General features: G+C 40.1%; 2 protein-coding genes across 3 annotated transcripts; one reads left to right on the forward strand and one right to left on the reverse strand.

Moving 5' to 3' along the window:
- Positions 1 to 8,727: 8,727 nt before the first annotated feature.
- TYW3 (tRNA-yW synthesizing protein 3 homolog) lies at positions 8,728 to 31,257 on the reverse strand. Its single transcript, XM_019957258.2, has 6 exons — positions 30,999 to 31,257; positions 26,960 to 27,040; positions 24,024 to 24,122; positions 23,734 to 23,805; positions 20,878 to 21,011; positions 8,728 to 9,209 (listed from the first exon to the last, which is right to left on the reverse strand). The coding sequence occupies exons 1-6, from the start codon at positions 31,170 to 31,172 to the stop codon at positions 8,993 to 8,995; spliced, it is 777 nt and encodes a 258-aa protein (XP_019812817.2). The 5' UTR covers positions 31,173 to 31,257; the 3' UTR covers positions 8,728 to 8,992.
- Positions 31,258 to 31,263: 6 nt separating this feature from the next.
- CRYZ (crystallin zeta) lies at positions 31,264 to 60,005 on the forward strand. 2 transcript variants are annotated; one of them, XM_019957256.2, is made up of 10 exons: positions 31,288 to 31,409; positions 31,945 to 32,088; positions 36,538 to 36,661; positions 38,254 to 38,406; positions 41,980 to 42,143; positions 48,543 to 48,594; positions 54,364 to 54,513; positions 58,057 to 58,158; positions 58,257 to 58,352; positions 58,768 to 60,005. In XM_019957256.2, the coding sequence occupies exons 3-10, from the start codon at positions 36,551 to 36,553 to the stop codon at positions 58,930 to 58,932; spliced, it is 993 nt and encodes a 330-aa protein (XP_019812815.2). In that variant the 5' UTR covers positions 31,288 to 31,409; positions 31,945 to 32,088; positions 36,538 to 36,550; the 3' UTR covers positions 58,933 to 60,005. The 2 variants fall into 2 exon arrangements, with proteins under 2 accessions (XP_019812814.2, XP_019812815.2); XM_019957255.2 differs by lacking the exon at positions 31,945 to 32,088 and having other exon boundaries at positions 31,264 to 31,409.
- The last annotated feature ends 6,308 nt before the right edge of the window (positions 60,006 to 66,313 follow it).

The following is a 66,313-nucleotide window of genomic DNA, read 5'->3' on the forward strand; positions in this document are numbered from 1 at the left end:
AAATACCAATAACTTCAGATACGCAGATGACACCACCACTATGGCAGAAAGCAAAGAGCCACTTGATGAAAGTGAAAGAGGAGAGTGAAAAAGCTGGCTTAAAACTCAACATTCAAGAAACTACGATCATGGCATCCGGTCCCATCACTTCATGGCAAATAGAGGGGGAAACAACAGAAACAGTGAGAGAGTTTATTTTCTTGGGTTCCAAAATCACTGCAGATGGTGACTGCAGCTGTGAAATTAAAAGATGCTTGCTTCTTGGAAGAAAAACTATGACCAACCTAGACAGCATATTAAAAAGCAGAGACCTTACATTTCTTTTCTTTTTTTTAATTTTATTTTATTTTTAAACTTTACAATATTGTATTAGTTTTGCCAAATATCGAAATGAATCCACCACAGGTATACATGTGTTCCCCATCCTGAACCCTCCTCCCTCCTCCCTCCCCGTACCCTCCCTCTAGGTCGTCCCAGTGCACCAGCCCCAAGCATCCAGTATCGTGCATCGAACTTGGACTGGCAACTCGTTTCATACATGATATTATACATGTTTCAATGCCATTCTCCCAAATCTCCCCACCCTCTCCCTCTCCCACAGAGTCCATAAGACTGATCTGTACATCATTGTCTCTTTTGCTGTCTCATACACAGGGTTATTGTTACCATCTTTCTAAATTCCATATATATGCGTTAGTATACTGTATTGGTGAGACCTTACATTTCTGACAAAGGTCCATCTTGTCAAAGCTATAGTTTTTCCAGTGGTCATGTCTGAATGTGAGTTGGACCATAAAGAAAGCTGAGCACCGAAGAATTGATGCTTTTGAACCATGGTGTTGGAGAAGACTCTTGAGAATCCCTTGGACTGCAAGGAGATGCAACCAGTCAATCCTAAAGGAAACCAGTCCTGAATATTCACTGGAAGGACTGATGCTGAAGCTGAAGCTCCAATACTTTGGCTCCTGATGTGAAGAACTGACTCATTGGAAAAGACCCTAATGCTGGGAAAGACTGAAGCCAGGAGGAGAAGGGAATGACAGAGGATGAGATGGTTGGATGGCATCACCGACTTGATGGACATGAGTTTGAGCAAGCTCTGGGAGTTGGTGATAAACAGGGAAGCCTGGCGTACTTCAGTCCATAGTGTCACAAAAAGTCAGACACAACTGAGCGACTGAACTGAACTGAACAATGGGCAAGGCATTGGAGATACAAAAATAAGGGAAATATAACTTTCTCCTTCGAGCAGTCAAAGTTCAGTAGGGTGATGGTGGTGGATATGTATGTGTGAGATTAATACATATCAAGCTTCCCCCCTCTCCTTTTTTTAGAAGATATGGTAACTATATACAATGAAATATTAGCCTTTTTATGGAAAAAAATGATTCCATTTGCATAAACATAGATGGATCTAGTGACTGTCATACTGAGTGAAGTAGGTCAGACACAGAAAGACAAATGTCACGTGATATCGCTTATATATGGAATCTAAAAAAAAAATGGTACAAATAAACCTATTTACAAAAGAGAAATGAAGTCACAGATGTAGAAATCAAACTATGGTAGCCAGGGGGAAAGGAGTAAGAAGGATAAATTGGGAGATTCGGATTGACATATATGAACTAGGTAACCAGTAAGGACCCTGGGTCGGGAAGATCCCCTGGAGGAGGGCATGGCAACCCACTCCAGTGTTCTTGCCTGGAGAATCTCATGGACAGAGGAGCCTGGAGGGCTACAGTCCATAGCGTCCAGAGAGTCGGACATGACTGAAGCGACTTAGCACGCACACATGCAAAGACCTACTGTATAGCACAGAGAGCTCTACTCAATACTCTGTGAGGACCTACATGGGAAAAGAACATAAAGAAGAGTGGGATATATTTATAACTGATTCACTTTGCTATACACCTGAAACTAACACAACATTGTAAATCAACTATTCTCCAATAAAAAAATTATTTTAAAGGTAAGTAAGGAAAAGTTGTTCTTTGATATGTATTATTAAAGAGAGGAAAACAAAGTGCTATGTAATGTACAGCATTACAGAGTAGTATAGCTATGGCAAAACAGAGATGGAAGGAGTTAATTCTGGTATGGGCTATCTAGAAAGCTTCTCAGAAGAGGCAACACTTGAGCTGGGCCTTGATTGATACGTAGAATTTAAAGAGCACAGAAGAACCTAGCAACCACACAACAGTGACCATAACACAAAGTCTTTAATAGTGTTACTGGGAGGAAAACCCTGCGAGGAGAGGGACTTTGTTTTGTCTTTATGTGACTGACACATAGTAGGCACTCGATGTTTTCCAAGTAAATAAATAATAAAACCATTGTGCAGTTTTTGCATACATGTATGAATGGCAAGTAAACAATTTGGTCACTGGCAAAGATTTCACTTTTCCTCTTGAATGACATATTTGGAGGAAAGACTCTTTTCAGTTATCCTTGGAATAGCTAGAGAAAGTAGGCCATTGCTATGATAGTCAGCTGTGCAAAAAGTTTTGACAGAAATATCTGAAAAAATGTATATAGGAAGAGAAAGAAATTCCTAGAGTATTTAAATAATCTGCTGCTTTTTTGGAAAATGAACCAAAGAGAACATCCCAGAAATAATAAAAATATAAATAAAAATAATTAAAAAACATAGTCTTTACAATATAAAACTTAGTGGGGCAAGCTAGACTGTAAATTAGAAGGAATTAATTTACTGAAAGATAACCTGAATACATGACACAGAATGAAGCACATAAACAGATGGGGTGGGAGAGGAGGTAGATGAAAAGGGTGAGAGAGATGGAAAATAGATAAAGTAGGTCCAGTGTATATGACCAACAGCAGTTTCATAAGGAGAGACTAGAGACGAGGAGCAGCATGAAATCCAGACTTTAGTTAATAATTCTGTTTAAAAATGGGCTCCTCAATTGTAACTAAAGCAACACAATAACTTAAGTGGGAAACTGTGCCAGGGAAGGGGGAAGCGGACAGATATATATGAGCTCTCTCTTTCCTTTTTCTTAATTTTTCTGTTAACCTAAAACTACTCTAAAAAAATAAAGCATATTTAAATAAATAAACAGTAACATATGCAATGGGTTAAAATTAAAGTTTAAATTGAACCATTTTAGAGGCAAAAAGAAAAAGGACTGAGAAATAAATACCTAGCAAAAAACAAATACATAAATATCCAGGACATTGAACATAAGCATGTGTAGGTATTAAAATTCTTTTGCAATAAGAGAGGATGCTAAGGAGTGAGTGGGGTTTCCCTGTGGCACTAGTGGTAAAGAACCCACCTGCCAGTGCAGGAGACATAAGAGCTGTGGGTTCAATCCCTGGGTTGGAAAGATCCTCTTGAGGAGGGCATGGCAACCCACTCCAGTATTCTTGCCTGGAGAATCCCATGGACAGAGGAATCTGGTGGGCTACAGTTCTTAGGGTCGCTAAGAGTTGGATGTGACTGAAGTGACTTACCACGGCATGGCAAGGAGGGAGTGGGATTCGGTGTCTTCTCGGGCCCAGGGCAGCACCCAGTCTCTCTTCTCTACCAATCTAAAAGGTCCAGGGTAATTCTGTTTCCTTAGATAAAGCAGTTAGGCGGCAAATGTGGACTCTCTTCCAGAGTCTTATGCATATACTGTTTACTGAATCTTTATTTTTTTATTGAATATAGTTGATTGACAATGTTGTGTTAATTTCTGCTGTATGGTAAAGTGACTCAGTTATACACATATATACATTCTTTTCCATTATGGTTTGTGCCAGGATATTGAATATAGCTCCCTCTGCAGTATGGTAGGATCCTGTTGTTTATCAAATCTTTAAAATACATAGTTCCCTCAGGGGGCAGGTTGAATAAGTAAAGGAAAGTCAATGGATTACAAGCCCTTTAGAGAGATTTTTGAACAAGAGAACACATAGTCATTCCACCCCAGGCTGCTGTTCTCCATACACACAGCCTTTTCCTACAGTTCCTGTGTATAGGGATTATTTGTAAAAATTTGTTTCTCTTCTCTTTCCATCTACCTGCCTGACAAGTATTTCCATATTCTACTCATTAAATTAGAAGAAATGTTCCAGATATTCTGAGGCCATACGTTTTTTCTCCCCATATTCCCTCCTGGCAAGACTGCTGTATGTGTTAGTATATAAGAATGTGTACTGCACAGCTTCAAGGAGTGCCATTCACATTGTCAAATACAGGGAATGCCTCTTCCTCCCGGAGTTTATACAGAGTTCAACTTACACAGCTGTCCATGTGGCCGTTCCTCCTGGCAGCTGTTTTAGACCTAAGGAAAAGGACAGTGACTTAACTAATTAATATATTGGAAACACTGGTCTACCTCCATGCTAGGCCACAAGGCCCTTCACATTTGCTTTTCAACCAGTTTGACTCATTTCATACCACATGTTGTATCTCAGCTTTAATGAAATATTTACCATCACTGAATACATCGTGTTCTTTGGTGCCTCAATTATACACACATTCCTTCTGACAACAGGAATTTTTCTTGGATTTTTTCTGTCAAGTGAACTTGTTTCTTGGCCTTTAAGACCTAAACAAAATGGTATCCCCTTGAATTGGACTTGTAGTATTTCCTTGCCTAGAATCCATTATTCTTGTCTCTAAGTTTTTTTTTTTTTAATATAGGATTTAAAATTTCCATTTAAATTTTTATTGGAGTATAACTGATTTATAATCTTGTGTTTGTTTCAGGTGTACAGCAAAGTGAATTTATACATATATCCATACATATATATTGGAGAAGGAAACGGCAACCCACTCCAGTATTCATGCCTGGAAAATGCCATGGACCGAGGAGCCTGGTAGGCTACAGTCCATGGGGTTGCAAAGAGTTGGACACAACTGAGCGACTTCTCTCTCTTATATATATATATATATACACACACACACACACATATATATATATATATAATATAGAGATATACATGTATCTATACATATCCACTTTTTTAGATTCTTTTCCCATATAGGCCATTACAGAATATTGAGTAGAGTTCCCTGTGCTACACAATAGGTCCTTATTAGTCATATATTCTCTATATAGTAGTATGTATGTGTCAATCCCAGTCTTCAATTTATCGCTCTTCTCCTTACCTACCAATAACCATAAGTTTATTTTTTACATCTGTAATTCTATTTCTGTTTTGTAGATAAGTTAATTTGTAGCCTTTTTTAAGATTCCACACATAAGCAATATCATGATATTGTATTTCCCTTTGTCTTACTTACTTCACTCTAAGACTTACTTCACTCTAAGTTCTCATAAGAGTATGTATTATAGCAGTGATCCTCAAATATTGTTGGCTAGATATTTACCCCCAAAAAATTTTTAAAACTCTGTACCTAATATAAAAAATTTATTTGCATTTTATGTATAAGTTTAAATCACTACCAAGGATATAATTTCTAACACATTAAAACATCAGCTCTTTATAGTAAATGTATGCCATCACTTTCTAAAATATAGCCAAAATACTCCCAATATCTGTCTTAGGTCAGGTTCTTGCAGAAGACACCATTCTGGTGCAAGTGATTTATTAAGCAGGAGCTCCCAGGAGAAATGGGGAAGGGAGTGGGAAAAATATGATAGGGTTCAGGTGAAGTCCAAACCTCAGCCTGATGGGAAGCTTAAATGGCAATTGCACATCCAAGTTTATCCCATTTCTGGGCAACAGAATTGTCTTTTGAAGCTCTGCACTTGTCATTATTGGCTGTGAGACAGGGAGTATGCATGTGGTGGGGGTGGAGGGTAAAGGACAGGAAGCAGACTTCCAGGCATTTTTTCCCTCTACTTTAGAATGAAGAGGCTGCAGCAGCCTAAAGCAAGAGCAGCAAAGCATACAAACTGGGAGGCAAGGGGCAATACTAAGTCGAGGGAGCTGTGGCTATCTGGATGGGTTCCAAACCTATCCTCAAGAATACCCCACGGTGTGATATCATTAATTATAAAAATACACTAGACTTCTAATTCTCAAAGATGAAGTAGATACACTTTTTCCGACTCCTTCCATTAAATGCAGCTAAAAACTCTGCACAGGGAATTCCCTGGATGTCCAGCAATTAGGACTCAGCAATTTCACTGCAGGGCCCCAGGTTCAATTCCTGGTCAGGGAACTAAGATCCCATAAGCCACACAGCATGGCCAAAAAAATAAAAACTCTGGACACTACATATAAAACAAACATAAGAAGACTCTGAAAAGTGACAAGGGAAAGGTAGACCAGCTAGGGATTTGGGAACCTCAAGAACAACACAGTCATGAGTTCCCTGGCTTTTCGCTTGACCTCACATATCCCAGACTGGGCTCTAGAAATGCCAGCAACCTGGAAATGCAGATGGGCACAAACAAACAAAAAAACACAACAAAAGTCTGCTTTCTCTAGCCAAAGAACCAGGAAATAGTCAAACAAGAGAAAACTTCTGAAAAGTAATAGCTGTACTGGAGAGGCCCAGCAGTTATTCAGAGTGTAGGAGCAGACCAGGCCAGGAGAGGCAGGAGTCATTGTCTCAGAAGGTAAGGCTCCTGGGATGGATGAGTTTAGCTAGGGTGCAGACAGGAATACAAGACGAAGGCCAAAGACAGAGACTTGGGAATGCCTACAGTGCTTTCCAGGTGGTGCTAGTGGTAAAGAACCTGCCTCCCAATGCAAGAGACATAAAGAGATGCGAGTTTGATCCCTGAGTCGGGAAGATCCCCTGGAGGAGGGCATGGCAACTTACTCCAGAATTCTTGTATGGAGAATCCCATGAATAGAGGAGTCTGGCAGGCTACAGTCTATGGTGTCAGAGAGTCAGACAGGACTGAAGCGACTTAGCACGCACACACGCACAATGTCATTATCCTTTGGTTTCCAACTAGAGAGCAACTTGGGAGCTTTAAAAAAAAATGTGCTTATCCCTGGACTTTCTCAGGTCTTTTGTGTTTTTCAACATTCTAAACATGATTCTAAGGGGCAAGAAATGTTGGAAAATGTTAAAAGTTTGGAGAGAAAAAGAACTGAGAAAGATTATAAATAGGGAAATGATTGAGAAGAAGGCATTCAGGATGCTGATGAAAGGGCAAATTCAGGGAGAAGAGTGTTAACAGGCCAAGTGCTACAGGATGGCAAGGAGATGGAGGACTCTAAATGACTAAAGGAAATATTAGTTCTTACTTTAAAGGCCAAAGAGAGAGTTCAGAGCTGTGACAGAAAAAAAGGAGTAAACCTGGGCATATATCCAGACAAAACTATAATTTGAAAAGATACAGGCACCCCTATGTTCATAACAGCACTATTTACAATAGCCAAGACATGGAGACAACTTAAGTGTCCATTGACAGACAAATGGACACAGATTCGGTTTGGTACATATAGACGATGGAGTATTACTCAGCCATAATGAATGAAATACCATTTGCAGCAACAGGGATGGACCTAGAGATTTTCACTCTAAGTGAGGTAAAAAAGACAAATGCCGTGTGATATCACTTATATGCAGAATCTAGATCACGACATGAATGCACTATGAAACGGAAGTAGTCTCATAGAGATTCAGACTTGTGGTTGCCAAGGGGGAGAGGAGCGGGGGAGGGAAGGACTGGGAGTTTAGGATTAACAGAGGCAAACCGTTACATTTAGGATGAATACAGAAATTAACACAACATTGTAAATCAACTATACTTCAGTAAAAATTAAGAAAGAATAATAATTTTTTTAAAAATAGAAAAGAGGAATAAAGAAAAATCTCAACAGAAACTTTGGAGCTTCCTGGATCCCATTCCTGATAAATTTTAGATGATAGCAGATAGTTATCAAGTTGATCAACTTTTAAAATGAGAGTATAAAATGGTATTTGTCAGAAGGAAAGCATCTGTGATGCAAATCTAAAAATAATTTATATGAAGACTTAGATAAATTATTGAAATATTAGGAAATGCCAAAACCACAACTCAGTGTTGACTACCTCATACAATTTTTATTTGATGTTCTGGTGTTTTTGTCTTTCAATTTATTAGCTCTATGGCTAACTAGTAATTTCTTTTTAAATATATATTTTTTATAATTTGATATTCTGAAAATACATTGTGAAATGTCTTCAACTTATAGTGAAAATAAATAGCAAAATAGTAATATATATGCAAAATTGTCTATTAAATGCTTTCACATTTTTATTTAACTTAGATGTCAGCACTCCTTTGGTATAAATATGGAAGGGATTAGAATTACTATTAAGCAGAAGAGGAAATGGAAGCCCTTGGAAATTGATTTGCTCAAGGACCTCCAACTTCTCTGTCGCAGTCAGAACTCAAACCAAGGCTTCTGATTCTTTGAGGTTTTTCACAGCACATTTGTTTATTGAAATTTCTGTGTCTTAAGTTATCATTTCTGACTGAGGATAGTGAAAAGCTATGCCCACCTGTTCCACAGAGGCTGTGCCAGTGGCAAGCTCTGGTTTATGAGAAATAATGGGGAAAGAAGGTATAAGTATTTTGTCCTGAACAAAAAAAGATATCAGTTGTTTTATTCACAGAGTCTAAAGAAAGGAAAAATCCTGTCCTTGGACTCCAGGAAAATAAGCAGCAAAGTGATCCCCTTGAAAGCTGTTGATTTCAAAGTGAAAACTAAGAAAAATGTTATGATTTTTACTCAAATATTCCTAATGTTAAGGTTCCCTTGGAATGGTATTATAGTTCTGTTTTGAAGTAGACACCGAAACTTAGAGGCATTAAAAAAAATCATAATTTTATTTTTGCAATGACTATGTGATTTAAAAAGATAGTATATGAGTAAATATTATACACAGTTGTTTTTAAAAGTTAAGAGTTTCCCTAAAATATAGAGAAAAGTTAAGAGTTTCCCTAAAATATAGAGAAAAGTTAAATCTTGCTTTTCTGAAAGTCTGATACACTCAACAAACTCTTATTAAGAGCAGCTTTATAATATCTATTAGAAACATCATTCTACCAAGACATTTTGGAACCAAATCTCAGTAATCTTCAGGGAAGATAGTATCACTGATTCCTGGATCATCATGGTCATTATTTTCAAGTTCTTTATCATGTTCTTCATTAACATGTTTGCCACGTGCTTTTCCTGGGTTCCTTTTTTTTTTACGAATATATGATGTATTAACTTTTTCTTTAGGTTGTGAAGTTGTAGAAACAGTTTCTTTTTCCAAAGCATGTTGTAGGCAGTGGTAAAACCTGTAAAGAAATAAAACACTTCTGTTATGTATCTGTGTGTTCTCAAAAAAATGACTGAAATATACCTCAAACATAAAATTACATAAATCTGGTATCTCATGTTAACCTTAAGATATGAAATAAATCACAGAAATAATGTGCTTCTTGTTTTTATGATTGCTTATTTATGAAAAGAAATGCATTTTCAGTTCTTTAAGAACAGTCTTGAAAACTGGATTGGAATCACCTCTTGACAACCTCTATCCTACCTAATTTCTATTCCAGATGTAGGAGTCAAACAAAGGTAAAAAAAAGAACAGAAATATTTTTCTTAAAAAAAAAAATCATAACTGTAACAGAAGTCAATTTTAGAGAATTTGGAAAATATATGAAGTTACAGAATGACCTCCACATAATTACCTAAAAATAACCATTCTCAATATTTTTATTTTTTCCAGTTTATGAGTGTATTCTGAATTAATACATCTGTCCATGTATACATACACCTGTCTTTTATACAATTGTGATATTACAAAGTTTTACTTTGTTTTCTCAAATTTAATATTTATTGAAAACACTTTCCACATCACTAAATGAATTACAAAATAATACTTTTAAATGGTAGTATAACATCATGTCACTTAGACTGTCCTTTATTTTCAAGTTTGCCCAATATAAACAATGTTATAAACGTTTTGGAAATAATATGATCTGAGTTTTTAGCTATTTAGGATAGATACTTTGAAAGTAATTACATGGTTAAAAGGTATAAATATTTAAGGCTCTTGATAAATACTGTTTTCTAGAATGGGTATTCAAAAAAAAATATGCTCCTAACAGCAGAACTTGAGACCACTTCATTCATACAGTGAATATTACATCAAAAACCGCTTGACTTTGATAGGTGATAAGGGTCTCTCATTATTTAAGTTTTTATTTCTTTGAAAGTGAACATTTTTTGTTTATTGTTATTTGAATTTTTTACTGTAAATTATTCTTCTCCTTTACTCATTTTTCCAGTGGAGGGTTTGTGTTCATTTTTGGCAGACACCGGAAAGCAGCAAGTGGCTTGGTTTGCTCCGTGTGCTTCACATCAGTGCTCCACTGGGAAAGCTGAGGTTGCTAATTTCAACCTCATTGAATCTTGAATTCCTCATTTACAAAACTAGCTGTTATCCTGTACCTAGCACGGTTGTCAGAGGGTTGGTTATATATGTAAGTACCTAGCACAGACCCTGGCACTGATTAAGTTCTCAAATGTGACTATTCTTACAGAATATAAACTCCATGACACCAAGGACTCCATTTATCTTGTCATCTGTTCTGTTATATTCTTAGCATGGAGTACAGTGCAGCCACACCTGGTTAAAAATATGCCCAATAAGTGAATAAATAACAACTGAACAAAAATGGTAAACATCCGAGGTGTTATCCTAGGTCCCAAATAAAATGATCTAAAAGTTGAGAACACTTCTGCCATTGTTGAGATCTTATCATGCTTTTAACAGTTCCGCTCAGTTGTGTCCGACTCTTGGGGACTCCATAGACTGCAGCACACCAGGCTTGCCTGTCTATTACCAACTCCCAGAGCTTGCTCAAACTCATGTCCATCGAGTCAGTGATGCCTTCCAACCATCTCATACTCTGTCATCTCCTTCTCCTTCTACCTTCAGTCTTTCCCAGCATCAGGGTCCTTTCCAATGAGTCAGTCCTTCACATCTGGTAGCCAATGTATTGGCGTTTCAGCTTCAGCATCAGTCCTTCCAATGAATATTCAGAACTGATTTCCTTTAGGATGGACTGGTTGGATCTCCTTGCAGTCCAAAGGACTCTCAAGTCTTTTCCAACACAGTTCAAAGGCATCAATTTTACGGTGCTCAGCTTTCTTTATGGTCCAACTCTCACATCCATACATGACTACTGGAAAAACCATAGCTTTGACTATAAGGACCTTTGTCAACAAGGTAATGTCTCTGCTTTTTAACATGCTGTCTAGGTTGGTCATAGCTTTTCTGCCAAGGAGTAAGCATCTTTTAATTTCATGGTTGCAGTCACCATCTGCAGTGATTTTGGAGGCCAAGAAAATAAAATCTGTTATTGTTTACATTGTTTCCCCAACTATTTGCCATGAAGTGATAGGACCAAATGCCATGATCTTAGTTTCTTGAATGTTGAGTTTCAAGCTGGGTTTTTCACCCTCCTCTTTCACTTTCATCAAGATTCTTTAGTTACTCTTTGCTTTCTGCCAAAACGGTGGTGTCATTTGCATATCTGAAGTCATTGATATTTCTCCAGGCAAGCTTGATTCCAGCTTGTGCTTCATCAAACCCGGCATTTCACATGATATACTCTGCACATGAGTTAAATAAACAGGGTGACAATCTACAGCCTTGATCCTTTCCCAATTTGGATCCAGTCCATTGTTCCATGTCCAGTTCTAACTGTTGCTTATTGACCTGCATACAGATTTCTCAGGAGGCAGGTCAGGTGGCCTAGTATTCTCATCTCTTGAAGAATTTTTCACAGTTTATTGTGATCCACACAGCCAAAGGTTCTGAGGTAGTCAACAAAGCAGAAGTAGATGATTTTCTGAAACTCTCTTGCTTTTTCGATGATCCGACAGATGTTGGCAATTTGATCTCTGGTTCCTCTGCCTTTTCTAAATCCAGCTTGAAGATATGGAAGTTCTCAGATCATGTCCTATTAAAGAATTGCTTAGAGAATTTTGAGCGGTAGTTTGCTAGCGTGTGAGATGAATGTAATTGTGAGGTATTTTGAGCATTCTTTGGCACTGCCTTTCTTTGGGATTGGAATAAAAACTGACCTTTTCCAGTCCTGTGGCCACTGCTGAGTTTTCCAAATTTGCTGGCATACTGAGTGCAGCACTTTAATAGCATTATCTTTTAGACTTGAAACAGGTCCATTGGAATTGCATCACCTCCACTAGCTTTGTTCGTAGTGATGCTTCCAAAGGCTCTCTTGACTTCAGACTCCAGGATGTCTGGCTCTAGGTGAGTGATCATACCATCGTGGTTATCTGGGTCATGAAGATATTTTTTGTATAGCTCTTCTGTGTATTCTTGCCACCTCTTCTTAGTATCTTCTGCTTCTGTTAAGTCTATACCATTTCTGTCCTTTATTGTACCCATCTTTGCATGAAATATTCCCTTGATATCATTAATTTTCTTGGAGAGATCTCTATTCTTTCTCATTCTATTGTTTTCCTCTATTTCTTTGCACTGATGACTGAGGAAGGCTTTCTTATCTCTCCTTGCTATTCTTTGGAACTCTGCATTCAGATGGGTATATCTTTCCTTTTCTCCTTTGCCTTTTGCTTCTCTTCTTTTCTCAGCTATTTGTAAGGCCTCATCAGACAACCATTTTGCCTTGTTGCATTTCTTTTTCTCTGAGATGATCTTGATCATTGCCTCCTGTACAATATCATGAACCTCTGTCCATAGTTTATCAGGCACTCTGTCAGATCTAGTCCCTTAAATCTATTTCTCACTTTCACTGTATAATCATAAGGGATTTGATTCAGGTCATACCTGAATGGTCTAGTGGTTTTCCCTACTTTCTTCAATTTAAATCTAAATTTTGCAATAAGGAGTTCATGATCTGAGCCACAGTTAGCTCTTGGTCTTGTTTTTGCTGACTGTATAGAGCTTCTCCATCTTTGGCTACAAAAAATAAAATCAATCTGATTTTGGTATTGACCATCCGGTGATGTCCATGTGTAGAGTTGTCTATTGTGTTGTTGGAAGAGGGTGTTTGCTATGATCAGTGTTCTCTTGGCAAAACTCTGTTAGTCTTTGTCCTCCTTCATTTTGTATTCCAAGGCCAAGCTTGCGTGTTACTCCAGGTTATCTCTTGACTTCGTACTTTTGCATTCCAGTCCCCTATGATGAAAAGGACATGTTTTTTTGGTGTTAGTTCTAGAAGGTCTTGTAGGTCATCATAGAACCATTCAACTTTAGCTTCTTTGGCCTTAGTGGTTGGGGCATAGACTTCAATTACTGTGATATTGAACGGTTTGCCTTGGAACCAAACAGAGATCATTATGTCCTTTTTGAGATTGCATCCAAGTACTGCATTTTGGACTCTTGTTGACTATGATGGCTATTCCATTTCTTCTAAGGGATTTTTGCCCACAGTAGTAGATATAACGGTCATCTGAATTAAATTTGCCCATTCTAGTCCATTTAGTTCACTGATTCCTAAAATGTCGACGTTCACCCTTGCCTTCTCCTGTTCGACCACTTTCAATGTACCTTGATTCACGGACCTAACATTCCACATTCCTATGCAGTATTGTTCTTTACAGCATTGGACTTAATTTCATCACCAGTCCCATCCATAACTGGGCATTGTTTTCGCTTTTGCTCCATCTCTTCTTTCTTTCTGGAGTTATTTCTCCACTCTTCTTCAGTAGCATACTGGGTACCTACCTGGGGAGTTCATCTTTCAGTGTCATATCTTCTTGCCCTTTCATACTGTTCATGGGCTTCTCAAGGCAAGAATACTGAAGTGGTTTGCCATTCCCTTTTCCATCATGCTCTTATATCCTATTATAATGGGAGATTATGACAGGAAGTTTTTGACATCTACAGGATAGATTGCTATCTGAGCCAATTATGTTCTTTATTTTAATTCAATAAACAGGCTAAGTTCCACTTGCAAAAGCTCTAAAACTGCCCTTAGAAAACCAAGCTAATTGCCTCTTCCCAAATACTTCACACAATGCTAAGATATACCTAACATGATTACCACATTTCCTATCCATATTTTAAGAACTTATGTAATCACCACTATACATCTTGATATTTATCACCATTCTTGGCAGATAACTAGGGCTAAATGGTATTTCTAGAATGAATAAATCAATCTCAAAGAGGGAGGTACAGTGAAAGAGAAAACAGTACTTTACGAATTAGAGCAAAAGGTTTTGAAAATTTTAAACTGATATTTATTTTAGATCCCATAACATGGTCACAACCTTTTCATTTAATGTATTCCTTATATCCTTGCTTAACTGAAACCTGGTTCCCCACAAACACACCACTGCCTGCATTCCTGTCAAGTGGAGAATGCTTACTCTTTCAGTATCCTGCCCACCAGAGAGGTGAACGATAAGGTAAGAATTCACCTGCCTTACCAATACTTTTCCAGACTAAACTCCTTTATCAACCCCTCAGATTATGTACCAATATTCTGTTCAGTCCTTTACACTCATGAAAACTTCTACACTTGGCCTGATCTTTGTCTCCAGGTCTTGCCATTATCCTGGGTGACTTCAATGATTGGTTTTCTTCTCATTTTCCACACTGCCTATATAGCATAGTTTTTAAAAATGCCTCAGTAGAATGACTTGCTTTATCTAAAACAAATCTAAGCATGCTACAAAACGGTATGAATCACCCTTATCTGATCATAAGAGGCTATTCATGATGTTCAACATTCTCTTCTATCAGTCTCTCCCCAACCCTGCTCTTTAAACTTAGGTAACCAGGTCTTTTCTCTGGATTCTACTGTATTCCTAGAAAATTAAAGATAAGATTAAATTCCTCTTTTATGAGCACAGCGAATTAACAGCTGTGTAAAATACCTTGTTGACCACACTAAAAAGGTAATTAAAGAGGAATGGGTGTGTTACTTCTAATCTTCCATTAAACAACCTAAGAATTCAAAGCTATAATCCTTGGGGGACCAAAGAAAAAAGTGGTAAAAAGGAACAAAGACCTTTTCCGTGTTGAGAGCCAAGAATACAATTTCAACTACTTTTTTTTCTTTGTTAAGGGAACTTTTAAAATGTCCTTTGGGAAACTATCTTACTCAATAAGTCAGAAATTTGTTTCTCAATTACATGTTTTCTTCTCATGCTATGACCCTTTACACAGCATTCCAAAGCCAGATTCTCAAAGTATATTTTTCTCAACTTTCAAAGGCAACAAAAAGAGCTGGGAGAATAAAAAGAAATACATGCTCAGGCAACTCTTTTTCTGCTCCTCTCCAAAGAAAAGCAAGTTGTCTTCCGTTTTTCCACCTCTGTAGTCAAGATTATCATGACACAGAGCAACTTGTATATAGTTCTCTTCATGACAGAACTTTTCAGACCAGCTCTGGGAAAACGAATTTTTGTTCTTCAGATCAGTTAGGGGACCATGGGCAATAAAAAGCTGGTATTTCTGACTTCTTAAATAGGAACATACAATTAATGAAATCTTAAGCACAACTTCATGTCCTTTTGCATGCGTGCATGTGTGTAAAGTTGCTTCAGTTGTGTCTGACTCTGTAATGCTATGGACTGCTTCTCCAGGCAAGAGTACTGGAGTGGGTTGCCAGGGGATCTTCCCAACCCAGGGACTGAACTCGCATCTGCTGTGTTTCAGGTGGATTCTTGTAACCCTGAGCCACTGGGGAAGCCCTCACACCCTTTTAGGCTTCTATTATTCACAAATAACAAAAGAAGACTATTCTCATATATTATGTATTTGGATTTTTAACTGATTTTAAACTCTAGCATTTTATTAAAAAACGTATGTGACAGAACCTGTGCCAGGTGCTAAAACAAGTAAGAGATGGCCTGAGCCCTCAGGGAGCTCAGGGTTTGATGGGAGCGGCAGAGCTGTAAAGATACATTCAATGTGCCACGAAAAAGCTAAGATAAAACAGGAGAACATGGGGCACTCAGCTCCAAGAAAGATCAAGAAATCCTCCGTGGGGAAAAAAAACCCAAAGCCTGGGCTGAATCGCAAGGATGAATGGGAGCTGGTGAGGTGAATTCCTCCCTCTTCTGGCACAGAGAGGAATTATGAGAGGAAAAACTGAGGGGAGAGGACATCCAAGGAGAAACTACCAGAAAATGTATGTTTTCCCTTTATATTACTTACTTCTCTGACCATAAGTATATAGAGAATTGTGTGAGTTATTTATTTACCAGCTTTATTTCCATTAAAAAAAGTAAGACTTGACTCCTCCTCCTCCTCTACCCTCATTTCTATCTGCTGCCACGTTAGGATTATGCTCTGCAGGATCATTCCCATTCACCTTGCTACTTAGAGTCCTGTTACTTCTTACCCAGACTGTGTAGCAGGTCTATTCTGGTAGCCCCATCAGTAAGCCATCTTACATGTCTTCCAGAATAATGACCTTAAGTCTGTGAAGCCATAAAAGTAGCACTATTTTTTTTTAAGTAGCACTACTGTTAGAACAAGTCTGTCAAATAAATTCAGCAAGCATTTATTAACCACTGTTTTCCTACCAGACACTCAGAAAATGATAAGAAACTATACTTGCCTTTGGGGAGCTCAATATAATGTATTGACTTTTAAGTTCCTTTATTATTTATGATTAATTCAATAAAGTTATTGGGTTTCTACTCTATAAAGTTTTAGGATAAGAGATATTTAAAGTGTGGGTATGTATGGACATGTGTTTGGTTGGTATCTGTGTGTGGGGGGAGTTAGTCCTATTTAAAAGGTGACCATCTTGAGGTGGGGGAAAAAGACATACATGCAATTAAATAAGTGTAATTCAATATGGTTCACATTTCTCTTTGCACTGAGGCATAACAGTAATAATGTTTGTAAATGTTAAGACTCTGAACCAAGGAAATTGTTAAAAAAGGTTGAGACTAAGATAAGATATTAAGGAAAGGCTGCTGGGATATTTGGTTAGATATGTTCAATAGGTTACTAGATATATGGGCCCAGAACTTGGGAGATATTTGGAAGATCTACCGCAGGTGCCGGTAATGGTAAAGAACCCTCCTGCCAATGCAGGAGGCATAAGAGATGTGGGTTCAATCCCTGAGTTGGGAAGATTCCCCTGGAGAAGGGCATCCACTTCTAGTACTCTTGCCTGGAGAATCCCTATGGACAGAGGGGCCTGGAGTGCTGCAGTCCATAGGGTCTCACAGAGTCGGACATGACTGAAGCGTCTTAGCAACCAGTGTCTGGGGAAGCTAAAGCAATGGGCCATGGGAGGAATCTTAGAGAACAATAGTATTTAACCAATAGGTAGAATAACAAGAGAAACCCAGAAGGAAGCTAAGAAAAAGCACCGGAAGGAAAGTAGCAAAGTGATGTCACACAAATGCTTACCAACAGGTGTAAGAAAAATGCTCAATGTCATTAATCATCAAGGAAATGCAAATCAAAATCATAATGAGATATCACCTCACACCTGCCAGGATGGCACTTATCAAAACAAAACAAAAGACAAGTGTTGGCAAGGATGTTGAGGAAAGGATGCCAGTGAACTGTATAATGGCTAAAATTGTGAATTTTATGTTATGTATATTTTACCATAAAAAAGTAAAAACCAAAAAACCAACCATTAGAAATATTTACTTTTTTGCTCTAATTTGCTTAATTTTTATCAATATTATATGCCAATATACTTGGACTTTTTATTCTACATTTTATTTAACATTTATTTTCTTATTACACAGGTGGTGAGAAGAGGAACATGGCTAATTTCATCCAATCTAAGTCAGTCTTGATCTCTTATTAACAGCTACAAGCCCTCCTCTTGTAATTGGTAAATAAACCTCCAAAATTCCCATGTTTCACCTGGAAATCATTATAGATGAGATTATCTTACTCTTCCCATGAAGAAGTGGGCTTGGGAACCGTTTTTTATGAAAGAGACCTCTTGCTATTAAAATAATATTTTAACTTTTGATTATCACATTTCAAGAATATTTCTTGTTGCTAGAATGCTACTCATTAGGATTCTGACTTTTAAAACTTCTCTTATTACAGCTGTTTGAATTGTGAAACTTTGGTCCCATGACAAACCAATTTTATACTCAACATCTGATTGCAGAACTCATCACCTCCAGTGTTTAATTTTTCTCTTTTCCACATCAGAAGAGTAGCTCTTTTTCTGCATTTGGTTGAATATACAGCTGTTCCCCAAGGAGCTCCCTAATTTGTTCACTCTTTCTGAATTCACATGTAATCTTCTAATCAGTATCTTAAGACACTTTTTACCCTTCTTTAATTTTTCACTGATTTTATATGATGAGCATGACTCTCTTGATAGCAGCATGCACACTATAATCTCAAAACATATTTTTGAGTCAATGGATTTAAAGCATAATTTGATTTTATAGTTGGTGAACGTGGCTCAATTAACTTCACCAGGTGTATAGTTAGTTCATCCTGGGCTATATTTATAATCTTGTTGAAATTCAAGTAAGAAAACAGAAACTGATTTCCTACCTCCTACTTTTTCACCAACAGTCTCACAGTTAGAATACTAACAAATGTAGCCAACTTTTGGAATGGTACCAATAAATACTGCAGCCTGGCACACTGCAGTCCATGGGGTTGCAAAGAGGTAGACACGACTTAGCAACTGAAAAACCACCAATAAATACCTATGTACAGTTCAAACTCTGTAGCCTGGTGGAATGGAGAAGGCAATGGCAACCCACTCCAGTACTCTCGCCTGGAAAATCCCATGGACGGAGGAGCCTGGTAGGCTATAGTCCATGGGGTCGCTAAGAGTCGGACACAACTGAGCGACTTCACTTTCACTTTTCACTTTCATGCATTGGAGAAGGAAATGGCAACCCACTCCAGTGTTCTTGCCTGGAGAATCCCAGGGACAGTGGAGCCTGGTGGGCTGCCGTCTATGGGGTCGCACAGAGTCGGACACGACTGAGGTGACTTAGCAGCAATAGCAGCAGCCTGGTGGAATGGCTGGGTACCTTCAGTTACTTTCTTGAAATCACTTTTAATGCCCACAGACAGCCACAATATGTCATGAATTAATTAACTTATCTCCAATGTATCTTGGCTGATATAATTTATATGGCATTGCTGGGAGAACTGAGAAATAGTCACTTGCATAATTTTGTTAATTTTATGGTTCAAATAAGGAGCTCTGGCTGAAAAAGCCTGGATGGTGATACTGATGTAATTATAGGTTTATTCTCTGTATGAGTCAGTGAAGAAGGAGAAAGGCTATCCTAAGAATCATGACATGACACAGATGGGGCCTGTCATTCGATATATGCTGTCTAAAATATGCTAAAATTGTTAAGACAGATACAAGAAAACTGAAGCCAAGAGAGTTAAGTTGTGGTGGGTGTAGGATTTGAACTCGGTTCTGCCTCTGGAACCCAATTCTACCTCTTTCCATCATGCCACTCTGCAGCCAGAGTGGCTTCTGGCTTTAGCTGTTTCGTAAAAAACTCTAGGTATTAAAGAATGTTAAGGTATTAAAGAATGTTAAGCAGACGAGTTAAGCAAGAGGATTCCTTTTCATTTTACAGACAGGATTCTGATGGTAATACGGAGAATGGCTAAGCAGAGAGACACCCTGGAAACATTCTACTCTTAGATCAGTAGTCCTGAATGAAGAATGTGGCAGGAAGGGTGGGGAGAGAAGAATGAGTCAGGAGTGATTTCGGCAGTGATTGACTGGTTGTGAGGTGACCAAACGAGTGCTGCTGCTGCTGCTGCTAAGTCTCTTCAGTCGTGTCCGACTGCGACCCCATAGACGGCAGCCCACCAGGCTCCCCCGTCCCTGGGATTCTCCAGGCAAGAACACTGAGTGGGTTGCCATTTCCTTCTCCAATGCATGAAAGTGAAAAGTGAAAGTGAAGTCGCTCAGTCGTGTCCAACTCTTAGTGACCCCATGGACTGCAGCCTGCCAGGCTCCTCTGTCCATGGGATTTTCCAGGCAAGAGTACTGGAGTGGGGTGCCATTGCCTTCTCTGGACCAAAGGGGTGGGGAGAAAGCAAAAAGGAAATAATAAATGACAATGAGATGATTTCTTCAATAACTCAGAAATACACATTTTACTGATGGTAGGTTAGTGGCATTTATCTTCGTATATAAAAAGCAGCATAATTGTCACTTCTTTATATCAAAAATTCTATTCTGAGGAAAAAGTTGAGAAAGAGTAATGTAAAATTAATCAAGCAGAAACAAGGGAAATATAAAGATGTGCACGGACAGCCATAATCCTTCTGACTGGGACAATTATGCCAATTCAAATCTAATTCATGACAAGAGCTGAGTTCTGATCTAGCCAGAGGTATAAAATATTTATCAGATTAAAATTAACCAGGCTGTTCTCCTCAAAAGGAGATTTTAAGTAATCTTCAGTAGGTCCCATCCCGGGGGCAGAGTGTACCATGTCCCTGGCTGCCTTCGGCTGGATCAGTTATGTCCCTGTGGCTGCTTCGCTCTCACCTGAGTGACTGTTTCTCCTTAATGCCTGGTGCTGGCAGCTGCATGTCCCACTCTTCTGCCGGAGCTTCCTCCGCTTTGTGCCCCATGAAGTACCCACTGCAGTTTGGCCTTTATGTATACTATGTGCTGAGTCTCTTCAGTTGTGTCCGACTCTGGGCAACCCTGTGGCCATTACCCCACGAGGTTCCTCTGTCCGTGGGGTTTCCCAGGCAAGAATACTGGAGTGGGTTGCCACTTCCTTCTCGAGGCATCTTCCCAAGCCAGGGATGGAACCCGCATCTCTTATGTCTCCTGCACTGGCAGGCAGGTTCCTTACCACTGGCCTACTCTCATCAATTATTTTCATTATCTTTATTATTCATGATAAGGCTACAAATATAAAAGCAGCTGGGAGTATAAACTGGAGATGATGTGTATTAATATTTTCAAAGAAGACCTAGGTATATAAGACTAACATGGAAATATATCATTAACATACCTTTCAATTCTCTTCTTGTTTTCTTCCATTTTTTGGTTTGCTATCTTTAACAGGAAGTTGATATATTCCTCTGTCACCATCAGTTTTCCTTGATGGCTTAAAGGAACTTCTAAGCCATGTGTGCTCCGGACAGCCTACAAGGAACAATTTAGATTGGATGACTTATGTACTAGAGATGCTGAAGATAACTAAAGAACAGTCAACTCAGGGCTGTGTTTATATATAGTTTAGCTCCATTACAGCACTTAGGTTTGCACTTTGATACAATTTAGTCAAATACAGTTGAATCAAAGGAGAGTAAATAGATTTTCCCATCATATAAAGTCATTTGCAAAGAAAATCGTTTTATACATTGTCTTTCAGAGAAGCAGATATTATCAAAGAGCCCAATAAACTTAATAGTATCAATCTCACTAAATCTAAGGAAGTTTTAATACACTATTTAAATAAAATAAATGAAACCTCAACAGAAGTTTTAAGGAAAAATCAAAATGGCTTGGATGCTGAAGGGCCTCTTAGCACTGCTTCTGCAGGGTGGTTACAAGATAAAGCAGGCCTGTTCCATCACACAAAGTGGCTGCTTTCTTGATGCTTTAGGGTTGCCAGTCTTAGTAACCCCATTGAGGAAACAGTCAGCATGTTCCCAGTAAACCCAAACACTGGATATAGGTTCAGAAACAACAGAAACTCTTATGAGGCAGAAAAATTCATTCAACGAGCCTTTACTGAATGTCTGCAATTATCCAGGCCCCACAGAAGGTATGAAGATATAGGATGAATACACATGCTGCTACTACTGCTGCTAAGTCACTTCAGTCGTGTCCAACTCTGTGCGACCCCATAGACAGAAGCCCCCCAGGCTCCACCGTCCCTGGGATTCTCCAGGCAAGAACACTGGAGTAGGTTGCCATTTCCTTCTCCAATGCAGGAAAGTGAAAAGTGAAAGGGAAGTCGCTCAGTCGTGTCCGACTCTTCGAGACCCCATGGACTGCAGCCCACCAGGCTCCTCTGTCCATGGGATTTTCCAGGCAAGAGTACTGGAGTGGGGCGCCATTGCCTTCTCCGATGAATACACATGGTCCCCATCTAAAAGACAGCTAACACGTCTGAACAAAAAACCAAGTGAACAAAGAATCACAATCCAACACGGTACTAAGAAGAAACACATAAATGTGCGTGTGCACGCACGCATGTGCCACACACACACACACACAAAATACTAAGGAAACGTATTCAGTAGAAGAGGAGCAACTGACTGAGACAGGTGGTGGTTTTATGGGATTTTAAAGCATACATATAATTTCACCAGATGTAAAAATGGGAGAAGGGGAGCATTCAGCCAGAGAAAGAACTTTTCTATAGTAACAGGACACGAAAAGCATAATACATTCGGGAAATGACCAACAGCATTTTATCTGGCTGGCGTGGAAGCATGCTAGTGGAACATGAGCATAGATAAGGTAGATGCAAAATAGTTTAAGTATATAAGGTCTTGAAAGTCAGAGAAAATACCAGGTGACCTTGACTTCTTTAAAACGGGCATTCTGACACTACTGGCTAGAGGGACTGAAGGAAAAGATGGGGAGGACGAGGACCAGGCAGGAGACTGCTGTAAAGACAGAGGTGAGAGATGAAGAGGGCTTGAGTAGGGGCAGTGGAAGAGGGCTGGGAGAGGTGCAGTCCGGAGTGAGGACTTAGAGGTAGATGTGACAGATCTGTCACTAACTTAATATAGAAGACAAAGGAGAGAAAGGTGGAAGAGTGGTTCTGTTTTTGCTCGGGCCACCAGATGTACATAGTGGGGAGGGAGATGTGGACTCAAATCAGTACCATGAACTTTGCTTTTCTGTTTCCTCATGCTATACAGATGTCTTCTTTCGTAAGCCACCTCTTTTTGGAAAGCAGGTTATTTGTTAAAAATAGATAGAAAATTGGGAAGTCTTGGGAGCTAGAATGGAAGACAATCGGAAACACTACAAAAGCAAACAATGTGCACATTGCCAAACAGTAAACACGAACAGTAGCTACTGCAGGAGAGGGCAAAAGTCACTAGGGGCTGGCTTGGCCAGGAAAGGACTCAGAAAGGCTGTGGGACTTGCAAGGAAGTTTAAAGATCCTCTAGTCCAGGGGATGGCAGACTTTTTCTGTAAAAGGATAGATAGTAAATATGTTCAACTTTGCAGGCCATATGATGTCTGCCATTGTAGCACAAAAGCAACCTTAGACAGCAATTCATCAAACAGGGGTACTGGAACTAGTCTCCCGTGGGCTGGATGTGGCCCTAGGGCAGCAATTTGATAGATCCCTGACACAGCTGAAAAAGTTCAGTCCCTGATGGATCCCTGTAGAGGACTTTAGGGCCCATCTGTGATTCTTTGCAATACATCATGGTGCTCATTAAATTGGGCCGTGACTATTCAGAATGTGGAGGCCAAAGAGAATCAGGTTAAAAATAAGTGGTGTATGTGTTAATCGCTCAGTCGTGTCTGACTCTTTTGCGACGCCATGGACTGTTGCCCATCAGGCTCCTCTGCCCATGGGATTCTCCAGCCAAGAATACTGGAGTGGGTTGCCATTTCTTTCTCCAGAGGATCTTCCCAACCCAGGGATCAAAACCAGGTCTTCATTTCAGGCGGATTCTTTACCATCTGAGGCACCAAGGAAGCAGAAAAGTAAGTGGAGGGGAATATTATAAGGCCTCAGGTGTAAAGCTAAGAACTCTGGACTTTGCCCTGTACAGAACAGTCACTGAAGATTTCTGAGCAGGGAATGGCAGGACGATTTGAGTAGAAGGTTATTTGATAATCTGGATTACTTCATGATCAAAGAATTGCTTTTTACCAAAAGGTACCTTACCAGCATAGTCTTTCCTCTCTTTCCCACAGTTATGCCGGAGTTCCTGAAGCCAGAATCTATTGCCACTGAATGCTGTAAGAAAATAAATTTGTTAAATTCTGATCATCTGGCTAACCAGATAAACACTTTAGCTCTACAAACTGCTGAAACATAATATAACCTCAAATCTATAATTAGATAAAACATTAGTTGATTAAACGAGCATTGCATTAATTGTGGTAGAAGAGTTAAAGTTCCAAACTAAATCTACTCATATACCTATAAATTCAAGTATAATCACAAAATTTTACCAGAATCTGTGCATCCTGCAACTGTCGACACTGCACGTGAAGAACAAGTGGCTCGAATTTCAAAATGGCATCGCCCTTCGCTTTCTGCAGGGCCACAATCTAAATATACGGAAAATATTAGGATTAGACACAAATACATGATCCTATTCCTTGGTGACCCTTTATCCTATGTTCCTTCAATATTTCCAAGGAACTTTCACACTCATTCTGCATCGTTCTTCCACAGTAACTTTTCACTCTGCTTTCTTGGATCTCTTTCTCCAAAACTCATTCATCTGCTTATTCTTTTAAGAGACTTGATTTCTAATCCTCTCATAAACTATCTGTGGCATTCTTTCAAACCATACCTCAAACAAGTAAACTATTTACTTTATATTTTTAATGAATATGGAATGTAAAGACTGTACTGCTGCTGCTGCTGCTGCTAAGTCACTTCAGTCGTGTCCGACTCTGTGCGACCCCATAGATGGCAGCCCACCAGGCTCCCCCTCCCTGGGATTCTACAGACAAGAACACTGGAGTGGGTTGCCATTTCCTCCTCCAATGCATGAAAGTGAAAAGTGAAAGTGAAGTCGCTCAGTCATGCCCGACTCTTAGCGATCCCAAGGACTGCAGCCTACCAGGCTCCTCCGTCCATGGGATTTTCCAGGCAAGAGTACTGGAGTGGGTTGCCATTGCCTTCTCTGAAAGACTGTACTGCTGCTGCTGCTGCTGCTGCTAAGTCACTTCAGTCGTGTCCGACTCTGTGCAACCCCACAGACGGCAGCCCACTAGGCTCCCCTGTCCCTGGGATTCTCCAAGCAAGAACATTGGAGTGGGTTGCCATTTCCTTCTCCAATGCATGAAAGTAAAAAGTGAAAGTGAAGTTGCTCAGTCGTACCTGACTCTTAGCGACCCCATGGACCGCAGCCTACCAGGCTCTTCCGTCCATGGGATTTTCCAGGCAAGAGTACTGGAGTGGGTTGCCATTGCCTTCTCTGAAAGACCGTACTAGATCTGTCTAAATGCTTTGTTGTTAGATTGAAGATTGAGACACATGTATTATTATGCTTCAGCTAGAATCTATTATGTGAACCGAGAACTTCCAGATGTTCAAGCTGGATTTAGAAAAGGCAGAGGAACCAGAGATCAAATTGCCAACATCTATTGGATCACAGAAAATGCAAGGGAATTCCAGAAAAACATCTATTTCTGCCTCATTAACTATGCTAAACCCTTTGACTGTGTGGATCACAACAAACTGTGGAAAATTGTTAGAGATGGGAATACCAGATCACCTAACCTGCCTCCTAAGAAATCTGCATGCAGGTCAAGAAGCAACAGTCAGAACTGAACATGGAACAACAGACTGGTTCAAAATTGGGAAAGGAGTATGTCAAGGCTGTATATTGTCACCATGTTTATTTAACTTATAGGCAGAGTACATCATGTGAAATGCTGGGCTGGATGAATCACAAGCTGGACTCAAGATTGCTGGGAGAAATATCAACAATCTCAGATATACAGATGATACACCACCCTTATGGCAGAAAGTGAAGAGGAACTAAAAAGCCTCTTGATGAAGGTGGAAGAGGAGAGTGAAAAAGCTGGCTTAAAACGCAACATTCAAAAAACAAAGATCATGGCATCTGGTCCCATCACTTCAGGGCATATAGATGGGGAACAAGAGAAATAGTGAAAGACTTTATTTTCTTGGGCTCTAAAATCACTGTGAACAATGAATGTAGCCATGAAATTAAAAGACGCTTGCTCCCTGGAAGAAAAGTTATGACCAACCTAGACAGCATATTAGAAAGCAGAGACATTACTTTGCCTACAAAGGTCTGTCTAGTCAAAGCTATGCTTTTTCCAATAGTCATATATGGATGTAAGAACTGGACAATAAAGAAAACTGAGCTCCAAAGAATTGATGCTTTTGAACTGTGGTGTTGGAGAAGACTCTTGAGAGTCTCTTGGACTGTAAGGAGATCATACCAGTCAATCCTAAAGGAAATCAGTTTTGAATACTCATTGGAAGAACTGATGCTGAAGCTGAAACTCCAATACTTTGGCCACCTGATGGGAGGAACTGACTCATGGAAAAGACCCTGATGCTAGAAAGATTGAAGGCAGGAGAAGGGGACGACAGATGGTTGGATGGCATCACCGACTCAATGGACATGAGTTTCAGCAAGCTCTGGGAGATGGTGAAGGACAGGGAAGCCTGGTGTGTTGCAGTCCACGGGGTCACAAAGAGTCGCACATGACTTGATGACTGAACAACAACAGAATCTGGACAAGGTAGTTGTTACTTCTGTCTGCCTAACCTACCTGCACCGTTCTCCCTCCTTCACATCATTTGATTCTGGTGCGACTGTCAGTTGTGACCCTGTCGCTCATGGCTCCCACTATATAATATCAGACAATGAGTGCCTGGGTCTGATCAAGGAGAGCATTCTATTCTACTGGCAAAGATAACTCATCTTGGCGGAGAACACCTCACCAGGCAGGATGACTCAGAATCCTTTGGAAATAATGCATGGATCTTAAAAGTGAACCTTTTTCTGCTGGGGTTGCTGGCAGCTATCTTTCCCACCACAAAGATTATCTGCAGCAGAAGAGAAATGCAAACATACAGAGAGAACCAGTACCCAGAGGAGACTGAGTGAGTACTCTGAAGACAACATTTAAGCGCCTGAGCCGGTAATGTAAAACGCCTGACTAATATAAATTTATATGAATGCACCTAAACATTTTATTTTAGGGAACTAAATAATACAGCATAGACAGCAGTCTCCCACAACTAAAAAAATAGCCATTGTAATGAGTGCTCTTTAGGCCTTGTAATCTGCAGTCATTAAAATTGTGCACATAAATTGAATTTTCTATTCTTTTCATATATATTTAAAGTGACTGTGAATTAAAGTTTATTTCTAAATTTACATATAAAAACTTACCACATCATCTTTCACACAGGCTTTGTGTGTAACCAGGAGCCAGCAACAGTTTTGTTTCTGAACCTCAGAGCCATTTACACTCTAAAATGAAAAAATAACATAATTTAAGTTAGTCACATAATATTTAGAAAATAAGAAGTACAATGTGTAGCATATTTCGTGCTTGTGCTGTTCTTAGTCACTCAGTCGTGTCCAACTCTTAGGCGATCCCAGGCTTCTCTGTCCGTGGGGATTCTCCAGGCAAGAATACTAGAGTAGGTTGCCATGCCCTTCTCCAGGAGATCTTCCCAACCCAGAGATCCAACCCAGGTCTCCCACACTGCAGGAGGATTCTTTTCCGTCTGAGCCATCAGGGAAGCCCATTTTAGGCTTTCTCCTAAGAATTAGGAATCACTAAGAACAACTGAATAGGCTTTTGGGCAAAATTAAACATAAAACAAAAATGAAATGAAATTATTTGAGATAGAAAGAAAGTAATTTGTTTATTAAGATAAAAATACTTAACATTTCCTGAAATATGGTCTTGTTTTTGTTAGGAGAAAAGGTATTATTACAAGGGGTTGTACACTAGTAGCCCCTAAGTTGTACTCTAGCTGTTTTATACGATTAGCAGAACATTAAAAACATTTTTTAAAATTCCTTTTGTAAGAAAGCACTGTTTCAGTCCCACACAGGACCTACCAGTTTTTACTGATGCCTGATCTGTTCATACCTTTCTATGTCCCTAGTCACTATAGGCATAAATTTGTGACCTCTGGATTAGACTTCATATGTAGCACCAAAGAGCACCAAAGAGCTAAGACTGAAAGTTCAGAATTTCAAGAAGGCAAATATTTTACCAGTATTCTTTGCTTATTAACTGTAAAAATGTTTATTTGTCAAGTTCTATTAGGTGCTTTGTATATAAACAGAAGAAAAGCTATGACAAACCTAGACAGCATATTAAAAAGCAGAGACATTATTTTGCCAACAAAGGTCCGCATAGTCAAAGCTATGATTTTTCCAGTAGTCATGTATGGACATGAGAGTTGGACCATAAAGAAGGCTGAGTGCCAAAGAACTATGCTTTCTAGCTGTGGTTTTGGAGAACACTCTTGAGAATCCCTTGAACAGCAAGGATATCAAACGAGTCAATCCTAAAGGCAGTCAGTCCTAAATATTCATTGGAAGGACTGATGCTGAAACTGAAGCTCCAATACTTTGGCCACCTAATGTTTAGAACTGACTCATTACAAAAGACCCTGATGCTGGGAAACATTGAAGGCAAAAAGAGAAGAGGGCAGCAGAGGATGAGATGGTAAGATAGCATTACTGACTCAATGGATGTGAGTTTCAGCAAGCTCTGGGAGACGGGGAAGGACAGGGAAGCCTGGCTTACTGCAGTCCACGGGGTCGCAGAGTCTGACTTGACTGAGCGACTGAACAACAACAATAAATATAAACAGATCCTATCCTCAAGGACAGCTGAGAAAGGATACAGGAAACCACATGCACTTTCTATGCAGTAAACATGGTTTATATATAAACTGTAATTTTTTCCAACTAACTTATTGAAATAATTCCAACAAATTGGAACTGCTAGGACTAAAAATATCCAAAATTTATTGTTTTGAGTCTAAACTATAATAGATTTCCCCCTACTATACAGAGGGGATTTCATCAATCTTGGCCCCCAGTGTTTATGTGGGTATGTTTCCTAAAACTGTACAAATGTTAATATTGGGCTTCCCTGGTGGCTCAGACAGTAAAGAATTCACCTGCAATGCAGGAGGCCCAGGTCAGATCCAAATATGGTATTGTAAAGAAATTGCTTTTTGTTTGCTACTGTTCAACTCAGTCATCTTCTTATGCTTAATCCTTACTAGTCACTCGTGTTATTTCATTTTCTTCTTCTTCTTCTTTTTGTTTTATTCATCTTGGTTTATCAATGTCTTTGTTACTGGTTTCCAAGAGCTCATTTATGACTAAGGTTAACCATTTGTCAGGCAATGAAAATGAAATACCATATTTTACTGTCAATTTACTATGATGTTTTATATTTTGGTTGTGTATTAAAATATAGTCATGCTGTGTTTCATGTAAATAAATCAATCATCATACTTCTACAAGGTGACTTTTATACATTAGGAACACAGGAGACTTTGCCATCTGGCTTTGGAATGGAGAAGTGTTGTGCTTCTCCAAATAACTGATCTGTTTTCACTGAATGACCTCAGTCAGGGACTGATGTTTCTGATCTAATGCTGGCTGCCCTAAATCTTACAACCAAATGTGTGACCCACCTCTAGCAAATTAACAGTCTAGTGATATATTTTCAGGACTAATGCCATTTCTGCTTTGTCTTATCTACGCTCCTTTTATCCAGATTTTCTCACTTTTTATTTTCCTTCTTGTAATGCCTACTTGTAAGTTGATCCAAATTCTTCCAGAAATAAGGCAAAGTGAAACAAGGTATAAGGTAACACATATAATGAAAAGATGTTCAGGAAAAAGTCCTAAAGGTAGTTCAGAAGAAGTAGTCATTGCTTCCAAGTGGACGTGTGTGTGTGTGCTCAGGTAGGAAAGGGGAGTTTGGGGAGGTGTGTCTCAGATATGCAAAGATGGAGGTAAACATTTCAGGAAAAATAAAGATGAACAAAGGCAGATAAATGTAAGAGGAAAAAGAGAATAGTTCAGTTTCAGTGACCAGCTTAAGATGAAGAGTCAGAGGGGAAAAACAGCTGAAGAACACCAGGGCTTCCCTGGTGGCTCTGACAGTAAAGAATCCACCTGCAATGCGGGAGACCTGGGTTCCATCCCTGGGTTGGGAAGATCCCCTGGAGGAGGGCATGGCAACCTACTCCAGTATTCTTGCCTGGAGGATCCCCACGGACAGAGAAGCCTGGCCGGGCTACAGTTCATGAGGTTGCAAAGAGTTGGACACGACTGAGTGACTAAACACAACAAAGCACAAAGTATTTCAGCACAGATGAGTGACACACACAAACTGTGCTTTATAAAGGGGAATCTGTTACCAGCGTGTAACTTGGTTTGGAGTAGGGAGACTGGTAGTTCAGTGACCTGTTAGGAAATCACTGCGTAAATTCAGATAAGACAGGGCAGGAGAAATGAGGGAAGAGAGAGAAAGCAAGCCAAGCAATGGAAGCAAATAAGAATGAATAGACCCTGCTAACTTGGGAGACATTCACATGACCTGTCAGTGAGAGATCTAAAGAATGAGTTTACAAGCATGGTGTCTTGCAAGCTCTGAATTCAATCTTAATGTTAAAGTGAATACACAGCTAACTTTTATAGTGCACTTAATATGCCAGGCAGGGTGCTAAAGTTTTAAAGTTGTGTCCAACTCTTTGTGACCCCGCGGACTATAGAGTCCATGGAATTCTCCAGGCCAGAATACTGGAGTGGGTAGCCTTTCCCTTCGCTAGGGGATCTTCCCAACCCAGGGATCGAACCCAGGCCTCCCGCACTGCAAGCGGATTCTCTATCATCTGAGACACAAGGGCTTCCCTCGTGGCTTCCTAAAAATTACCAGAGTTGTAATAATGGAGTGGGCCACTAGGAGGCAGTGAACTCCTTAACCATAGCGAGCAGCAATCAACTGGTTAACAATGGTTTGTTAGAGCTGTCGACCAGAAGGGAGCCGCCTCGCCAGACTAAAAATCTTTAAATCTCCTTAGTATTGAAAAAATTAAAATTCCCTTAGTGTTTACAAAAAAAAGTCTCTAACCCTTGCAACTCAACATCATTCCCAGGCTAGTAGTTTCAGCATCATTTGGGGGCTTGTAAGAAATGCAGATTATGCCCTAGCCTTGACGTATAGAATCAGAATACGTATTTTAAAAGTTCTCCCAAGTAATTAATAAACACATTAAAATTTTAGACACATCGGTTTAAGTAACGCTGTCAGTTTAAAGAGACCGAGATCACCGATCAGAGAACAAATTAGGCAAGCTGGGTTGGGGTGTTACATCGGGCGGGTGTAGGAGTTCCCGTCGTGCACACTACAGGGCAGGGCTGGAAGGGCACAAAGGGTCCTCACCCCGTCTAGGAGGATGATTCGGCCAGCGCAGGAACTGGTGGTGAAAAACTGTTCTTGCCCATTTAGGAGCTGCACAATCTCTAACACGTCCTCGTCCACACTGCCCTTCCGGCTGAGGTCCGCTTTGCTCAGACACTGCGCCTTCCACCTCTTGAACTCTGCGCTAAGATCCATGCGACGAAAGAGTTAGAGTCTGGACTTTTCACGTTAGCCTTGTTTTCCCTGGAGGCAGCCATATTGACGTCAATGGTGGCCGGGAAGGTCCAAACTCCTTCCTGGGACCCGCCCCTGGGGCGGGGCGGGGCGGAGCCTGAAACTGCTGTGGTCGGCCGGGGCCGGTCGGGCCCGCCCGCTTTTCCCGTGCAATCTCGGGGGACGCTCGCAAATTTTGATTTTCCACTCTAGAACCGGGTAAGTGGTTTTAAAAGTCCCTCAGTTCAGGATTAGGATTTCCCCAGCGCTCGTCCAAAAGGAACCGAGTTGGATTTTGGCTGCGTTCCTTTCCTGCGCCCCGTCCTCCCGGAGGACGGGGATGAGTTTGTGGCCAAAGTTACTCCGCACCGGGGGCTGCTAGTTGATCACCCGATGGTCACCAGGGAAGTTTGACTTACTGGTCCTGAGAGCCCGGTTTTGCTTACTGGCAGGGTCCGCGTTTCGGGTCCCACAGCGGGGCGCCCACCCCGCAGCCTCTGCCTGCCTGCCCCCCACTAGTTTTCCCCTCGGCCTGGGCTCTGGATTCCTGCGGCCTCTCGCGGCTGCTGTGACCCGCGGCCACTCGGGTTCGGGTTTCCTAGGGCTCCTTCTCTCCGGTCTTTCCTCCTGCTTTGATGACATCTTGGAGAGAATTGTGTAGACCCCTTCTACCCCGCCATGACCCTCATCTAGAAGACTCTTCAAAAAACAAAATTCCCTGTTAACACGTCGTTGGGTATTTACACGTTTCTAGAGGAGACTTATCTCAGTGACCAAGGAAGGTGTATTAATGATTCAACCATTGAAGGGCTAAAGTTTGGACTGATTGTCAGCAACTAGTGGAAATGGCTTCCCACGTGGCACAGTGCTAAAGAATCCGCCTGCCAACATAGGACAGGTAAGAGAGGCAGTTTTGATTCCTCACTTGGGAAGATTCCCATACAGGAGGAAATAATAGCAACCGACTCCAGTATTCTTGCCTGGAAAATTCCATGGACAGAGTAGCCTGGTGGGCTACAGCCCATGGGGTCCCCAAGAGTCGGACAGGACTGAGCATAGCACAGCATTAGTGGAAAATGGCTGTGTGATTCCCACTGAAACCTTTGGGACACTCTGTGAGTGTCTGGTCAGCAGTAGTAAATCCCACGGAGCTCTGCTGCCCCAGGGCAGGAAGAGCCTGACCAGTTAGTTCCACCCAATCTTTTCTTCCCAGACACCTGCAGGGGGTTAGAATAACTATCTGATCAACTCCTCCTTCCCTCCTAATCAGAAGTGGGTACTAAGAGCCCGGCCCATGAAGTAGTATCCTGACAAGGTCATTCAGCTAAGAAGAGACTTTTCTTTGGCTGCTTTTAATTAAAAAAATTTTTTTTCTGGCTTAAGAATAAATGATATTATGAGTCATTCTTGATCAACTGTAGCACATTTATAATGTTTGATTCTCTTTCCAAGTTTTTTTTTTTTCTTGTTAGAAATTCTTGAAAAGTACGAATTTTTAAAAAAATAATATATCTTTGCTTTGGCTTTGTGAATCGATCTGTTCATTCTATGTGAGAATATATTTCCAACTTTTTCCCTATCCCTTTAATTTTCATTTAAACCCAATGGATTCAAGCATAGCTTGAAAAAGATCAGTGTTGAAGGAAGAATTTTAAATTCTGTATTTCCTCTATTTGCAAAATATGGTTGGCAACATTTCACAGGTTAATAAGTAAAACTGAACAATAAACCAAGGTGCTCTGATTGAAAGTTTATATTTGATAAATATAGCAGAAAAACCTGCTAAAGTACATTTTAATTAAAAAACACAAGCAGTGTGATGAGCCCGATGCTGACTAAGTGATTTACTGTGAATAATAGAGTTTACAGCCTGTCAGGCGTGCTCTGAAGCACTCCCCATGTGATGCTGCAGTTCATCTTCACAACGGAGCATTGGCCCCATTTTATAGATAGGAAACTTATTATTATTTATTATTATTATTATTATAGTTTTCCTGAAAGAATCACATTCTGTGTATCTCTAGTAGATCCCTTAACTTATGGGCATTTGAAAAATTTCAGACTCAAAGCAGGTGTCTTAATCATAAAATATGTAATGCTACCTCCAAGTTAGCTGAATTTCATATCTCTACCTCAGTCTGTCTCACTGTCATCATTATAAATTCTATCTCTAAGAAATTAAAGGTCCTCTCTGCCAGTATTTCAAAGGGTGAGATGAAAAGGATTTTACAGTTAGGGGGGAAAAAATGCCCAATAACATTTAAGGTGTTGGGTTTCAGCTCGGCTTCAGTGTGACCCTGGTGAATCTCAACCCCTTAGATGTTTCCTCATCTGTAAGAAGGATGGTGATTTTATTTCCAGTTCTGCATACAATTAAATGGTGGTTTTAGTAACTTGCTTCTGTGAAAATTCTGTTAATGGATGTGAAAGATATGCTGTTTAGAAGAAATCAGGTATTGCAAGGGTTTAAGAATAATAATTAGTATTTTAACAATTTTTTAGCTTAGCGCCTATATTATGAAGCGAATGATCCTGTAGGTAGTCGAGGGGGTTCAAAGGCAATGAATGCAGATGGGAGCCTGAGCGATTATAGTGGCAAGGGCTCAGCAGGAAATAAGACCACCAGAAGCAAAGCAGAAGTTAGAGTTGTCAAGGCCATGCCCTGTTTCCTTATGAGCTCCACAGGTTAAGGGGCAGTACTGAGCAAGACCGGGCTGGAGGTGGGGTCTTCTAAATCCAGGATTAAGGGTGAGTCTCTTCCTTTGTTCTTTTCTTCCAACTTAGCAAATGTCCAGATGCGAGGAAAAAAATGTATGTGCTAGATATTTTTGACAGATCCTATTTCAGGGTAATTTTGCTTTTATTATTGCTGCAGTTCTTTGAGGGTACTAGTGATGTCCATTGGTGAGAAGATAGATGTGAGAGCTTGAAAGAAAGAAATAGGGAGGAAGTAAGTAGATATTGAAAGTGGAAAGAGAGCTATACCTCTTAACATGGTGTGTGTGTGTGTGTGTGTGTGTGTGTGTGATGCACGCGCGCAGGCATTGAAGGGAGATGAGGGCAGAGTGGGGAGTCTGGGGCTTGTTATCCTTGCCCTCTGTGCTCTCTGTGTGTGGCACAGTGCCTCCCTTATAGTTAATGTTCAAAAATGCATGTTGAATGAATAACAACCAATGTTTGGTATTAGTGCTTTGTTTGAATAGTTCTCTGGACTGTGAACTTTTTGAGGTTAAGGACTTGATTTTACAATAGTCCCATAAATATTGTTAAATCAAAGATGACTATAGGATTATAGAACCAAAGATATCTTAATGAATACGAAATTGGAAAGGAGAAGCTGAGGGGGAAAGGAATCATGATATCACTATGTATAGAAGTAAATATTTGCTGGGTTCTGTGCTTCATACCTACCCTGGCTCTTGCATGGTAACCCTGAGCAGAACTCAGTTTTCAGATGAAGAAGCTCAAAAAAAGTGACTGCCTTGCCCAAGGCCACATGGCTAGTAAATGATAGATCTGGGATTCATACTGAGAGCTGTCAGATTCCAAAGCCCGCACTCTTTTCACAACACCATGCTGAGGACGAAAAGGAGAAAAAAAGAGCTATGTTCTTATTTTCAGAGTAGAAAACTCTGGTCTGTACACCCTTTTCTTTTTCTGTTTTATTTTCTTTATATATATTTTCGCTTTCAAGTCTTAAGAAATACTCAGCTTGAGTGAAGATCCAAACAGAAAGGCAGGAGTGAAACTGCGGGGTAGGTTCGGCATGAGCTGCCTGTTCCGCTGTCCTAGTTCCTGCACGGGCTTCTTACCCTAGGACTGGTCAGCTGCTGTGCAGTGGGTGAGGCTTACACCTGCTCCTGACCCCACCCCCTTTTTTAGTAAGAATACTGCCCTTTAGGCTATTTCATTGCTAAACAGCCTTTTAGCAATGGAGAGTTTATTTTCTCTTCTATACTAGGTACTGTATTAAATCATTTTGAATAAAGAGTTTTAAAATGGCACAACTTTTGGTTAATTATATCAAGAACTTTCCATTAATAACACCATTAAAGTGCTTTGATTCCCCCCACACATGGAAGGGCATTTTATAGTTAGCATGAGCTTGTTCCAAGGAGTCCTGTGTTGGGCTTCAGTACAGTGAAGTCTGAATTCTTTCATCTCAACTCTTAGTTTCTGCAGCTCTTTTTGATGTTTCAGCTGCTCGTGGTTGGTGAATATGATTACTCCAGAAGTTATCAAAGATGTTCCTGGTGGTGGCAGAGTTTAGCAATATTTGGTGTGGTTAATTTCAAGAAATTGTCATAGCAGACAAGCAAAATTATGGAGGTCAGACAAAGCCCTTTCATTACATCTCTATAGATGTAAGATTTCCAGTTACCCAATTCTCTGTCTATATATATGTTCTTTACCTTTCTAAGCTTATTTTAACTTCGAGTTTTCATTTCAGTATTTACAGTGGTAGAAGAGAAAGGGTAACTATAAATTACACTTATGATTTATAGAGGATTACACTCAAAGCAGTTTTTAGCTGTTTATTCTTCTTTGTTAAAATGAATGAACTTCATAAAACTAAATGTTTCAGCATGGATAAATCTCAAAAACTTAATACCGAGGGGAAAAAGCAAGTTTCAGAATTCAGTACAATATGATCCACTATGATTATAAACTTTATTTATAAAGTTTGAAAACATGCAAAATAATAACAATAACACATACTGTTTAACAGTGCAAATACATGTTGCAGTGGAATTACATCCTGCCTGAGAAGTATGAGCTCTGAGTTTATGGGAATAGTTACCTCCTAGAATTGTGGAACAGAAATGGGTTTGGGGACGGTTAGAGGTGGCTTCAGTTATATCTATAATACGACGTTTTAGGTTTTTACAGTGGTAAGGTTTGTTAAAGCTGGGTAGCAGGTAAATGTTTATTGTATGTTTTACATTTCTCTCTATATCTGAAATATCATCTAACAAAAGAAGATCTGTTTATCTAATGTTAAGAAAACTTACATTAGCTCCTAGAATTTCCAAGATGTTATAGCCCAAGCTTACACAAAACGAAACCTAAGATAATTGTATCATGCATCGTCTATCCAGATGTTTTTGTTTGTATGTTTGATTCCCTTGTTGAAAGCACTGAATCCCTACAGGAAATAATATGAAGCATTTTGCTTTGTAGCTGAAGGATTTGTAAGATGAAAGGTCCTTAAACATGAAATGAGATCAGTGGTAAGCTCATGATTTAAATTGTTGTTTGAAAAATTGTTTGATCTTCCCCCTCCAGGGGGGAAAACACAGTGATAGCCTAGATACAATATGACAATGTGTTGGTTTTTTTTTCTTAGTATCTAGATCACCATGGCAACTGGACAGAAGTTGATGAGAGCTATTAGAGTTTTTGAATTTGGTGGACCAGAAGTGCTGAAACTCCAGTCGGATGTTGCTGTACCAATTCCGAAAGACCATCAGGTGGAAATCATTACTTATAAACAGGCAATAATTATACTGAGTGTATGTCTCTAGCACATGAAGTTATTGTTCGAAAGAATGATTTATAAAGACATTGCTTTAAGACGGACCCTGGAAAAGGGAATGGCAAAACACTCCAGTATTCTTACCTGGATAATCCCATGAACAGAGGAGTCTGGTGGGCTACAGTCCACAAGGTCACAAAGAGTCAGATACGACTGAGCTACCTTCACTTCTGTTTACACCTTAAGCTCCGACAAAGAGAACATATAATTCTAACTAGTGAAGTAAATGTATAAAAAGAATGAAGTTGAAAATCATCTGTGTAGTGAAGTAATTGGATTTTTCTGAATGGAGTCATGATTATTCAATTACAGTCTTTCATGATCTTTGTTTTATGCATGGGGAGAATAATTTTCTTCTGCATACATGCTTTTTCACATACAAGAGATTTTAAATATAGATTTTAATCATTTCCAGTGACTTTAACAATATACTTTTTCAATAAAAATTGTATATTTTTATTACTGCACCTACCATCACTCCCATGTCTAACTTCCTTAGCAAGCCTTATGAGAGTTTTTACAGTTTGGTTATGATTTGGCAAAGATTTATTTCTTATCATTTCTTCTCAGTAGACTGCTGTGACAATACAAGCTTTGTCTGGTTTCCCCAAGAGGTCCTTTCATTCCTTCTGTCTTTGCACATACTGTTCCTTTAACCTGAAATATACTTCTTCCATTCTGAAAGATATCTACTAATCCTTTAAGATCTAGATCAAATACCACTTCCTTCATAAGGCCTCTCCTTACTTTGATAGCAGAAGTAATCATTCTGTATTAAGGTCCGATGAGCTTCTATAATAGATGTAGCCTCAAAATTTCAATGGTTGGCAGCCTGGATGGGAGGGGAGTTGGGGGAAGAATGGATACGTGTATACGTATGACTGAATCCCTTTGCTGTTCACCTGAAACTACCACAACATTGTTAATTGACTATACCCCAATATAAAATAACAAGTTTAAAAAAAAAAATCTCAGTGGTTCTCATTCACTAAATTCCACAATTCTAAAATGTCAGTGGATCGAGTTCTTTCCAAAGTGATTAGGGACCTGTGCTTCTTCCCTTGTGTGGCTCTGCCACCTTCAACACCTGTCTTCTGAGGTCACTAAGAAAGGGTGGAAACACTATGTACATTGCCTAGGAAGGACTCTGTGGGTCAGTCCCGAAAGTAGCTTTCGTCACTTATGTTTACATTCCATTTGACTGCTTATAACTCTGAAGAAACCAGGAAGGAATATTCTTCCTACCTTGCTGTCCAGGAGGAGAAAATAGGTTTGATAGAGTCTCTGTACACATCCCCTCAGATATCTCCACCACTATTTTCCCCAGATGTTTTTAGTATAGCATGTAGACCATTCTGTCTTACCTTTTTATTTATATGGTGATTTCTAAAACTGGAATGTGAGCTCATTGAAGGCAGGGTTCTCCTCTATTATTGTAGCTCCCATGATCACTCCACTCCAGTCCTATGAAAATGCTGAATGAATGCCTAACTGCTCTGTATGAACTGAAGTACATTGTCATTGCAGGTTCTCATCAAAGTCCAAGCGTGTGGTGTAAACCCAGTGGACACATACATTCGCTCTGGCACTCACAATATAAAACCACTTCTACCTTATACTCCTGGCTTCGATGTGGCTGGGATAATAGAAGCTGTTGGAGAGAGTGTATCTGCTTTCAAGGTATTACATTTTAAATTATTTCTATTTTAGCTTAATATGTATATTTTTTAACATTTTGACATAGCTTTAAAATGTGTCTGTATTTAAGTCTTTAAAAGGCTCTATTACACAATTTCTACCACTTGGGGGACTCCTCTAGTCCAAAAAGAAATTACCTTTTATCCAGGGACCTTGCTTGTTTGCATTGTTGGAAATAAGTGTTGGGTAATTGCTGTGTCTCCACATCCCCATAGAATTGAACTGTGATCCTTTGATTTAATAGAAATACTTAAGGAAAGAATATAATAAGCAAGGAAATTATACTGTTTCCTAACTCCTGATAATACTCAGCCAACAAAGTTTTTTCTTTTTTTTTCCTTCTATAAAATTTAGTTCTACAAAATAAAGGGAAGGCTAATTCTTTTGAATAATAAGTAAAAGATGAACAAATGCAAGGTCAACTATACATTTTTAGAGCTATGATTCAGACCAAGGTGGCTGAGTCAATGTAGATGTTATGAGTTATGATCAGAGCTTTTGTTATTTATGTACAAAAAGATATAAAAAACCTAGATAGCATATTCATGTTCTAGCATCTGTCCTCATCATTCCTTGACCTGCTCAACTGTGGCAGCACATTTACCAAAATTGAACTGAGCGAAGATGAACAGGGTCTGGCCCAGGAAGCCAGGAAAATTCCTTTTGCTTTCTACTCCGCTGCCTCAGCAGTCCCACTCCTGCCCCCACCGCTCCACTGAGACGATGTTTACTAATGTCACTAATGGCCTCTATATTGCTGAAGCTAATGGGTCCTTTTATGTTATTATCTGTCTTGACTTCTCTGGGACATTTGACACTCTCAGCCACTTACTTTTTCTTACCAAAAAAAAACCTTCTTCTTCAGCTTCTGTGACATTATATTCTCCAGGTCTCCTCCCTACCCCCACCTCCCATTCCTCTCTGAGCATCCTTTTTCAATCTTCTTTTTCTCTGGATGTTCCTCACTTCTTGGTGTTGCCCAGTGCCCACTGACCCTACGTAGACTCGGCCTTTTGTATTCTCTTCCTTCTTCATGATGGGCTCATATGCTCCCTCAGTTTCCATTATCTAGTGTGATATCTTTAGCTTAGAAGCTGGACCTATTCTTTCCAAATACGGTGGCCACTAGCCATATGTGGCTGTTTGAAATTCAAATTCAATTAAAATTAAAAATTCTATTCTTCAGCTGCTTAATAGAGCCAAGTGTCCAGTGGCCACTGTTGGACAGTGCAGATGGAGAGCATTTATATCATCACAGAAAGTTGTGTTGCAGGGCCCACATCAGCAAACTCTAGGAACCTTTTCAGTTCATTTCAGTCACTCAGTCGTGTCCGACTCTTTGCAACCCCATGAATCACAGCACGCCAGGCCTCCCTGTCCATCACCAACTCCTGGAATTCACTCAAACTCACGTCCATCGAGTCTGTGATGCCATCCAGCCATCTCATCCTTTGTCGTCCCCTTCTCCTCCTGCCCCCAATCCCTCCCAGCATCAGAGTCTTTTCCAATGAGTCAGCTCTTCACAGGAGGTGGCCAAAGTACTGGAGTTTCAGCTTTAGCATCATTCCTTCCAAAGAACACCCAGGGCTGATCTCCTTCAGAATGGACTGGTTGGATCTCCTTGCGGTCCAAGGGACTCAAGAGTTCTCCAACACCACAGTTCAAAAGCATCAATTCTTTGGCGCTCAGCTTTCTTCACAGTCCAACTCTCACATCCATACATGACCACTGGAAAAACCATAGCCTTGACTAGATGGACTTTTGTTGGCAAAGTAATGTATCTGCTTTTCAGTATGCTATCTAGGTTGGTTATAACTTTTCCTTCAAGGAGCAAGCATCTTTTAATTTCATGGCTGCAGTCCCCATCTGCAGTGATTTTGGAGCCCCCCAAAATAAAGTCCGACACTGTTTCCACTGTTTCCCCATCTATTTCCCATGAAGCAATGGGACCAGATGCCATGATCTTAGTTTTCTGAATGTTGAGCTTTAAGCCAACTTTTTCACTCTCCACTTTCACTTTTACTCTTCACTTTCTGCCATAAGGGTGGTGTCATCTGCATATCTGAGGTGATTGATATTTCTCCTGGCAGTCTTGATTCCAGCTTGTGCTTCTTCCAGCCCAGCGTTTCTCATGATGTACTCTGCATAGAAGTTAAATAAGCAGGGTGACAATATACAGCCTTGACATACTCCTTTTCCTATTTGGAACCAGTCTGTTGTTCCATGTCCAGTTCTAACCGTTGGTTCCTGACCTGCATAAAGGTTTCTTTCTTTTTCTCGTACAAATCTTTGATGGCTCATCAGATTTGCCTTGCTTTAAAATTCTCTCTCTCCTTTTCTTCCCTCTTCCTGGAGTTTAAGAAGCTTGAGATTAGGGAGAATGTCTTGCTATTAATATCCATCACAGAACTAAAAGTACTGCTTTTCATAGTGAATTCTTAAACAGGTTGGGATTATATTCAAATCAATGCAGTGTGTTTTTAAGCTGTAAAAACAGGATTAATCTGATGTTAGTCATACTTGACCATTTGCAGGCAACACTGTTAAGCAGTGATACTTGTCTTTGACTCCTGGGTGCCCTTGGAACCTTTTCTGTCTCTATCTCACCCTATAGTGTTGTATTATAGGGCAAATTTAAGTGTATTGAGAGTTATTGCTTTAATGTTTTGCTTATTCCAAGGACTATTTACTTGTTTTTTTTTAATTGAAGAAACAAGATTTAGAAAAGGTGCTTGTACTGAGCAGTCTAATTTCCTTGGTGTACAGGCCACATGGAGCCAGCTTGTAGTGCTTGCATGGTGCCTGTCCTCACCCTCAGTTACACATCTGCCTTCCAGTAGTGAGGACCCAGCAGGCGTTTATGGAGAGTTTGTTATATGTTTCTGGTGCTGCAACAGGTCAAGACACTTTTCCTGGCTCATCTTTGTTGTTGGGATCCAGGCAGAGTTGCCTGCCTTTTGGTCCATGCATAAAAAATGAGGGGAATGCGGGAACAAACCTACAGAAAGGATTTGGAACAGTTTGGAAGAAACCTTACATTGTATTTGTTTCTTCTCCCCAGTGTTTTGTATAAAAAACATGTATGTTAACTACCATTTATTAACTGCTTGATCTGAGCAAATTACTGAACTTATTTATGCCTCCATTTCCTCATCTTTGAAGTGGGATTATCTAAAGGGAGGCAATGAAAGTTTTCCTCATAGACTGTTGTGAAGATCAAATTAGAGAACACTCATTAGACACTTAATGCTGTGCCTTGCACAGCAAGCTGTCAATAAAGGTAAGTTATCATCATAATCTTTAGACCATTCTGGACATTCTCTCTTTTCTTATTTTTCCTATTTCCCTTGATTTTTCTTCTTCCTAGTTTCCATAATAAAACATTGAAAAATGTTCCATATTTTGAAGTTGTTTTTATGAGACCTTAGGATGTAGACAACAATATATAAATACTCATTTTATTTCTTGTTATAAGTGTTGCATTCTAAAGGGTTGCACCCATGTTGACAACCTTTTTAATCCCTGAAGCATTTATTAATTTATTGCTTTCCGCAGAAAGGTGACAGAGTTTTCACTACCAGGACCATCTCTGGGGGCTATGCTGAGTATGCTCTGGCAGCCGATCACACTGTTTACACACTGCCAGAAAAGCTGGACTTTAAACAAGGAGCTGCCATCGGCATCCCATACTTTACTGCTTATCGAGCTCTGCTCCACAGGTAATAACACACTCTGTCAGCTTTATAACCAGCACCAGAGGAGGGCGATATTAATTGGAGGAAGGTAATATATAATTTATGCTTCCTACCACCCGTCTACCCATTGGTCATTTTTGGTTCCCATTAAGTTACTGTTAAGGTTTATGGAGCAGAAACTCTGCTAATTTGGTAGATTGTTCTAATCACTGAAGAAAAAGACAAGAACTGCAAAACCCCATCTTTGTCTTCAAGATGCTCATAGTCTAGTAAGGGAGAGAGACATAAGAGTAATAATACTGATATATAATGTGGAAAGGACAGTGGTAGAGATGTGCATAGGGATTTACGGGATCACAAGGGACATGCCTGTGGCAATGAGGTCAGGCTTCCTGGCAAGGCATAAGTCTTGGATTATTTTAAAGCCATGGTTCAAAAATCTCGTTATCCAGCTCCAGAAACTACTTGCTGCAACTTTAAAGTACAGTGGCTCTACCCTAGTCCCCCTGGTCAGTTTCCATGGCTGATACCTGAGGATCTGTATCTTAATCAAATTCCCTAGGTATTTGAAAAGCATCAGAGAGCGTTATCCTGGGGAAGGGTAGCTGGGAATAGGGAGGGTATTCTAGAGAATGGGAAGAGCTGGTGTGGGGAGCAAACATTGGGGTATCTGGGGAGAAGAGCTATAGCAGTTTGCTTTTGTTAGAAGATTTCAAGGCAAAAAGTGGCGAAGAATAAAGTTGGAACATAGTAATCTCTCAGTAGATGTTAGCTGTCATTATCAAATAGGTGCACCTCAGATTGTAAAAAGCTAGATTATAGTGCTCACATATTGTTCTGTAAGGACTTAGGGGTCATGTAGTGTTTTATTTGGGAGAATGATATTGTCATATCTGTGTTTTATTAGGATCACCCATCTGCTATGGGAAGGATGGATTTTATGACAGGAGTGGAGAAAGACATGCGAGAAGCTTACAGAAGTACCCTCTGAACATTATTAATACTTAAGGGCCAGAGCAAGGCTCATGGTAGAGGTGGAGAGGAAAGGATAACTATTTAGGGAGTAAAATCAGAAATATTTGGTAACTATTTGCATGTGGAAAATGAGGGCGCGAAAGAGCTTAAGAATACTTACAGCTTTATAACGGGTAATGTTTGACTTGACAAAGAGAAGGAGGGAAAAGTTTCAAAAGGAAACTGAGTTCAGTTTTGGACATAAAACTGAGACAGACATCATCATGGAGAAGTCCAGCAGCCTGTCAGATGAAAGAGTCTGAAACTCAAAGGCTGGAGCTTTAAATTTGGGGCTGTCAGCATGTGGTAAGAGCTGACGAAATGAAATTCCTCAGGGAGTGAGAACAACAGTGGAGAGAGACTGAAACTGTACTGAGCATTAACATTTAGAATGTGATCAGAGGTAGGGGACAGTCCTGAGAGAGGCAAAGGGCGTGTAACCCAAGGCCAAGAGAGTCTAGAGGTCACTGAGTCTGTTAAACATCCGTTAAGCTTGTAGGTGTGGAAGCCAGGAAGGCCTCAGTTTTAGTACTGTCTCCACCTACTACTAGTCAAGTTGCTTTCCTGTCTCAACTGTAGTTTATTGACTTGAAAAATACAGATAATAATAGCAAGCACCTTGGGGTGTGGTGGAATTAGATGAGGTAATGCTTATAAAGCTGTTCAGTTCAGTCATTCAGTCGTGTCTGAGCCTTTGTGACCCCATGAATCGCAGCACGCCAGGCCTCCCTGTCCATCACCAACTCTGAGAGTCTACCCAAACCCATGTCCATCAAATTGGTGATGCCATCCAGCCATCTCATCCTCTGTCGTCCCCTTCTCCTCCTGCCCCCAATCTTTCCCAGCATTAGGGTCTTTTCCAATGAGTCAACTGTTCATGTGAGGTGGCCAAAGTTTTGGAGTTTCAGCTTTTAGCGTCATTCCTTCCAATGAACACCCAGGACTGATCTACTTTAGGATAGACTGGTTGGATCTCCTCGCAGTCCAAGGGACTCTCAAGAGTCTTCTCCAACACCACAGTTCAAAAGCATCAATTCTTTGGCGCTCAGCTTTCTTCACAGTCCAACTCTCACATTCATACATGACCACTGGAAAAACTATAGCCTTGACTAGATGGACCTTTGTTGGCAAAGTAATGTCTCTGCTTTTGAATATGCTATCCAGGTTGCTCGTAGCTTTCCTTCCAAGGAGTAAGCATCTTTTAATTTCATGGCTGCAATCACCATCTGCAGTGATTTTTGGAGCCCAAAAAAATAGTCTGACACTGTTTCCACTGTTTCCCCATCTATTTCCCATGAAGTGATGGGACCAGATGCCATGATCTTAGTTTTCTGAATGTTGAGCTTTAAGCCAACTTTTTCACTCTGCTCTTTCACTTTCATCAAGAGGCTTTTTAGTTCCTCTTCACTTTCTGCCATAAGTGTGGTGTCATCTGCATATCTGAGATTACTGATATTTCTCCCGGCAATCTTGATTCCATCTTGTGCTTCCTCCAGCCCAGTGTTTATCATGATGTACTCTCCATAGAAGTTAAATAAGCAGGGTGACAGTATACAGCCTTGACGAACCAGTCTGTTGTTCCACGTCTAGTTCTAACTGTTGCTTCCTGACCTGCATATATAAAGCTGTTAGTACGCGAATAGTACAGAACAAGTGCTCAGTTAGTGTGGATGTTGTTAGGGGTGGTAGTTGATGTTGCTACCAAGGAGGGAAACTAGCTGTCAGTGCAGCAGTGAGGACTGTTTGAGGATAAAATAACAGCCAGGCTTAGTGATAGGAGATCAGTGGTGGCTTTTGTCAGATCATTTTCAGTAGAGTGATGGAGCAAAGCTTGAATGAATGGGTTGAGAAAGGAAAAGGAAATCGATTCTTGAATAGAGACTACTCTTAAAAAGCAGAGAGACAGGCAGAAAGAGATAGGAAAACTACTTGAAGAAAGTGTGGGAACAAAGGGTTTTTTTTTTTTTTAAGATGGACAGGACTTGGTTATTTTTATAGCTAAGAAAGGATGTAGCAGAAATAGACAGATGGGAGGCTTGGAGAAGAGGGCAAAATAGCAGATGTAACAAGATCCTATGCTGGGCAAGGATTGAACTTAGCACAGAGGTAGAGAGATTGGCTTCTGATCAAAAGGAGAACTCACCTGTTGAACCTGGAAGAGGCAGTGAGAGAGTCAATTCCTAGGGCCGGTTGATAAGAAGTCCCGGGGTCTCCAAGGAGAGAGGGGTCTGGAATTCTCAAGGAGGAGGAAAGGACAAATTTTTTTTCCCTCTACATTCCTTGGTCTTAGTCACATAAGTCATGTTTATCTTTAAGCTTTGAACTGATGATTACACAACAACTCAGTTTAAACTCTGTACTAAGGGTTATATAACAACAGTGTGTCCTGCTTGAGGACAGTTTCTGGAAAAAACCTTCTGGCTAATCCTGTTATCTTAAAATGTAAATTAAGGGAGTGGGTCTAGTAAGATCTTTACAACCTCCAGACATTCTTTTGATTCATTGTAATAACTAATTAAAAAGTATATAATTCCATTGCTAACACTAGCAAGGGGGCACTCTTTCTGCCCCCTTCTAATGTCTGTGTCAGAAGCTTTCTCCATCTCTTTTATACTTTAATAAAACTTTATTACACAAAAGTTCTGAGCAATCAAGTCTCGCCTCTAGCCCCAGATTGAATTCCCAAGAATCCCAGCGTCTTTTGTGGTTCAATAGCAATCTTTCAGCGTTGGTATACTTAATGGAAAGTTTGTGGGCAGGGAGGTGAGGCATTGAAGGAACTCATATGTGATTGCTTCATTTTCATAACTAAATAGGAAGCAAAGTGACCTTTTGAGAATCAGAACTGTAGTGGTACCAAAATGCATAGTCATGTGATTTTTTTTCTTAGGGTATTTAGCCATTTGGATACATTATCCAGGGAAAGTAGCCCATAGTATTAATCCAGGGCTGGAATATTAGTGGCAAATTGAAGAGTACAAAGGAAATGGGAACACTGGAGAGAAAGAAAGAAGTTGGGGTAATGTCCCGTGGCATCCAGGCTGATGGGAGTGCGGCAGGAGCAGCAAGAGGGCAGAAAAGGAGCAGACAGCAAGCTCTGTGAAGCCAAAGAAAAGGTTTTGAGGGAATATGGGGTTACCGAATCGGAACAGGAGATCAATACTGGTTATTAGTTTCTGATATTCCTCAGGTAGAATGGTTAGGGATAACTACTAGGTGTGGGAAGAGTGGTAGAAATAGAGGAGAATTCAGGAATTGTGAGTTTTCTTCCCATAAATGCTGAAATCTCTCAGGTTGGGGCTGGATTTAGGGTGGAAGAAGAAACCTATCGGAAGCTCCAGTACTTTGGCCACCTCATGCAAAGAGCTAACTCATTGGAAAAGACCCTGATGCTGAGAAAGATTGAGGACAGGAGGAGAAGGGGATAACAGAGGACGAGATAGTTGGATATCATCACTGACTCAATGGATGTGAGTGTGAGCAAACTCCAGGAGATAGTGAAGGACAGGGAAGCCTGGCACATCGCAGACAATAGGGTCACAAAGAGTTGGACATGACTTAGAGACTGAACAACAAGGAAACCTATGAGCCAGGTCCTAGGAGGGGGTAACACAGCAGCACCGAAAGCCAGGCCACATGCTCCAGCCCTGCTACAGGCCCCAGGGGCGGAGGACTATTAGTGTTCTCCAGAGAAGCAGAACCAACAGAATGTGTATATTGATGGATGGAGTCCTGCTGAGTCTAAAATCAGTAGAAAGACCAGCAGGCTGGAGAGCCTGAGAAGAGTAGCTGTTCAAGTCTAGAGACAGTCTTCTGTCAGAATTTCTTCTTGCTCTAGGAGAAGTCTGTCTTTGTTTTGTTAAGACCTTCAAGTGGCCAGGCCAACCCACACTATGGAAGATAATCTGCTTTATTCAAAGTCTCCTGACTTAAACATTAATCTCATCCAAAATAGCACCTACACAGAAATATCCAGAATGTTTGACCCATATCTAGCACCATGGCCCAGCCAAGCTGACACTTAAACTTCACCATCACAGTGACTCCACAAGGCTAGAAGGATGGTAGCCATGGAGACCCAGTAGACAGTTTGCCTGCTTTTTCTCCACCTGCTGCAGGCCCAGGGGTTTAGGACAATGTACTTAGTGTGTGGAGACTTGTTTATAAGATTTGGAAAAAAATCATTGAAAGTATTTCATGACCCAGAGTATAATATTAGTAATCCTATTCCCTTAAATTTGTATTTTACTTTTTAAAATGTCAAAGTGTTTTGGAATAGCTGTCTCAGTTTATCACTCCAAACCCTCAGTTTAACTCACTGTGCTCAACCCCCCATCCCCAAGCGAGCATGTTGGAGAAACTTCATTTACTGACTCACAGCTGCCATTTGTCAGCTGTTGGCACACGGCCTTGAGCAGGACTCTGGGTGACTGTGTTCTCACTCTCAGATTGAACAGAATATCTGTACAGGGTGGTGTGATTTAGTTGCTAAGTTGTATCAGACCCTTTGCGACCCCATGGATTGTATAGCCCACCAGGTTCCTCTGTCCATGGGATTTTCCAGGTGAAACTATTGGAGTGGGTTTCCATTCCTTCTCCACTCTACAGGGTGACCACCCCCTACTGTCCTGGTAAACAAGGGATCCTCACTGAGAGTCAGATCTGGACCACACAGCTGTTGCTGGCCTGTGACATCAGCATTTGTCCATGTGAAATAATAAAGCATCACTGTGTCTTGCTGCATGTTTTTGCTTTCAGTGTAATAGAAAAGGAGTGGGTGAACCAGAGGTCAAAAGAATATGTCGTTCTACCAGAGGCTCTGGGCATTTTAGGGGGTGGTAGGGGAACCTGTGTGACAGGACTTGTTATATTTCTTACTCTCTTCCCATTGCTGACTCAGCATTGGTTTCTGAAACAAGGGCTTGGAGCCAGGTTTTGAAAGTCATGGAGAAGGAAGACAGTAGCTGCTGCATTTACTCAGGTGTGAGTCTGAACCATGAAATAAAGACTGAGCTGTAATGACCGTTTTTGAGACACTTTCTATGGGAATGAATGGGAGACTCCAGTTCTTCTGGGTGAAGCAATTTCCCTTGGCACATCCACAAAGCCTCTTAGCAGGTAGCACGATTATGATCCTGGCGCCCCAACAATATCTGGCACATGGTTGACTCCCAGTAGACATTTGTTGAATGAATAAATGAATTGAATGTTTTCTTTTATCTGTGGCTCTAAAGAACCATTGTTTGAGTCTGGGGAGCGTGGAGAATATCTCAGGTTGTCTATCAGGATGAGTTTCCTCTTTGGGTAACTGTTGGTTGAAATGAAGGTAGAATTTTCTTAAGAATTATGACAAATACTGAGCTTAATTAGCTCCAAAGTAAGGCGATGAACCTGTGCTTTCTTTTTCAGTGCCTGTGTGAAACCTGGAGAAAGTGTTCTGGTTCATGGAGCTAGTGGAGGAGTAAGTATTTCTTTCTTTTAAGTTTTTTGCTTTTTTTTTAGAGGTTATGTTTGTGGGTTTCACATTATATTTCTTTAAGTTGCTTTTAAAAACCAAATTTATAAATATAGTCAAGGGTGATGACTTTTTTCTTTTTGTAGTGAGACTTTAGATTCTGTCTTCTGAAGGTGATTCCCCATCATATTCGTTTAGCATTTCTTGGTTAATAAATTCAACAGATTACCCGATCAGAAATGCATGCATTCGGTTTTCCACCTGTGTTGGGTATGGACCAAGATAAATGGGCTTTGTTTTTCTTTTCAAGAAGTGAATGTTATAAGAATATTTATTTAGAATTTTAAACAGTCCTTTAAGGTTAATATAAATTCCACATCCCCTTGGATAAAGGCTCATTAAAGCTTTACCTCTGTTGCCCCAGACAGCACTGCAAAGCCACACTGTGAGTTCTTCATCCTTTCCAGCTCCCTTCCTGCTCGCCTGCTGCGCTTTGATGACATTCGCAGGGTGCATAGTATACAGCTGTGTCCTTCACACCACAACCCACAACTTAAAATGCTAATGGGTGTGTGTGAGGGGGTGGGCGTTGGGGAATGCTCAGAACTTATCAAACCAGCCCTGCAGTGAAATCACCCAACACAGAGCTGTCAGAAACCTCTTCAAGAAACTGGCTGTCAATCTGCCTCTGAGGAGCTTAGAGGAAAAGTTAGAGCTCTGAGGTTGGAATTTAACAAGAAATCCACATGACCTCTATCCTGCATGTAGAGGCTTTAGAAATTTTGGAGACACGATTTCGCTTTTTTAAAATACAGGGCCTGGGGCTGGATGTATGAGGAAGCAGATTAACCTTTTCAGGACACTGTATTCCAGAGAGGAGATGGAAAGAAGTAACCTATTAATGGCAGATTGTTTCCGGCATAATGAGGGGCATCCTGAAAATGCATTTACCTCTAAAAGTGGACAGGTAGTACAGAGAATTCAAACCTCTGTATAATTGTTACTTTCCGTGGATGTATCATGAGGTTTCAAGCCCAGCTTCCTATGTACTTCCAATAGATCAACTCAAGGATTTCACAGACTGTTTACTTAAAAAAACATCAAGATTGTCTTTCTGGGGCTTGAGAAAATATGACACATACCCTTGTCAAAAACTCCCGTTGTTTAGCCTCACTGAAGAGGCAGTTTGGGGGTTAAATTAAATTTAGCCCTAAATAAATAAATTTAATGCTAAATAAGGACAGAATCTGTCCAACATGCATTTATTTAAATTGCCTTGGCTTTCACAGAGCTAACCTTGTGATCTGTGTCAAAAAGAGAGATTTCAGTAGGAAGGGGAAGAGACGAGTTTATAGAAAATCTCTTTTTATTCCCTTTACCCTCTTGTAAAAAGCCAGGTCGCTTCATCATGATTTTTTTTTTTAAAGCCAAATCCAGACTGTTCTCCATGCTGGCTGAGTTTGTTAAATCCTTGGCTGGCAGGGATAGGCTGGCGACCTGGTGTGTGAAGCGCTTCTGATCCTCTCTGCCCATCAGGGGGAAACAGTGCTGAGTTTTGTCTTGCTTCTATTTGTACTTTCTGTCCTCATTTAAATCACATTCCTTTGGGATTATGTTGTGTATTTAAAACTGTGTAGAATTTGTGAACACAGCCAACATCCTGATATGTTGGTGGGGAGTGCTCTGTTTTATTGTTAGCAAAATAAATAGAAGAAAAAATAGTTGACACATAATAGTATATAATCTATTGAAATATTGTTAGTATAATTGTTGACAAGAATAGAATAAGCAACTCTTTAAAATAGCTCTTGAGTGCCCCTTTGAAGTAGTTAGATCATAAGGAGATAATATTTACATTATCTCTTAGGTTAAATTGTGGTTTTATTAGAGGCCCCCCTTTTTTTTAATTGAAAAATTAAAGTAGCAAAAATCAACCATGCTAACCCCATGGTGTATTGGTATTTCGTGGAACTGAATGTCTCTCACACTCAGAGTGAGTTCCCTGTGTTTGTTTTGGTTAAATCAAACAAATCCTCATCATAACCCAGCGGGGTTCAGGCTCCTCACTCCCATATGCCATACAATCTTTAAGGTCTTATTTCAGGCTTGGGAGTTTATGATTCTGTTACAATTTTAATTAGTTTCCATCATCTTTTTCATCTCAATTCTCTTCTATCTTGCCCAGTCCATAATGACTGTATCTTCCTTTAAATCAGTGGTTTTCAATAAGGGGTAATTTCATACCATCTCTTCTCCCACTTGGGGACATTTGGTGGCGTCTGGGGATATTTTTGGTTGTCACAACTGGATGAAAGGGTCTGGCATCCAGTGGACAGAAACTGGGCATGCTCCTTCTAAGCACCCTTCACTGCACAGCATAGTCCCCACAGCAAAGAATTACCTGGGCCAATAGCGCCAAGCGTGAGAAAGCTGATTCTAAATGTATGGGATGACCCTCATCTGTACCTTTCATTTGGCATGGGGTCAAACATGTTTCCTAGTATTAGAATTTAAATGATTGCTTTTATCTATATTCCTAAAATAGTTGTATTTCTCCTTTATGCTCAGCACATTTATCTAGTGCTCTAGTGATCTCATGCAATCCTGTGGCTTTAAGTACTACCTATAAACTGATGATTCTCAAATGTATGTGTCCAATTCTGAACTCTTTTCAAGTCCATTATCATATTCAACTAATGATTGAGCATCTTCAGTTGGGTGAATCCAGTGTGTTCAAAGTGAATTCTTGATGCTGTCACAAACTTGATCCTCTCTCATCTTCCTCATCCAAGTCAATCTACCCAGTTATTCTGGCCTGAGACCGAGGAGACATTCTTGATTTTTCTCTATTCCTCACCTCCCACCTCCAGTCTTTGATGAAGTCCTTATCTTCCTGCTCCCATGTCCCCCTACCTTCTTTTTGCCACCCATATAATTAGAATGTTCTATTAAAAGCCCAATTCAGATCATATCCCTCTCCTGCTTAAACTCTCCAGTAGTTCTGCATGGCTCTTAAATATAATCCAAAGTCTTTACCTTCAAGGCCTTGTGTGCCTTGGCCTTTCTGTACCTCTCTGGCCTCATCTTTTGCTCCCTTCCACATGTCCCGCCCTTAAGCCTCTTGACCCTCTTTCTGATGTTTGAATGCCCCAAGCTCATTCGCACTTCAGCAGGATAGCCGTGACCATTCAGCCTATAGCATCCTCCATCAGGCGTCCCAGACCTGTCCCAGATGGTGCTTGTCCCTCTCTCCATTCAGGTCTCTTCAGAATGCCTTTGCTGATGACCTAATTGGCCTGGTTCTCTATCTCTTTATAACCCAATATGCTATTTTTTTCAAGTATTTTTCATTCTCTGAATTTACTTTATTTGTTTATTTCTTCACGTGTTTATTATCTCCCCCTTCCTAAGAACATATGTTCACGTGTGAAGAACCACATCTTGCACGTCAGTTCAGTCAATTCACTTGCATCCGACTCTGCGACCCCATGGACTGCAGCATGCCAGGCTTCCCTGTCAATCACCAACTCCAGAGTTTACTCAAACTCATGTCCATTGAGTCTGTGATGCCATCCAACAATCTCATCCTCTGTCATTCCCTTTTCCTCCTGCCTTTAATCTTTCCCAGCATCAGGGTCTTTTCTAATGAGTCAGTTCTTCACATCAGGTGGCCAAAGTATTGGAGCTTCAGTTTCAGCATCAGTCCTTCCAATGAATATTCAGGACTGATTTCCTTTAGGATTGACTACTCTGATCTTCTTGCAGTCCAAGGGACTCTCAAGAGTCTTCTCCAACACCACAGTTCAAAAGCATCATTCATCGGTGCTCAGCTTTCTTTATGGTCCAACTCTCGCATTCATACATGACTACTGAGAAACCATAGCTTTGACTAGATGGACCTTTGTTGGCAAAGTAATGTCTCTGCTTTTTAATATGCTGTCTAGGTTGGTCATAGGTTTTCTTAAAGGAGCAAGTATCTTTTAATTTCATGGCTTCAGTCACCATCTGCAGTAATTTTAGAACCCAAAAAGATAAAGTCTGTAACTGTTTGCATTGTTTCCTCATCTATTTGCCATGAAGTGATGGGACCAGATGCCGTGAACTTAGTTTTCTGAATGTTGAGTTTTAAGCCAACTTTTTCACCCTCCTCTTTCACTTTCATCAAGAGGCCCTGTAGTTCTTTGCTTTCTGCCATAAGGGTGGTATCATCTGCGTATCTGAGGTTATTGATATTTCTTCTGACAATCTTGATTCCAATTTGTGCTTCATCCAGCCTGGCATTTCACATGATGTACTCTGCAGATAAGTTAAATAAGCAGGGTGACAATATACAGCCTTGACATACTCCTTTCCCTATTTGGAACTGGTCTGTTGTTCCGTGTCCAATTCTAACTGTTGCTTCTTGACCTGCATACAGATTTCTCAAGAGGCAGATCAGGTGGTCTGGTATTCCCATCTCTTTAAGAATTTTCCACCGTTTGTTGTGATCTACACAATAAAGGCTTTGGTGTAATCAATAAAGCAGATATTTTTCTGGTATTCTCTTGCTTTTTTGATGATCCAACAGATGTTGGCAATTTGATCTCTGGTTCCTCTGCCTTCTAAATCCAGCTTGAACATGTGGAAGTTCTTGGTTGTTGAAGCCTGGCTTGGAGAATTTTGAGCATTACTTTGCTAGCATGTGAGATGAGTGCAGTTGTGCAGTAGTTTGAACATTCTTTGGCATTGCCTTTCTTAAGGATTGGATTGAAAACTGACCTTTTCCAGTCCTGTGGCCACTGCTGAGTTTTCCAAATTTGCTGGCATATTGAGTGCAGCACTTTCACAGCATCATCTTTTAGGATTTGAAATAGCTCAACTGAATTCCATCACCTCCATTAGCTTTGTAGTGATGCTTCCTAAGGCCCACTTGACTTCACATTCCAGGATGTCTGGCTCTAGGTGAGTGATCACGCCATCATGGTTATCTGGATCATGAAGATCCTTTTTGTATGGTTCTTCTGTGTATTCTTATCACCTCTTAATATCTTCTGCTTCTGTTAGGTCCATACCATTTCTGTTGTTTATTGTGCCCATCTTTGCGTGAAATATTCCCTTGGTATCATTAATTTTCTTGAAGAGATCTCTAGTCTTTCCCATTCTGTTGTTTTCCTCTATTTCTTTGCATTGATCTCTGAGGAAGACTTTCTTATCTCTGCTTGCTATTCTTTGGAACTCTGCCTTCAAAAAGGTATATCTTTCCTTTTCTCCTTTGCCTTTCACTTCTCTTCTCTTCACAATTATTTGTAAGGCCTCCTCAGACAACCATTTTGCATTTTTGAATTTCTTTTTCTTGGGGATGATCTTGATCGCTGCCTCCTGTAAAATGTCACGAACCTCCATCCATAGTTTTTCAGGCACTCCGTCTATCATATGTCTTGCACGTAGTAAATAATAAATATTTATCGTATTCATGAATATAGATTTGCCCATGTACATACCTATCTCTTCTACGTAAGTGATAGATGACTTACTGTTGTTATGTAGTATTTTATGTGTACTGTTAAAGTATGAAGTCACTGAGCATATTTTGACCATCTTTAAACCCTATATCTTCTGCACAAAGCAGATGCTAAGTGTTTTGCACAGTGTTTCTTATTTCTTTGTTTAGACCCTTAACATTTATTAGCAATACTCTAGAACCTAGAAGAACCTTATTTTAATTGTATGTATTTGATAAATGTTTGCAGAGATGCAAAGTTCCTAAAACTCCTGGGCTGTATTTTGTTTTTTAAGGTTGGAATAGCAGCATGCCAAATTGCAAGAGCTTACGGCTTAAAGGTTTTGGGCACAGCTAGTACTGAGGAAGGACAAAAGATTGTTTTGGAAAATGGAGCCCACAAAGTGTTTAATCACAAAGAAGCTGACTATATTGATAAAATTAAGGTAAAATTGTTCTATAATTTTATAAAACTAACATTTTGTTTCATGTTCTTTTGTAATTTTTTTTTATCAACTACCCTCTTAAAGTTGTTTGTTTTGCCTATGTGTTTTAAAGCTTTAATTAATTTAAAAAAGTAGAGATGTCTACTTTTCGAACCTTCACTATCATTTCTGTCTTGTTTATTTTTACTAAATAAAATATAGCCTCTCTAGAGGCTTACAGTTATAAAAATCAGTGCTCTTTAATGCAAATCACATTTTAAGTAAAGCCACAGCTTTGTATTTGCAGCTGTAAGGCATTTTTTAAACATGTATTTTTATATATTGTGAAATGATCACCACAGTAAATTTAGTTAACATCTGTCCCCATACATAGTTATAAAATTTTGTTTCTTGTGATGAGAACTTTTAAGATCTATTCTCTTAGCAACTTTCAAACATGTAATAACAGTATTCCTAACTGTAGTCACTGTCCATTACATCCTCATGATTTATTTATTTTACAACTGGAAATTTGTGCCTTTTGATCCCACCTTTATCCATTTCATCCATCCCGCACCCCTTGCCCCACCTCTGGCATCAAAAAGGTATTCTTAATATAACTTCTATTGGTGTAAATTTTCCATAGAAAGTTGAATTATCCATGGATTACAAACTGGATCTGTCTGGCCTAGGGAATTAAGTTTCTTTGTTTATTGGATGTTTTTGGAGGAGAAACCACTACCTCATCAAAAATAGTGAGGCAGAATTTAGTTGCTGTTACATCTATTCCATTGTTGCAGTGGAATTCAAGCAGGTTCTGGAGTTCTCCATCTTTGCCATAGTAACAATTTACTAAACACTGATTACTTTGCTGACCTCAAACTACTTGCTCATGTTGAGAAAGAATTAGGATATCCCAGGTACTGATGACAGTGTAAACAAGGTCATTACAAACTGAGGGGAAAATGAGTGTGAGTTTGTTTATTACCTCTAAATCATCTTGCCAAAAAACTGAATAAAGGCTGTCCTTTGTATATGTTGAGGAATACAAAATTGGTTGAGCATGCACTCCTGGTATCATTATCAAAGATGAAAACTGGCCAGTTATTTTAAGAATAGGTTTTTGTTTTGCAATATAATTCTAAGACCACAAGACCTTATAGCTTCTATCTCCTTATACTGTTTCCTTCTGCTTAAGTCTCTCTTTCTCCAAAAACATTCTCTTAACCTTTTCTCCTCCCCTTCCCTCCTTTACCACACATTTCTTGAAAAAGTAGGGAGTACTTAAACTGCTTTTACTTCCTTACCTCCCACTGCAATTTTGCTTCCACCCCAGGGCTTTCCAAGTGGCCCTAGTGGTAAAGAACATTCCTGACAGTGTAGGGGATGTAAGAGATGCAAGTTCGATCCCTGGGTCGGGAAGATACCCTCAAGAAGTGCAACCCATCCCAATATTCTTTCCTGGAGAATCCCATGGATGGAGGAGCCTGGTGGGCTACAGTCCATGGGGTCACAAAGAGTCGAACATTACTGAAGTGACTTAGCCTGCATGCACACACCAGCTACTTACGGGGCGTGTCAGGGGCACTGATAATCCCCTCACCAGTAGCTGCTCTTGGCTCATTTCTCATTGAACTTGACCCTGACCACACCTCCTGGAAGCTGGCTCTCTTCTCACTTCTCTAACTTCACTTTTAGTCTCCCTCCTCTTCATTTCACTTGGTCTTCCATAGGTCTTTCCTCTTGGTCTCTCACTTTCTCTGGTGCTGCACCTTCATCCTGATCCATCTCATACACGTCCTTAGGCTGCTGGTTTCCAGCACTGTCTCTGGCCTGTTTCATTCCTTCACACCATCAGCCTGCTTGACATGGCCATTCATCTGGTCCCTCAGGATAGACACCCACATTTCATTTCCTGTTCCTGTTGTTTAATCACCTTTCTCCCTCCTGCACATCAAATTGGTCACGTTATCTATCAGCTTCATCTCTGACATGCCTTTCATATATGTCTCTGTTTCTTTCCCCTTCACTGTTGTAACTTCATTTAGTCCTCATCTTTTCCAGTCTTGACTCTTACTCACGGCTGAGCTAATGCCCCCTTCTGTCTCCTCTACTGTCTCCAGAGTTATTTGGTTCTCTGTTTCAAAGAAAGAAAAAGAAAAACATCCTCAGAAATAAACGAGAGCTCCACAAGAATAGGAATTTCTGTTTTCTTGTTCCTTGCTGTACTTCCAGTGCCTAAAACAGTGTCTGGCACAAGAATTAACTAATGAACATCTGTGTCCACAAAGTCCAAATCTTTTAATGTGGCATTTGATGTATTTTCGTGGTCTGAACCAATGTGTAGTCTCTTATCTCCTACCTCTCCGCTCCCACCCCCGCCCCCATCTCCTTCACAAATGCATACTCCAGCTCTGCTGGGCCACTTTCCAGTTCCAGCTTTTACTCTCCATCCCTACATCTTTGCTCTTCTGTTTCTTTGGTCCAGACTGACTGCCTCCTGTCTAGCTTCTCCTTGCCCCTTATTCCTTCTCTTCTACTTAAGAACTCCTACTTATCCCTCAGGGCCAGGTTGTCATCCCTGTGGAATTACCTTTGACCTTTACAGGTGATCAGAATTGTAACTTTCCCTCTAAAACCTATGGTTTGTTTCCCTGGTGGCTCAGGTGGTAAAGCGTCTCTGCAGTGCAGGAGACTCGGGTTGGACCCCTGGGTTGGGAAGATCCCCTGGAGAAGGCAATGGCACCCCACTCCAGTACTCTTGCCTGGAAAATCCCATGGATGGAGGAACCTGGTAGGCTACAGTCCATAGGGTTGCAAAGAGTCAAACACGACTTCACTTTCACTTTCACTTTCAATGCAGTACTTAGCCCATCACATCACACCTTTAATTGTAGTGTTTTCCATTTTCCTCTTTATTTTGGGTTCTCTATGTCCATCTTGACATTCATAATACCTCACACAGTGCTGGGCATAGGTGTTCATTTTTTTCTTAAAATGAAAATGTATAGCTTAGCTTATTTAAGAGCCGGTTTTAGATGTTGGGAATTGACATCAGAAAGCCCAAAAGAAAAGGAGTAGTGTGCCAAGCTGATTGTAGACTACTGAGAACACAACTAAATGCACACACACACAGAATACTGCAATACCAAAAAGTCAGTATTTTTTTTCTTTTGTTGTCTGTTTTTTAATAAAAATGGGAGCACCAATGCAGTTTTTGATTTTTGATTTGTTGCTTCTTCCTCTATTAAAATATATTTTGAAGACAGAAAATTTTCACCTAAGGAAGAAGTACTTTATAGTCAAGTTGAGTCTAAACACATGAAAATTTTGGACAAATTTTATTTCATTATAGCAATTTATTTAATACAAATCTGTCATTTTAGATGTGGCTGGTACCTTGGAATTACAGCATCACTGTATAATTAAATTATCTTAGAATTGGCATTATTACTCTTTAAAATATAGCATCTTGTGTCATTTGAAATATATTTCTGTAATATATGGCACTATGATAATCTTTTTTTTTCCCTAATCTACTGTGCATTCTTTTATATTATATAGAAATCTGTTGGTGAAAAAGGAGTTGATGTGATTATTGAAATGTTAGCTAACGTAAATCTTAGTAATGATTTGAATCTTTTGTCACACGGAGGACGAGTAATAGTAAGTATTTCATTTTTTTTATCACTTTGCAGTTTTTTCGTAATTTAACACTATTTTGCAGTAATCTTTAACTGTAGACATGTTGTTTTTCATACTAGGTTGTTGGCAGCAGAGGCACTATTGAAATAAACCCACGGGACACCATGACAAAGGAATCTAGCATAAAAGGAGTTACTCTGTTTTCATCCACCAAGGTAGAAAAGTGATTCTGATACATTGCTGTAATTTGCCTAGTCAGGCAGACTGAAAATTTAAGTCGATGTTAAGGTTAGTTATCTAAGTGGGTTAAGGATTAATCCCTGGAAGGTAACTAGGGTTACAATATAATTTATTTTCCAAGCCAGGGCACTTATGAAGGAGAGAGGAGATACTGTTGGTAATTACTAATTACTCCACAACAATAAGTATTTTGTAAACTGAGACCGCCACAGACAAATTGCAGTATTGGTTAACCTATAGGAAACTACTTTTTTGTAGTTCTGGACAAGTTGACAAAAGCCACACATTTACGAGAAAACTCTTACTGCTTTCTTAGACTCTGAAAAATGTTAATGCTTCTGAAAATTGTCATGTGTTCCTCTACTGAAAAAGATGTTTTCTTTCCCTCAGGAGGAATTTCAGCAGTTTGCAGCAGCCCTTCAAGCCGGAATGGAAATTGGTTGGTTGAGACCAGTAATCGGTCCCCAGTATTTACTGGAGAAGGCTACCCAAGCTCATGAAAATATCATTCATAGCAGTGGGGCTACTGGAAAAATGATTCTTCTCTTAAACTGATCAGTCCTTCCATTGATTTCCTGTGTAATTAGAGGTTTCATATCTCAGTTTTATGTACACTGTTTGCTCTACTTAGCATTCATTTGATTCAGTGAGTTCCTTAACATTTAAAAAAAAGGTTTGTCTTTAGTGATCATAAGCATTGGAGTACTGTTTATTTTATAGCTGGCAACTTTCTTTATGCCTTCTACTTCTCATCAAGGAATCATTGTAATAGGAAATAGGATGTTAGTGGTCACTTGCATTGGAGGACATTACAGAAATTCCTAACCGATACTAATCATTAATCCCATACCTTTGACTAAAACATACTAATTCAAAATAGGACTGCTTGATTTCCAAGCCTGCTGCTGCTGCTAAGTCGCTTCAGTCATGTCCGACTCTGTGCAACCCCACAGACGGAAGCCCACCAGGCTCCACTGTCCCTGGGATTCTCCAGGCAAGAACACTGGAATGGGTTGCCATTTCCTTCTCCAATGCATGAAAGTGAAAAGTGAAAGGGAAGTCGCTCAGCCGTGTCCATCTCTTAGCGACTCCATGGGCTACAGCCTACCAGGCTCCTCCATTCATGGGATTTTCCAGGCAAGAGTACTGGAGTGGGGTGCCATTGCCTTCTCCATTTCCAAGCCTATTTCTCCTTATAAAGGTTCTTTAATCTCTGATTAGCCCAGAACTATATTGGACTCTGATGATTCTCTGGAGTAAATGAGACCCCTTTCCCAAACTAACTCATCTAGATCTACAAGTTTCTCAGAAAGGCAAGATAAAAAGTGTCCAGAGAAATTTGTTATTTTCCCAATATTCCCAATATTTTATGATATTCACTAGGTTAATGAGCCACATATTCTGTGAGAACAGCAGCTTTCTTTCTGCTATAATGATACTGGGTGCATAGGTTCCAAATAGATATGTATTGATTGATTCAACTTCAAAGTAAATTTAGAATTATCTCTTTGTGTGATTGGGATCATATATTGTTATTTAAATTAATAATCAAATTAGATGCATTAAGAATGATCTGCTTTTGTTATTATAACATGGTAATTGCAATAAATTCTAGAAGCAATTAAAAATGGTGGTTTTCTAGTTTATTTTACATGTAGTACTTGCCTTATTATCAGTTTTACATAGCACCAAACTAAGGTTACTTCCTAACAGTGTTCTGTGTTGGAAGTCTTTATCTAAACTAAATAAAAGGATAATTACCTGGAAATCTTGCCATCAATAATGTATATGTTAGTCGCTCGGTCATGTCCAGCTCTTTGCAAACCCATGGACTTAGCCCACCAGGATCCTCTCCATGGGATTTCCTAGGCATTATTATTGGAGTGGGTTGCCATTTACTTCTTCAGGGGATCATCCTGACCAGAAATCGAACCCAGGTCTCCTGCATTCTGCATTGCTGGTGGATTCTTTACCAACTGAGCCACTAGGGAAGCCATTAACATTATGTCTCAGGAAATGAGGTTTGATTGTTATTTTTGTTCTTGTTTTTCTTCATGTGAACACAGCCTCCAGTCTGTTGTTGTATGGTTGATTCTCTTGACCTGATTTGTTCTGTTGAATAACAACTGCTAGTTTGAACAGGGAATCCTGCTTTCATAGTGAACAGAAAGCACTGCTAACTTTTATACTTCAGGGCCGTCATTGGCTTCTGGCTCATATGCCATGTTGGAAGTGTTTTTACTATTTGTATTTTCCAAGTTTATTTGTTATTTCTTTTACAGGTTAGTCTTGTAGAGTAAACATTTTAAAAAGTTGTTTAAAAAGCAATGTTAAGAATCTAGAGACTAGCATTTTATATACATTTCAAAATGGAAGATTTATTCCCATTCAAAAAGATAAAGGAATAATTATTTTGTAAAAGTCAGCTTAATCTGTTTTCACATTTGCCTCATCTATTGAATAAGCTAAAGCATACTGCTAACTTAACACTGCACAATTCATTAATACAGTTCAGTTTATTTAAAAGAAAAAACTAGCCAAATTTTATGCATTAACTACCATATTTGTGATTATATAGCATCAGAGAAGGCAATGGCACCCCACTCCAGTACTCTTGCCTGGAAAATCCCGTGGACGGAAGAGCCTGGTGGGCTGCAGTCCATGGGGTCGCCAAGAGTCGGACATGACTGAGCGACTTCACTTTCACTTTTCACTTTCATGCGTTGGAGAAGGAAATGGCAACCCACTCCAGTGTTCTTGCCTGGAGAATCCCAGGGACGACGGAGCCTGCTGGGTTGTCGTCTATGGGGTTGCACAGAGTCAGACATGACTGAAGTGACTTAGCAGCAGCTTTGGACATATTTCCTGTACACATCTCCTTGTCATTCTAGTTCTGTCCTTGTCTGAGTTTTCAGCAAACTGTTTTCACAGCACTATTGCTGCTTGTAGTCCCAGGGCTACTACCCCAGTCACCAGTGCTGTCCCTGATACAAAGTAGAGAATAACTTGTAGAATCAACAAGCATTATTTCATGTTTTAACCATCTGAATTTCTGTCCATTTGCTTTGACCTTAGAATAGTATTTGCTTAGAATCATATAATATGTGGTTAAAAGATCAAACAGATCAGCCACCCTGAGCCTAAGAAGGTGAACTGTCATGCCAGTGGTCACGTGATTAGTAGGATAAACCTGAGCTGACATTATGTTGGTGGGCTGAAATTAAACTCATTTAATTTCCAGGCCTTTGGCATTCCTGGCTTGTAACCCTGGCTACAACACGTGTTGGGCTGCCTGGTTTCCGGCCTCATTTTGCCCAAGATTGTTAGTTCTGACCCTGTTAATCATCTTTGCCTCAGTTGTCACTTACCTTCTGATTCAAGTCCTTTATGAAGGGATTATTCTATTATTTCAAAATATTGAATACATTGAGTTTAGAAGGCACTGTGCTGGGATTTGAGGATACAAAGGTATATAAGACATAGTCCACATTCTTGAGCTTAGAATGGAGTAGAGATGAGAGCTGAGTAAAACACATGGAGTAAAATGTGTGTATATAAGACATAGTCCACATTCTTGAGCTTAGAATGGAGTAGAGATGAGAGCTGAGTAAAACACATGGAGTAAAATGTGTGTGTGTGTATATATATATATATATAGATAGATAGATAGATTTATTTTAAGGAATTTTCTCATACAATTATGGGGCCTGATGAGTTTCTGTATTGCAGTACTAAGGCAGAATTATTTCTCTGGGAAACCTCAATTTTTGTTCCTATGGCTTTCAACTGAGTGCATGAGGCCTACCTGCATCATGGAGGGCAATCTACTTAAAACAATCTACTTGAAACATGACACATTGACAGAAAACTGACCATCACAAAAGGTGACCTAGGGACAAAAATGAGGGACACCTAGGGTAGCTTGAGGTTGCCAGCTACACACTTAATATTTCAATGCATTTGTTCGCTCCTGCTATCCAAAGTAGCTTTGGCCAGAGAAGTACAAAATAACTTGTATGCTTCAGAAAAGGGAAGAAAAATCAGGTAGCATTTTATAATGTCCTTAGCTCAGCTTTACAGAGGCAAGAAATCCTATGTGTGCCAAGGGGCCTCCACAATTCACAGCGTAAAAGCTTTTTTTCTGCACAAGATAACTCAAGAACAGCAGGTCACTTTGACCTGGCTCTTTCAGCCTCTTCAACCATGTCTCACATACAGGAAAACAGCTCAGCTCAATCCTTAGTTCTTTTTCCAATGCTACCTTTTCCTTTGGTCCAGTGATTTTTTTTTAAATGTCATTTAAAACTGTCAGAGGACAATTTTGCTAATCCATGGGGCTTAGGAATAGCTTGTATTATGGGAGCTTCCTCCAGCCAAGGAAGGAGTCTAGGAAATGTATCATAGAAAGAAATCTAAATCCACTTTGGACCGTGTCAATGATCGATAGGTGTTGATGGGGACAGTCCATGTATGTTCTTTAAGAGGGAGTCTAACACTGATCCCAACTGATTGCCTGATACAGATGCTCATTAAACGTGTGTTAAATGTGGCGATGGGCTTTCCAGGTGGCTCAATAGGAAACAATGCACCTGCCCGTGCAGGAGACATGGGTCCAGCCCTTGGGTTGGGAAGACCCCCTTGAGAAAGGAATGGCAACCCACTCCAGTATCCTTGCCTGGAAAATTCCATGGACAGAGGGGCTTGGCAGGCTACAGTCTATGGGGTCACAGAAGAGTTGGGCATGACTGAGTGACTGAGCACAAATGCACGCAAGTAAATGTGGCCACCGATTAGCAGTCTTGATTTTATCTTTTCCCAGCTTCATGTAAAGGTATCCACAAAGAGACAACAGTACTAATAACTAAAGAGGAAACCCTGTGCCAAAGTCCATTGGGAATATATACTAACTCCAGTGTCAGTCATTTGACATATTGACCCAAATTACCTGCAGAGTAGGTAAAAAGAAAAAGCCTCCACTCAGTCACTACCTCTAATGCAGGCCACCTAGAGTATCAAACCTTATTACACAGAAAGTATCTGAGCCAGCTAGAGACATATGCCCAGGCCTCAGCATTCCTCATCTCCTTTTTATAGACTACAGGATTAAATTTTTGGTACAACTTCAGGTTCAAGGGAAGGGCGACTTCGTACTCTTGGATATACAGTCACTCCAGAGAAAGCCTTGTAAATGGGTGGAGAGTGGCAGACTCAGATTGTAGCAAATGCTGGAGACTACACAGCAGTCACGTAACAGACATTTGTCTTTGACTTTAGAAAAGCCAGACTAAGAGCTGTCAATTGGAGGAAAAGGCACAAATAAAACATGCGAGTTAAAGTTAAGTTTTAGGGGCAGAATGAGGACTATAGCCCAGGAGACAGTGTCTCAAATAGCTCTGAGAAACTGCTCCAAAGAGGTAGAGGAGATGGTGAGTATATACGTGATTTTGGTGAAGGGGAATTACATGCAATCAAGCACATAGGTTTCGCAGCATATTGCTGCTAGTCTTGTGAAGGTCACTGCTAATCACGATGAGCAGACGTCACCATGAAGGACTTTAATGCTTTTCTAGATACAAAGAGATGCAAGAATTGGGCTCATAAAATCTTCTGAAAATATCTAATTATCTGAAACCTGTTCTGCCAGATTTTCCAAGAGTACAAAGTTCCTCATTGCTGATCTTCACGTGAACTTTCACCCCAGGGGGTGTTGAAAGACAGCAGCTGCAGCAGCTCATAATTTGATCCTTGTAGAGGTAGATGGCAAGTGCCAGTTTGTAGGTGACAGAGGAGAAGACATTCATGTCTTACTTGAGCAAGTAGTTAAGAGGCCACCTCACTCCAGGTATAGATCTGAGAAGAACAGCTCCCTCATGAGCAGGGAGGAGAGCCAGGGTACATGAAGCCCTCTGGTAGGGTTAAGAGCGTGGGTTATGGAGGCAGAAGACCTGGCTTTAAATCCTGGCTCTACTATTGACTAGTTGTAGAGTCCTGGGCAAGTTACCAAGTGATCTGAAGTCTCATTTTCCTTACATGTAATATGGTAGTAACATCTACCTCAGAGAGTTTGTACAAGTTAAACAAGATAATGTCTGCTGCTAAGTTGCTTCAGTCGTGTCCGACTCTGTGCAACCCCATAGATGGCAGCCCAACAGGCTCCCCCATCCCTGGGATTCTCCAGGCAAGAATACTGGAGTGGGTTGCCATTTCCTTCTCCAATGCATGAAAGTGAAAAGTCAAAGTGAAGTCGCTCAGTCATGTTCGACTCTTAGAGACCCCGTGGACTGCAGCCTACCAGGCTCCTCCGTCCATCGGATTTTCCATGTGAGAGTACTGGAGTGGGATGCCATTGCCTTCTCCGAAGATAATATCTACAAAGTACTTATTAGCACTCTGTCCTGTGGTTCAGTTCAGTTCAGTTCAGTTGCTCAGTCGTGTCCAACTCTGCAACCCATGAACCGTAGCACACCAGGCCTCCCTGTCTATCACCAACTCCTGGAGTCCACCCAAACCCATGTCCATTGAGTCGGTGTTGCCATCCAACTATCTCATCCTCTGTCATCCCCTTCTTCCCTGCCCTCAATATATCCCAGCATCAGGGTCTTTTCATATGAGTCAGCTCTTCGCATCAGGTGGCCAAAGTATTGGAGTTTCATCTTCAACATTAGTCCTTCCAATGAACACCCAGGGCTGATCTCCTTTAGGATGGACTGGTTGGATCTCCTTGCAGTCCAAGGGACTCTCAAGAGTCTTCTCCAACACCACACTTCAAAAGCATCAATTCTTCGGCGCTCAGCCTTTATAGTCCAACTCACATCCATAGATGACTACTAGCAAAACTATAGCCTTGACTAGACAGACCTTTGTGGACAAAGTAATGTCTCTGCTTCTGAATATGCTGTCTAGGTTGGTCATAACTTTTCTTCCCAGGAATAAGCGTCTTTTAATTTCATGGCTGCAATCACCATCTGCAGTGATTTCAGAACCCCAAAAAATAAAGTCAGCCACTGTTTCTACTGTTTCTCCATCTATTTGCCATGAAGTGATGGGACTGGATGCATGATCTTAGTTTTCTGAATGTTGAGCTTTAAGCCAACTTTTTCACTCTCCTCTTTCACTTTCATCAAGAGGCTTTTCAGTTCTTCTTCACTTTCTGCCATAAGGGTGGAGTTATCTGCATATCTGAGGTTATTGATAATTCTCCCAGCAGTCTTGATTCCAGCTTGTGCTTCTTCCAGTCCAGCGTTTCTCATGATGTACTCTGCATATAAGATAAATAAGCAGGGTGACAATATACAGCCTTGACATATTCCTTTTCCTATTTGGAACCAGTCTGTTGTTCCATGTCCAGTTCTAACTGTTGCTTCCTGACCTGCATACAGGTTTTTCAAGAGGCAGGTCAGGTGGTCTTGTATTCCAATCTCCTTCAGAATTTTCCACAGTTTATTGTGATCGACACAGTCAAAGGTTTTGGCATAGTTAATAAAGCAGAAATAGAGGTTTTTCTGGAACTCTCTTGCTTGTTCCATGATCCAGTGGATGTTGGCAATTTGATCTCTGGTTCCTCTGCCTTTTCTAAAACCAGCTTGAACATCTGGAATTTCACAGTTCACGTATTGCTGAAGCCTGTGAGGATTGGAGGATTTTGAGCATTACTTTAGTAGTGTGTGAGATGAGTGCAATTGTGCAGTGGTTTGAGCGTTCTTTGGCATTGCCTTTCTTTGGGATTGCAATGAAAGCTGACTTTTTTCAGTCCTGCAGAAAATGTCTAAATAATCATCCTTTCATTTTTATTAACCATAAAAAATAAGTTGAGAAAAAGGAGGAATGAAGATGGAGCATCCTGAAAGACACCAAAAAATAAAAGGAAACCTAAATACAAATTCCCATAGGAGGTACGAGTCAGCATTACTGACTACAGTAAACTTCATTGATCATA

The sequence above is a fragment of the Bos indicus genome, chromosome 3 (genome assembly GCF_029378745.1).
Source record: "Bos indicus isolate NIAB-ARS_2022 breed Sahiwal x Tharparkar chromosome 3, NIAB-ARS_B.indTharparkar_mat_pri_1.0, whole genome shotgun sequence".
In the NCBI taxonomy this organism is placed as follows: Eukaryota; Metazoa; Chordata; class Mammalia; order Artiodactyla; family Bovidae; genus Bos; species Bos indicus.

Coding starts and splice junctions, on each gene's coding strand:
- TYW3 (XM_019957258.2), bottom strand. CDS start 31,172: ATGGATCTTAGCGCAGAGTTCAAGAGGTGGAAGGCGCAGTGTCTGAGC. Junction 24,123..26,959: donor CCTGTGTGAAAGATGATGTG/GTAAGTTTTTAT, acceptor CCGTATATTTAG/ATTGTGGCCCTGCAGAAAGC. Junction 9,210..20,877: donor AACAAGAAGAGAATTGAAAG/GTATGTTAATGA, acceptor ATTTCTTTACAG/GTTTTACCACTGCCTACAAC.
- CRYZ (XM_019957255.2), top strand. CDS start 36,551: ATGGCAACTGGACAGAAGTTGATGAGAGCTATTAGAGTTTTTGAATTT. Junction 36,662..38,253: donor CAATTCCGAAAGACCATCAG/GTGGAAATCATT, acceptor TTGTCATTGCAG/GTTCTCATCAAAGTCCAAGC. Junction 48,595..54,363: donor TTCATGGAGCTAGTGGAGGA/GTAAGTATTTCT, acceptor TTGTTTTTTAAG/GTTGGAATAGCAGCATGCCA.